General features: G+C 45.7%; 1 protein-coding gene across 3 annotated transcripts; it reads right to left on the reverse strand.

The window, feature by feature from the left end:
- Positions 1-3,954: 3,954 nt before the first annotated feature.
- Psmf1 (proteasome inhibitor subunit 1) lies at positions 3,955-36,024 on the reverse strand. 3 transcript variants are annotated; one of them, XM_059261605.1, is made up of 8 exons: positions 35,836-36,024; positions 33,078-33,221; positions 26,524-26,676; positions 25,157-25,239; positions 19,316-19,501; positions 6,359-6,412; positions 5,145-5,303; positions 3,955-4,381 (listed from the first exon to the last, which is right to left on the reverse strand). In XM_059261605.1, exons 2-8 carry the CDS (start codon positions 33,204-33,206, stop codon positions 4,330-4,332), a joined length of 816 nt encoding a protein of 271 aa, XP_059117588.1. In that variant the 5' UTR covers positions 33,207-33,221; positions 35,836-36,024; the 3' UTR covers positions 3,955-4,329. The 3 variants fall into 3 exon arrangements, with proteins under 3 accessions (XP_059117588.1, XP_059117587.1, XP_059117589.1); XM_059261604.1 differs by lacking the exon at positions 35,836-36,024 and having other exon boundaries at positions 26,524-26,672; XM_059261606.1 differs by lacking the exons at positions 25,157-25,239; positions 33,078-33,221; positions 35,836-36,024 and having other exon boundaries at positions 26,524-26,637.
- Positions 36,025-72,089: the final 36,065 nt, after the last annotated feature.

Raw genomic sequence — 72,089 nt, forward strand, 5'->3', positions numbered from 1 at the left:
CAACATGCATTTCAGGAGATGTAGGGGGTGGCAAGCATGAGTGCAGTACCCATCTACATCATGGGAGATGGGACACAATCACAGGAGGTTCAGCAGACCTTTTCCCATGCACCTTCCAATGGCAGAGACGGGCAAAGAGCATAAGGGCATTTCCGAGACCTCTTGCTGCTAGAGTCAGAGGTGATACAGGTTCTCACAACCAGGTGTAGTCAGTCCACTGAGCCTTGAACTTGGAATTGAGCTGCGTGGGCACGAGGTGACAGAGTGAAAGGCATTCACTTTCTTATGCAGATCTGGGCACCTGCTGTTTTATAGTTCCTATTTCTCAGACCATGGTGACGAGCTGTCTGGCCCCTAGGTTAAGTGAGTATTTACTGCACTGAACTTCCAGACTGGCCCCTCCTATTCGGTTGTCCCTCTGAACCATTACACTGTGACTTTCCCAGCACTTGCTTTATGTAGCTCATAACCACTGACATCGTTTAGTGGTTACCCATGGTCCTTTACTGTGAGTAGGAGATGGGCCTTCCACTTCCACAAGCACTGCCTTAGTGAGGTGCTCAGACTTCCAGTGTGTTCTAGGATCCTTCCAGTGGCTAGGGCCTTGCTGGTCCTCACTGCTTATACCCCCATTCTTGGTCATGCTTGCCTTTTGACCTGTTCTCAGGAGACGACTCTGGGTCAAGCCCAGGTGAAGTGATTCAGTGTCGCATCCCAAGGGCAAAACAAGGCCTAGGCCTGGTGGCTAGGATGCTGACCATGAGCATCTGTTCTAGAGGTGAACAGTGGTCAGTGAGCAACAATTATTACTGACAGGTAAAGCTGGGAATATGCCTGGGGGACTGTCACTGGTGGTAGGACCTGTCTTTCCTGGAACTGCACCAAAGTGTACAAGATCAGGTGATAAGAGAATATGAAGTGATCCATGGATTTGTTTCCGTCCGGTGAAGACAGCCATGGATCAATGACAAAGTATCAGCAATGGCAGGGTAAGTCATGAGGAAGCTGGTTTCTACAGGAAGACTGTACAGACTTGTTACCTGTTTTCCAGGCATGTGTCAACAGGTACTAACTCTAGCCCAGGAATGTAGCCCCATTTAATTCTTAATACATTCCTGGGGTCAAGGTCTTAGGAGACTCATGCCTTAGACTGCAGGTTGGCTGAAGCTCATGACTGAGGAGATAAATGCAATGCAAAACAGCCAGCTCTAAGAATAGAAAAGACAGCAAGCCAAGAAGAGAAGGTGGGATGTGGGCCGGTGCATCCTAGAAATAGTATGAGTGGTCTATTTAGCACCCGAAGACAATGATTTAGAAGTAGACCTTGATTCTATTTGTAAGCCACTGGATGAGCTATGAAATTTCAAACCCAGTGAAAATGATGCTCTGAATCTTATTAGATGTCCAAAGGTTTCAGGAATTTCCCCCAGAGAAAAGGCTACCAGGTATCACATCCAGTCCAGAACATCCCCAAAGTCAAACCCAACTCCACGACTGGTCATGGCCACTCCACAGTGGCCATTATCAAAGCCACAAGTCCTCCTCCTCAAAGGCAAGCTGCTCTGGTCTCTGCCCTGAATGGTCTTGCTCAAAATTTTCCATTAAAAAATATAAAATAGAGGACAACAATACAAACAAGATATGACTTGACACCACTAGTCTGGCCTCAAGCGTTTAGTGAGGATGTGGAAAAAATGGAGCACCACTGGTAGTATGAAGAGTGTGGCTGTTTTGGAAAACACTGGCAGTTCCTCAGAAAGTTAAAAGTGCTATCAAGGGGCCCTGCAAATCCATCCTAGACATATTCAGTGACTTGAAAACATCTGCCCACACAAAAAAACTTGAACATGAATGTTAACAGCATTCAACATAACAAGCAAAAGGGAGAAACAATCCAAGTATCCATCAGCTGATAAATGAGCAAAATGTGAAGCCGCCATACCGTGCTTATCCAGCCACAGGATAAAGTGCTGTTGCTGCATTCACAGGGACAGTGAAAACAAGGTGTGGAAGATGCTGGACACAAAGGCCATACACTGAGCGATTTCATTTATGAGAACTGTCCAGAAAGGCAGATCTGTAGACAACTGACGGGGATGCCTGGGCTGGGGGAGGGAAATGAGAGTGATTGCCAATGGGGATAGTTTTGTCTGTTTTGAGGAATTAGATCTGGGGGTGGATGCACACATAGCACTGTGAATACCCTACAACCCACTGAGTTGTGTACTTTAAAAGAGTGTAATTCCTGGGTATGTAAATCCTCTTAATAAAGTTGTTAATAAAAAAAGATTACAAAGTGGTCTTTGTTTATTGTGAAGGCTCCGATTTGGGAGTTCTATAGGACATATGCCTCAAATATTCTGTTTCTGTTGGCTACTCACAGCTGGAAGGAGAGAAACAACAGAGACCCAAACAAGCACCAACAGCTTGACCACAAGTTCCTGGAGGCCCCATTCAAGGCTACCCACATCCACGATACTGTGTTTCTCAAGGGCATTATGTAAGGAGAATCACATGTAAAAACAACAAAAACGACCCTTTCTACAAAACCACTATAACTTTTGTTTGCAGAAAATAGAACTAATGTACATGACTATCTTTTTTACTTTTGTTATTAAAAGTCCAATTGGAGAATGTTTCCATTTTTACCTTTCCTCAAATCAGGGCCCTGAGTTATCCACCTTCCCCAACCTATCTCAAGAACTGCCACCAGCTGTTCCTTTAAATGCTTCCTTATATAAAAAGGGATGCTTTAATGAGCAACATGCCCCAAGCTCTTTTGCAGGTATGATCCAATTCCAAAACAAACATTTTATCTGCCAGCCCCAAGGATAAAGGTGATGTACAATGAATGCTTGTCTTAACTTTGCCTCGTCTGTGGCCCCCACAGACCACAGGATGTTCTAGAGCTTCAAGGTGGTCAGTGCCTGACCTGTGTGACCCTCTACAACAGCTAGGGAGCCTGCTCATGCTAGCTTGGCCCCAAGGCCCAGCCTCCACCTGAGACTGGCCCTGGTCCCGTCAGTTCAGTTTACCTATCCATTCTTGGGCTGGGCACACACAGGACACCCTCTTAGAATGTACTCCAGAAAAGCTACAGTCACTTGTTGCTGCTTATAGGTAAAAGTGGTAAGTCCTAATCTGGGGGAAGGAATGCCAAGGAGCTGAGATGTGAAAGCAGCCACATGGTTGATATGCTGGTTGTGGAATGAAGTACTTACTGCCTCGATTTGGTGTCTCCTGGCCTGGTCCTCTATTGCACTCTATTCCATCACTATAGCACAGGGCTGAGCACTGCCAATGCCTGTCAGCTGGGGCTTCCAGGGATCCAGATAGTCTACAGACCGGGGGTGGACCCAGGCTTCCAGACACTGGGGCTCTCCTCCCTCCTGAAGTTTAATACCACACCTGGCTGGACTCATGGCCACAAGAGGACAAGCTGCACAGCTGTAGACTTTCCTTCTTTCCACTTCTCCAGTCCTTAGGGTTATTCCCATTCACACACAGAGGCATTACAAAGCGTCAGTGAAGGAGCCTGATTTTACAGGCAGCCATTTAGCCTCTAAGAGAAAGGACTTCTTTAGGGTCACTATGGGGAGGAATGAGATTAGCCTACAGATCTGTTCTGTTTATTCCTCTACTTACTGGCCATGGCAGCCCAGGGAGACAGCCAAGGGCTGCACAGACAGGAGCAACTTAAGAGGATGCCCTTGGAAGGAGACGGCCGTTTTTCTAGAGTGCCTGCCTTGGTGAAACCATCCTTGTGGTTCATGGGGTTCCAGTCATACTTCTACGCACAAAGCCTGAGTGGGGCTCATCTTAATGATGTCAGGAGCAAGAGTAACTTATCAAAGGGGGGTGCTTGAGAAGAATGGGCCCTTCTAGGAGTCATTTAGTCCTATGAAGGCTCAAACTCTTATGAGTTTGTGCATTAACATAAAAAGGACAGTGGAAGACCGGCAACATGAATTCTGTATTGACATTTGGTTCTTATAATAACATCCAAAATGCGTTCTGTTCTTATAGCGCTGTGACTGGGACTGCATTGGGTGTAGGGTTTATGTTGCCGGAGTCTCCCTTGGAAGTGGGGAGGAGCTGGTGATGATAGAGACACACTGATTTCTCCTTGGGACCTATATGCAGCTGGATGGAGTACTGCAGCAGGCGCCTTGGCTCTGACAAGGGCTGGGGATGCAACCCCAGTGGGCCTGAAAACACATGGGCAGAACCCTCTGCCCTGAGTCCACAAGAACACAGACACTGATGGGGCTAGTGGTGGCAGCTCCAGGAGAGTGGAAGGGAGGCTGAGATGTTACATTCTTGAGGCCTTCACAGGTACATGTCATCGTAGCCCGGTGGGGGGAGATGGTCTGGATTAGGTCTGCAATGGAAAGAGGGTCTAGTGAGTTGGAGGGATAGGGGGCTGAGTGCACAGGAAACATGCCCTGTATAGAGGAGGCCCACAGAGTGTCATGGAGTTGAATCATGAACTCTATGGCCTGGGTCTAAATCTTACTTTGGCTCAAATACCCATTCTCCAGGCCTTGCCCTTCTCATCTGTAAAAGGACTATGGGCCCAAGCATCTCTTCCTCTGAGTCCTCCCTGGGAGGTCACCAAGTGTGCTGGCTAGTTTTATGTCAACTTGATATAAGCTATAGTCATCTGAGAGGCAATTCCTCCACAAGATCAGAATGTAGGCAAGCCTGTACAGCATTTTCTTTATTAGTGATTGATGGGAGAGATTAGCTCATTGTGAGCGGGACCATCCCTGGAATAGTGGTCTTGGTTACTATAAGAAAGCAGGCTGAGCAAGTCACTAAAAAGCACCTTTCCATGGCCTCTGCATCAGCTCCTGCCTCCAGGTTCCTGCTCTCTTTGAGTTCCTGTCCTGACTCCCTTCGATGATGAACACTGATGTGGAATAAACCCTTTACACCCTAAGTTGCTTTTGTTCAGTTTCATCACAGCAATGATAACTCTAAGACACCGAGGGAAGGAGGTGAAGAGAGAACTCCTGGAATGCTCTAGGGAGGCAGCAGTGGTAACTGTGCCTGGAGTCAGATACCTGGGCTGCAATGCTGAACTAAGCCAAGCTGAGCTGCCATCACATCCCACCTTTCAGCATACCTGAATGAATACCTACCCAGATGGGCTGGTCCCAATGGGTCCAAAGGGGTCAAAGCGAGCTCCTGGGGGCACAGCACCAGGGGGAAGCCGGTTTGGGAGGCCCGAGGATGGGTCAATAAGTGCTCTTGGGAAGCCAGATCTCAGGGGATCCACAATCATGCCACCTCTCTGACACCTGAGACAGGAAGAAAGCTGGGTAAGCAGCTGCAACAGGGACTTACTGCCCTTGAAGAAGGGAGACAAGCATAGAGTGAACTGAAATTGACCAGGATGGCTACTGTAGATGGTCCAAGCAGACCCGAGATCAAGCAAGAAGTAAACAAGAACACAAGGTGCATACAAAGTGTGTACTGCGGATGCTGAAAGGGCCTGTAGCAGTATAGGAAGTTCTGCAGGATTTCCCGAGCCCACAGAGTTGAGATCTCTGCCATGTCTTACAACCGATGGGGTCAACTGGTCAAGAACTGGAGCTAGAATTGGCCAGGATCAATACAGAACTGTCAGACTCTGCAGAGTATTACTCTAAATCTAGGAGTAATAACATCATGACCACCCATGATGTGGTTTTGCTATTTCCTTGAGGGCCTCAGTACAGTTGCTGATAGCCTGTGGGTTGCCCAAGCCTTGCTCCTGACATTCTCTGTCCCTCACTGAGTTCTATGGACCTGACTTCATGAACTCCAACTGGGATGAATAGGCTAATGTTCCTCACATGCTGAGGTCACTGTTTGAGCAGCTCTGCAGAGTTGAATGAGTCCTACTATCTAAAAATGAGATGAAAGTGGGGTCACTCTTCAGCAGGAGTTAAAGAGAGCAGAGCACAGCTGAGGCTGCAGAATGAATCTGCTGGATGCAGAACGAGAATCAGAGGATACAGTGGGGCTTAGAGACTCCCTCTGTGGGGTGAGGTAGCCAGCAACAGCCCGGAGCTGCTGCTCTACAGCCTGCGGCCCACTGTGTGCTCTTCTCTCTGCATCTGATAAACCCTCGTGACTCTTAGCCAGGAACGGGCTGCGAGCCTCCTATGTAGAGAGAGGAAAGCAGTCCTCCCAGTTCTCTCTCTGCTGCTCTAGGTATGGCAGAGCACCGAGAGTAGCAGTGATTCCTCAGCCATTCAGCAACTACCTCCTTCACTCCAAAGGGAGGCTGATGAAAACTCTAAAATTAGATGAGTTGGGCTGCAAGCCACTGAGCAAGTCAAACTGCTGCCACCTCCCCAGAAATACTCACCCAAAGGGGTCTAGGTCTTCTCCCCCGACAGCAAATGGGCTCAGGGGATCACGCCTGAAACAAACAAGGACAATTACCACAATTCCCAGAGCAGCCAAACACCTAGGCTCCCAGGGGCCTAAAGCTGATGCCAGTGGGTGCACAAGGAACACCAGACAAGGCAGAAACTTTCATACAATCACAACATAAGGAATACTTTAAAGTGGTCCTTAGCAGAGATTAACACTGATTCTACTAACCTGGAAATTATGGGGAAAAGAGCTGAACAAAAGTTAGAACTGGATGGGAGGGCTGGGTAAGATGGTTCAGTGGTTAAGAGCACTGGCTGCTTTTTCAGAGGACCTGGGTTCAATTTCCAGCACCACATGATGGCTCACAACCATCTGTAACTCCAGTTTCAGGAGATGTGATGCCTTTGTCTGGTCTCCACAGGCACAAGGCATACACATGGCATACAAACACGCAGCCCAAACACCCATCATACATAAAAGAATCAAAAGTTGAAACTGAGGCAGCAGAGATGGATGGCTCAGCTGTGGTATTGTGTTCCCCCAAATATTGTGCATGCTAATCAACTTATCTGGGGTCAGAGACAGAGCAGCCACAATATTAAACATAAAGGATAGGCAGTGGTAGCACACGCCTTTAATCCTAGCATTCCAGAGGCAGAAATCCATGTGTTCAAGGATATAGCCAAGCATGGTGGCTCATCACGCCTTTAATCCCAGAAAGCAAGCCTTTAATCCCAGGGAGTGGTGGTAGAAAGCAGAAAGGTATGTAAGGCGTGAGTACCAGAAACTAGAAGCATTTGGCTGGTTAAGCATTTGGCTGGTTAAGCTTCAGGCTTTTGAGCAGCAATTCAGCTGAGATTCATTCTGGATGAGGACTCAGAGGCTTCCAGTCTGAGGAAACAAGACCAGCTGAGGATTTGGCGAGGTGAGGTAGCTGTGGCTTGTTCTGTCTCTCTGACCTTCCAGCATTTCACCCCAATACCTGACTCAGGTTTGATTTTATTAATAAGACTCTCTAAGATTCCTGCTACACTCAGCAGCTAGGAGAACACACTGGTCTTATAGAAGACCTATGTTTGGCTCCCAGTACCCTCATCACAACCACTGTAACTCCAGTTCCAGTGGATGTGACACCCTCTTCTGGCTCTACGGCCACCTGCATGCATGAACTACACATAAATTTACACAGGCACAGACACATAAAAAAATTAATCTTTAAAAAGTTAAAATAATGAAGGGCTGAGTCTGAATAAAGACAAACTATTAAATAACCCCAGATACATTCTATTTTGTTCAGACTTTGTTAAAGTTCTTATATTTTTACATAGGATTCAAGAACTTTCGATACATTCAATATTACTTCAAAACCAAAACCCGACAGCTAAAATGTAAAAGCTTCTCAGGTGAGGTGAGACAGAGGCATGAGAGCCTGAGTGTGGTTTGGCGCTCCCTGACCTGCTCATCACGGCCCTTGCATACTTATAGCACCACTGTCTACTGTGAATCTTTGAACTGCAGCTTGCTGGATGGCCACTGACCATAAACCTCTGTAATCGCTAATATTTTCTCCTTTCCCTTCAAAGGATCAAGTTCTTCCTTCTCTGAGAAAGCTCTGGAGCAAAACTGAGAATGAGTAAAGAGCATAAATAAAGATTCCTAAGAAACCAGCATTTCCATTTTCCTTTTGGACCAATGTGGGAAGAAGAAAATAAACAGAATGGAAGAGGGGAGCTGCAAGGTCCACCCCAGTAACTTATGTACTCAGACTTTCATGGCTGTCCTGTAGGTATTTTACAGCCTTGCTACAAGGCAAACACATTCCAAGAACTCATTCTACATGACTTGGGAATCCATTTAAAATACACAACACAGGGACCATCATGCTGTTCACTGCTTCTATGGCTGAGGCTCAGTCCTAATGTACTCCAGACATAAAAAAAAAAAGAAAGAAAGAAAGAAAAGAAAAAGAAAAAGAAAAAGAAACACTCTGTGCATGGTCCTGAACTCTTGGGCACAGAAATGCAGATGACTCCCTTCTAAACAGTTAAGGTGGCCTGGCAAGTTGGGGAGACCTCAGGACTGTCAGGGTTGTGTGTTCTGGATTTGGAGTAGGAGATTTTATACCAGGCTGGCAGGGACCTGTCACACGTCTCTGTATCCCCAAATTTTAAGACACTAAGTTTGACAGTAACACCCAATAAGGCACAATGATGGTAACCACACTTGAGGAGAATAAGGGACCTGCTGCTAGGAGAGGCTTGGACCACTTACCAAGAACCTGCTCTGTCAGGTGTTTGCTAAACTTAGTTCTTTAGTTTTTTAAAAGATTCATTTTAAATTTTAATTTTAAATAGGTAATACATCCCTTATTTTCAAAATTGATGAGTCAAAAAATATACTCAGGTTTATATCTTGGGCTAGATATGTTGGAATTCAGATTTTTTTCATTCTATTTTGGAAAGGCTCAATGGATACACCAAGAGGTGTATTTAACACATTCAAGAGGATCCTATAACTAGTATCCTATTATTTCTGCAAAAAATAAATATTGACCCTTAAGTAGGATAAGTGAAGACACAAAAGCTTTCATGCTTCTTCAGGTTAGGCATCAAGCTTTGCAGGCTGTTGAGATAGCTTGGTAGGATAAGGCATCACTGCTGAGCCTGGTGGCCTGAGTTTGATCCCCTGGTCCTACACAGTAGAAGGAAAGAACTAACTCTGCAAGATGTTCTCTGAGTACACACACACACCCCACACTAAATATAATAAAAAAAATTTAAAGATACATTTGGTTTCCAGAGTTCTTACTATTTCAGAACTGTAGATAAAAATATTAATGTGTAATGGTTTTAAAAATCTCATATTCTTGTTGCCCACCAGACAACTGACAGCATCTTGGATGCATTTTTTTTTCCTCTTCGGTATGAAGGATTCCTCCAAATAGGATCTGTAAAGCCGGGCCAGAAGTCATGAGTTCCTTCAGCTTGTTTTTACTGTGCAAAGTTTTTCTTCCTCCTTAAATTGTGATAGTTTTGCTGGATATAGTAGTCTGAGTTGGCAGGTTTTGTTTTTCAGAGCCTAAAATACATTATTCCAAGCCCTCCTCGCTTTTTAAAGTTTCTGTCGAGACATCTGATGTTATTCTGATGGGTCTGCCTTTCTGTGACTCAGTGTTTCTCTCTTGCCACTTCCAATATACTTTGTTCTGTTTAGTGTTTCAACTATAACATGGCATACGGGAGGTTCTTTCCTGATCTTATGTTCTAAGTGCCTGGCATGAAAAACACACATGGGCATTTTTTTCCCCTCTCTAGATCTGGGAAAATTTCTATGATTTTATTATTATTTAAAGTGTCTTTTATGCTTTTATTAGAATTTCTTCTCTTTCTTCTATACCCATGATTCAAAGATTTGTTTTTTTCCCATAGTTTCTCATTGTATGAATGTTCTAATTTCTCTACCCTAGTGGTTCTCAATCTGTGGGTCATGACTCCTCTGAGTTAGGTGGGGGATGTTGAATGATCCTTTTACAAGGGCTGCCCAAGACCACTGGAAAACAGATATGTTACAATTCATAACAGTAGCAAAATTAGTTATGAAGTAACAACAAAAATGATTTTATGGTGGAGGGGGTCACCACACATAAGGAACTGTAGTAAACGGTTGTAGCAATAGGAAGGCTGAGAACCACTGCTCTACCCTATACTCAAACCCTGACATTCTGTTCTCTCATTGATTCGTTCTATCTGTGGGACTTTTTACACAGCCTTTTGTTTGACTTACTGATTGACAATTCTTTCTCCAGACTAAAAATACTGATTTAATTTTCTGGTCTCCATGATTTCTGATGAGAAACACTCACTGACATTCTTATTTCTGCATAAGCAATGCATTTTCTTTAGTTGCTTACAGATGTTTTTCTTTGTATTTAAATTTTAGCAGTTTATATGTCCAAGCACTGACTTTTTTGGGTTCACATTGTTTAGATTTGCCAAGCTTTCTAGATCTTTTGCCAAATCAAGCAATCTTCTAGCCGCCATTAATCCAGTATACCTTCTTACTGCAGTCTTTCTCCTCTCCCAAGATTCCCACAGCCATATTGCTAGGTCTTCTATAATTGTTCCATAAGTTCCTAAAACTTTATTTTTAAATCTTTTCTTTGGGGTGGAGAGACGGTTCAGTGATTAAGGGCCCTTGCTGCTCTTGCAGAGGACTTGGGTTCAGTATCCAGTACCCACGTGAGTATCCAGTATTCAGCTAACTGTCTGCTGTGAGACCCCAGTTCCAGGGGATCTAATGACCACTTCTAGCTTCTGTGGGCACTGCATCCATGTGGTGCACACCCACACACGCAGCCAAAACGCTCACACATATAAAAAAAACCTTTTTCCTCTGCAGTTGGGTTAGGGCTCTAAATTCTGGCTCCAACACTGGTGCTGAGGTGGGCATGGTGGTGCACTCCTATAATCCCAACTCAGGGAACAGAGGCAGAAGAATCCTGAGGTTCTGAGGCCAGCCTTGGTTGTATAGGGAGACACTACCTCAAAAACAAACCCAACAAACCATGTCCATTATGTTCCTAAAGCCTTTGCAATACCACTAAGCTCTGTACTACATGTGTGGTGTCCAGCAGCCTGTCTAGCTGGATGGTAGGCTCTCCTGTAGTTCTGCTCTTGAAATGCTGGAACTACTCTTTAAACTTGAGTGTATCTGTGTAGTCTGCAAGTGAGGCCAGAAGCCCATCTACTGCTCATGGGAGCCTTTCTGAGTTCTTGTCTCTCTGTGGTCTTTTTTGACACATTCTATTTCCATGTGGGGAGATCCCCTATTTTTGTCCTTTGCTAGAAAACTGGGTTTTAGTTACAGTGCTCTGTAACTGTGCCAATGTCCATATCAAGTGGCATTAAGGCAAAAGGAGGAAAAACCACACTGGTGTGTCTCATGATCTTTGGTGGTAGGTGGTAGCATTCTGAGATAGTCACCATGTAGCCCAGGCTGGAGCTGAATTTGGAATCCTCTCTCAGCTTCCGGAGTGCTGGGATTCCAGGCCACACCTGGCTCAGCCTTATACTCTAGAGACATTGAGTCTTCCCACTAGAAAGGAGGTCTTCTTTCTCAATTGTAGGTGTCTACAGACGGAAGTCTAGGGTACAAAGGGATGGAGAAAAGCTAGAAGTACAGGGCTGACCTGGAGCACCCTGTCCGGGCCAGTCAACTTCCTTGATTTCAGACTGTACAACATCAGGCAGACAGTGGTGAATTAATTCACTGCCTGAAAATTTGGTGGTACTTTAGATTCTGCCATTCTCCAATCTACTCCCCAGTCTGAGCGAGCTTTAACTAACTTCCACACGTTTTCTTCTACGAGAAGATGCTGACTGCCCCCCTCTGCCTGCCCACTATACGATGGAAGCATCGGGAGCACGTGACTTGTTCTGGTCAGCAGAGAGAAAGAAGCTGCACTCAGGAGCCTCCATGGCACTGGAGTTAGAGGGTGAGATTGGGTCTTTTAACATAATAAAATTTAGGTAAGACTTTGAACTTAAGTTGATGCACAAATGGTGCAAGGCTCTTGGACCTTGAGGGAAGGAAGTGCATTTTTTATTTAGGAAGCCAGAGATAGACTGCAGTAGGTACAATCTGGGCCCTATCAGAACTCTACACCCTCTCCCCCAGAACCTGTGACTTCAGTGAACAAAGTACTCCTGTGGCTGCTTTGACACACAGCACAGCTGCTCTCAAAAGGGGAGATGATCTGAGTGAGCTATAACCTAACCACAGTGGCTGGTGGCAGAGAAGGTAGGCAAAGGGGGAGACCGGAAGCACAAGGACCTGATACACGGCAGCTGCTCTAATGGTGGAGAGCAGAGGAAGAAATGCAGAGGTGAGGTAAGGAGGAGAAGCAGGGCCCTCCGCTTCAAACCACTGGAGGCACACTGTTTCTTAGGGTCTCCAGAAAGGACTAAATCCCTGCTGAGACTTTGGCTTTGAGCTTCTCATACCCGGAGCAGAGTCTGGCTGAGTGTATCCATATTTCTGATCTATAGAACAGTGACATAAATAGGTATCATTTTTAAACAACTTGTTATGCAGCAATATAAAACTTGTCTATATGTACTGCAAATGGCTTACCCGGTGTGTTTGCCTGACTGGGCTTATAAGTGTCATGGGGGACAATATTTTTTCCTAAGGAATTAAACAAACAAAATGAACTACCACCCAAAACCTGAGACCAACTCCAGCATTGGCAAGGACAGGGGAATGATACTGGGATATAGTGGGAAGATGAATCAATACAACTATTTGGGTGTATCAAAATCCTTAAAAACAGACTGAGTCTTTGAGATAGCAATTCTTCTGTAATGTATGATAAGAATATTTAGAGGTGGGCTCTAAGGTACACAAAATGTGTCTCCCGAGTCTACATTAGCTATGGTTGCTGTTTTAGTTACTGTTCTATTGCTGTGATGAAACACCATGACCAAGGCGACCTATAAAAGAAAGCATTTTATTTGCCTTATGGTTTTGGAGGGTTAGAGTCCATGGTGGTGGAGCAATGGAACAGCTGAGTGCCCCACACCTTGATCCATAACCACAACAGAAGGAGAAAGGGCACTGGGAATGGCACGAGTCTTTTGAAACCTCAAAGCCTGCCCCCAGTAACACACCTCCTCCAACAGGGCCACACCTCCTAATCCTTCCTGAATAGTCTCACCAACTGGGAGCCTTTCCATACAAACCACCAGAGTAGCCCAGAAAAGAAACCATTAAACCAGAAACAAACTTGTACCATCCTTGGCATCATCCTTGGTTTCTATTCCCAGTCAGGTACACTTCCAAAGGTGTTATCTCAACTCTCTGCTTTACCAGCAACTCTCACCTCCCTCCCAGATCTCCTGCTGAGAGCCTTCGTTGGCCTTTGGCATGACATGGGGCTGTGGTCCACTTGAACTCTCAGAAGCTTGTGCTCACCAACATTCCTTCACAGAGAAGATGGGAGGCTCAAAAGCAGTGGTTCTCAACCTTCCTAATGCTGTGACCCTTGAACACAGTTCCTCACATTGTGGTGACCCCAACCAGAACATTATTTCATTGCTAGAAGTAGCAATGTACTTTTGCTACTGTTGTCAACTGTAATATAAATTTATCTGATATGCAAGATATCTGATATGTGACAGGTTGTTTGACTCCCCCCAAAAGGGTCATGACCCATGTGTTGAGAACCACTGCTCAAGAGGCATCACACAGGAAGAAAGCATGAACACTGGGCTCCTCCCTTCCCCGAGGCCATATAAGTTAATAGTTACTGAGCTAGGAGACAGGCAGATGTTTTCTTCAGTGTAGTGGCTGTCCACTGCCCAGGCTTGCTCCTATAAGGAACCAAGCAAGATTTGGGTGGAATTGTTTCTTTAGACTGTCATCGGTGTTCCACCTGGGTTGAATAGATATTTGCTCTCATCTCCTCAGGAAAAGTTCATGCAACACTAGTCTTATTCTACTCTCGTCCTTCTATATTATAGAGTCGATAATGCTCTACAGAGGAGCCAGGGAGCTCTTTTGAACATGTGGACAATATGAAGTCCCTCCTCCTGAATTTAACCTAGTGGCTTCCTGCTGCCTCTAACCTTGGCCCTAGGGCTCAACATCCAGTGATCTGTGCTAAACTATGGTATCCTCTTCATCTTTTGACCCCACCTCTGTACTGTACTGCAGCCATGTGGACTTTGTTCTTGGAACAATCCAAGTCATGATCATCACTTCCAAAACAACTGCTGATACGCGTGTCAGAAAGAGGAAATGCAAAAGGGCTGAATCATGACCCGAAGCACAGGAGCTGTGCTACTCTGGGTAATCTTTTGTGCCTCACTTTTCTATATAGGAAACAACAGTGCCTACCTCCTCTTATTTGGCAGTTTAGGAGATTATGTCTGATATAATCTTTACATTTAGTATGATTACTCAGGACACAGTAAAGGCTCAATAAATATTAACCATATTAGTAGCATCAAAGCTGTCAGATTCTCACTGAGATTCCTTGAGGGGTGAAACAAAACCAATAAATAGTAAAGGGCTTATCACCAGACTACTTTAAAAACCTTTAGATGGCTCCCATGATCTCAAGGTCAAATCCGGCTCTGAGGCACATACCATCTGCGCATGGTTATGTGTGTGTCACATGTACCTCTTCTTCCTTTATGAGCTAGCACTAGTAGAGTTTCTCCCACCCAAGAGGACTTCATAGGTTCTATTGTTTCCTTGACCATAAAAACAAATCACTTATAAAAGCATCAAGTTTGTACTGGTCTTTTTTTTTTTTTTTAAATACATAGATTTATTTAATTTTATGTGTATGAATGTTTTGCTTTTATGTGTATGTGTGTGTGTATGTGCGCGCGCGCGCACCATATGCATGCCTAGTGCCCATGAAAGTCAGAAGAGGACACTGGATCCCCTGGAACTAAAGTTATGGATGGCTGTGAGCCACCATGTGGGTGCCGGGAACTGAATCCAGGTCCTGTGCAAAGCAACAAGTGCTCTGAACTACTGAGTCATCTCTTCAGTTCCATATACTTTTAAATTAAGGCTTAAGTACCACCTTTATGAAGCCTTTCCTTCTGTCCCACTCTCCTTAGTCCTTCAGGTTAACACTGTTCTCTTTGCTTCAGCATACCTCAGGTTTACTTCTGTCATTGTTTTCAAGACATATGATAAGCCTGAAAGGTGCAATCAGTCATCAACTGGGAGCTGATTAAAGATTGGGGCATATCTCATCACACAGTGCCAGAGCCCTAGTACAGTGCCTGACATATGATGGGCACAGAGAGTAACATAAGGATAAGAAAAGAGCAAAGGCTTTTGAGTGAATCTCAAGTTCAAACTATAGTTTCACCATTTAACAGTTGTATGACCCGGGGCAAGCCATGAAATCTCCAAGGCCCAGGCTTTTCTTCCACAAAAGACAGACAAGAGTATCTATTTTTGAGGGCTGCCATACAGATTAAAAGCTAGTGTTTACCAGAGCATAATACCTGTTACATAGTAAAGAGTTCAATAAGCAGTGTTCAATACTCTATTATTATTGTAACATAAGAAGTTGCACATTATACACGAACCTGCTTCCTTATCTGCTAAATGACAGATCTAAGAGGCTGAACACACTGAATATGCCGTCTGACACATATAGAACAAGACAACAGTAGCTATAAGAATATTATTGAACTAAATTTGCTATCCCTGGATTTAAAAAAAAATCAAAGGATTCAAGATTCTCTGGCTCTAATTAAAGAACAAAATTAATTAACTGTGCCACTGCTGTAATAGTGGCACAGACATTGTGGGAGTGGCCAATCGTTTTCTGACTGTGTTTAAAGCCTGCTCCGCAAGATGGAACCAAGCCTGGCACTGCTCGGGTGGCCAAGAACCTGAGACTGGATAGGCCATGGGCCCAGGAGAAAACCAAATAAAACGATTCTTTTGCTAAAGGAACATAGCAACAAAAGACTCCTGAGGACATGTGGCTATACCTGTGGATCAGTGCCTTGCTCAGCCACCATCCTAGAAGCTTCCTCTTGGAGTAGACAGGAACTAGCAGAGACCCACAACTGAACAATGTGCAGAGTGAGGGACTTTGGAACACTTAGCCCTTAATGGGGCATCTTCATCAAATGTCTCCCTTCGGGGTTCAGGGGGCTATTTGGGAGAGGAAAGATTTTAGGAGCCAGAGGGGATGGGCGACACCAAGGAAACCGTGTCTTCTTGACACAACAGGACTGATGTTCCCAGGAGCTTCCAGACTGTGGCAACCCTCACAGGACTTGCACACACATTCAAGTTTGGCAGAGCCTTCCCTGCACTGCAGGGGGAGCAGGCACGGTTCTCCATCCCTGGAGAAGAAGTTATCTCCAACTGACACCCATTGCAAAGGAAAAGTTAGTTTTCTCCAGTGGAGTCTGACTGGGTACATGAACCACACTCAAGGGTATTTCCAATGTCTGTCTTTGTACATGTCTTGTCATATTCTGTGAGACACACTGGGGGAGATCACATGTACCAAAGCACTTCCAGAAAGAATTTGTACCATAAGTTATAAATGGAATAGACATCTTCTAATAAAACCATCTTTTTACTTGAAAGAATAACAGAAAGACTGTGGTTACTCAGACTTGATTATATATTTGACACTTTCTCCAAAAGAAGAGACCTGTTACCTCAAAGAAAACAATGGGCAGTATATGTTACCAGTTAGAAAATGAAATTTTTAAGTAAAAACTAGCAAATTGGAAAAGTATTCACCATTTGCGTGACAAAAATCCAAGTACTTTTCTGATATTAGTAATAGTTTCGAATGTTATTTTTGATACTTTTAAATAAAACATACGAGGTTTTAGCAGATGTATGTATCTTGGAATTAGTATTTCCCAAATGTTCAAATAAATGATCTTCCAATATAATGGATGAAAAGAGCCATTCAAAGGGCTTGACAGATGAGCAGATTTTAATGCAACAGACACACAGAAAGTCTGTGAGTCTTCACACCACAACTAACTTGTAAAAATTACTACTTGTCAATCAGTGCTTAGTATAACAGTAAAGAATAACCACAAAAAGTATTTAGAAAGGTCACTACTCTATTGTTGGAACACAGTCCAAGAATGGAGTCATGTGACCTCAGTTTCCTCAAAACACAGAGTTGTTCTGGCAATGTGGTTTGTGCTCTCCCCAGGTGTAGCGGACAGGAGCGAGTTGACCTCAGCTGTTGTTATTCATACGCCTCTATGGAAAACATGTTTTGCCACACGTGGCTTGTCTTTGTGACTGAACACCTTACTCATCTGACTCTTCTTAACCCTCAGAGTACAAACTGTCTGATTCTCTGAATAAAGTTGCCTAACACATGAGACTTTCGTCCACCTCATTTTTAGGCCCTTTTCTCTCAGGTTCATGCTGCCAACTACAGCAGTAACATTCTATCACTCTTTACTCCAAAAATCTGTGTGACCCTTCAACAAAACCCACATCACTGAATGCAGAAGCAGAAATAAGAATCTAGCTGGAATATAGCTCAGTGGTAGAGTGCATATTTATTAACTTGTATGATTCCTTGGGTTCCATCTCTAGTACCAGAGGAAAAGAAAAAGGGGGGAATCCAAATATGAAGAGAGGGAAAGAAGTGAACAGAACCTAGTTATCTTCTTTTTAAAAAATGTATTTAATTTCTTATTACGGTGTATGTGTGTGTGTGTACATACAGATACAGAATTAGATAGGGAGTGTTCATGGCTACTCTCAATGAAACCCTGAAATGCTTGAAATACTCCAAGCATTCAGACAAATCACAGCACACCAGAAAAATAAAGTATCAGATACTAAAAAAAGACATATTTAGCATTTTACTAAACAGAATAGTAAGAAGATGCAGAACATGAACTGTTAAAAATCACATGTAAAGACAAACTGATAAGGATCAAAAAATAAATTTAGAATGACCTAAATAAGGGCTTTACACTGAAGATTTACTTTTAGTGACACTGGATAAGCACAGGAAAAATTTATTTTCAGGACAAAGGACATGATCTGAGGCAGACAATTTCCTACCTACAGACAGATGGAGCCAACATAAGGGGTTAGATTGATAAGACCAACAATAAAAGGTTAGGCTTAGATAGAAAGACAAAATAAAAAACCCAACACGTACAACCTTCCCCTTATCGGATAGTTTTTAGTAATTTAGAGTTTAGGAGAGCAAAGCCCCTATCCACCTGGCATTCTCCATTACAATGGACTGACCTCTCCAGCTCTTAGCTGAATACATCCAATATCCCTGACAAGCCCCAGACAGGCCACTCCACACTTAGAAAATAGATCCACATGTGAGGACAGAGTGGTGGTTTCTAGGTGTGAGGCAGGTAAAACGCAGGTGTGGACAGTGAGAAGTGAAGCACGGGTCTGTGTCATGTGTGAAGGGCAGAAGCTCACAGCTCTGTTAAAGCTCTTCAGTGATGGGTAGCACTGCTTCAGGCCTAGAAACTGCCCAGCACTTACTCTTAAATCTTGCAAGCATGCTCACTGAGACCACAGCCAGAGCACTTGGTGGGAGTGAAGACACCTGGGCCCCAACCTCTACTCTGCCTCTTCATTAGTGGCTGGTGACCTCAGGCAGGCCATCTTGCCAGTCCTCTTCCATGAAATAAGTGGGTAACAGCATAAGCAGTTCCTAGACATTTCAAGTAATTTCTGTTGTTCTCCATTCTCTCTACAGGATCCAATATTTTAGAAGAGTTCACCAAACTGACTTGCCAATTATTAATTATAAGATTTTAATTGATTAATTATGTCAACTAACCAAAACGTACAACTATACTGTACGCTCCAGACTAGAACATGTGGTCTCAGATAGAGACTAGAGTCCCCTGGTCTTTGTCCCCACCATCAGAGTAGAAGTCTCTAGGACTATTGTTGCTAAACTAATCTGCAAAGATCTTGGACATGACTCCTTCATAGAGCAGCTATTTTGGCCATCTTCGAAGCTGTCAGTGGTGAAGGTACACAACAAGATGCAGTAAAATGGAGAAGACACTGGGCTGCCTCTCCTTCAGGATGGCACTTCCGTCCCTATGCATTCTCCCCAAAAGTCTCACTCCCAGACCCACACACAGTAACTGTGATTCACCTGGGCAGCAGCCCCTGACCCTTGCAGATGGAGGGGCTGTGTGGTCTCTAGAAATAAGGCAGGCAGCTTAGGAAGCTGCATAGTCAGAGAAACTAGCAGCAGCACCAGAACGCATTGATCTAGTCAGGCTTCTGTTTTCTACCTCCACACCCCAAGACTTTCAACAATTCTGCTGAAGACACTTGGAGGCCAGGGAGGGGTCAAGCAGAAGAATGGGATGGAGAGTGGGATCCTACCACAGACTCATGGGCTGGCCACTAGGGGCTCCATACTCACCAAGGAGGCTGCCGGGTAGTGTGAGGGTAGTGTGAAGGAATCCGGAGTGGGTCCACCTCTCTGGCAGTGGCAGGGGGCAACTCTCGATGGGGACTGCTTGCACGAGCCTTCTCCCACTGCTCATGGATAGGTGTGATAATTCCAGAACGGATCCGAGACCGAAGCTCCTCACTATTCTTGTAGGTCCTACGGGAAGAAGACGAGGAGTCAGCTTCCTGCAGTTGGCTGCTAATCTTGTGCACAGTATTCTGGTGGCAGGGGTGGCGGCCCTGAGAACTTTTGGCCTTGCGCTTGGCCTGTTTACTATGGTGGGAACGGGCCGTCCGGCGGACCTGGGTGAGGGGGGCAACAGCCTGGCGCTGTCTCCGAGATTTGGGCCTAACTTTCTTAGGCATCTGAGTTGCCCCTCCTCGTTTACCACCCCATTAGAAAGAGGTGAAGGTAGAGGCACAGGGCCTGGACTGACTGCTCCTTATCCCCACACCACCCCTCCCTCAGCTTCATTATGTGTTCATCACATGTCATGGGAAGGGTCATGGAAGGCAAAGGCTCAGTGTGAGGATGAACCAGGATCCTGGTCCTGGGGTGGAGGCAGGGTTCTGGAGCTCAGTTCAGCCACATCCTGGGAAGGCTGCCCCTCCTAGGTATCCTTTCTTGCCTGTGAGAAATAAGCAACATGAGCTACAGCTGAGGTGTGGTGGCCAGATGAGACAGCAACAAGTGGGCAGGACTCTAGGGCTCCTTAAAAACTGCCATTTTAAAAATGAACCACATTCTGGTCCATAAAGCCAACTCCACACCTGAAGTCCTACAGGGTGTATTCCCTGGTCATATGGAACCACATTAGAACTTAAAAGAGAAGTCTTTGAACTTGTGGAACTCAAGCACTTCCAGATAATGTAGGGATCAAAGAGAAAAACAACTAGACCCATACTGTAGTGATCTGAATGATATGTCCCCATAGTCTCAGGCATTTGAATACTTGGTCCCAGTGGGTGGCACTATTTGGGTAGATTTTGGAGGTGTGGCCCTGCAAGAGGAAGTGTGTTGCTTGCGTGAGTTTCAAAAGACATGCATCATTCTCAATTTATTCTGATTCCTGCTTGTGATTTAAGATGTCAGCCTTCAATATCCTGCTCCAGCCTGCTGCTTGCGGCCATGCTTCCTCCCCAGGATGGACCCCTACCCCTCCGGAATCATAAGTCCAAATCAAATCTTCTGTAAGGTGCCTTGGTCATGGTGTTTTATCACAGCAACAGAAAAGTAACAAAGCATAACCCTCCTCCAGAGACATCTCCAGACACCAATACAGTAAAGTCTAGTTACAAAATTTTACAGTCACTTTCAGAAACTCAGGTGGGAACACTCCCCAATCATTTCAGGAAGCCAGTACTAGTCTGATATTAAAACTAGAAAAAGCACAAACTAAACAATTACATACTAGCATTTTTTTACCAACTCAAAACAAAAGCTTTCAACAAAATATTAAAATTGAGCTCAAATTATATTAAAATCATACAATTTGACCAAATAAAATTAATTCTAGGTAAGCAAGGGTGGTTTAATATCCACAAATCAATGTAGCTCACCATTCTAACAAATAAGCAAAAAACATCAGATAATCCTACCAACTGATAAAGCAAAGCCATTTCACAAAACAATATGAGAAATCCACTCATGCTAAAAACTCAGCACTAACAAAGAACTAAGAATATAGGAAACCATCTTCAGCTTGATAAAGAACATCTGCTGTATGCCCTACAATCAATAGTGGGAACAGAATCCTTTGTCCCCTAACTGTGGGAATAAGGCAAGGAAGCGCTCTCTGGCAACCCTTATTTAACATAACACTGGAAGCTATGGGCACTATAATAAGAGAAAAGAAGAAAATCATAAAGATTAAAAAGTGAGCAGTGAAACTATTTGCCTATGACAAATTTCCAATGAAAGCCTGCCCCAACGAAATGAAACACCTCAAAACTTCATCAGTATTAGAGAAATGAAAATTAACGATCCTGACGAGGTCACTGCACAGTCAACAAATAATACAAAATCAAATGTTAGGACAGATGCACAGAAGTGGTCGGTCATAATGGTAGTGTATGTGAAATGGCAGACACGTCAAAACGAAACCAAAAACAAATTTACCATTGCACTCTGGGGCATTTTCCACAGAGAAATGAAAATCACAACTGCACACAAGTCTGTACTCAAATGCTATGGCATCCTTATCCATAATTGCCCCAACGGGACACAATCTAGTCATTTAACTTGTCCTTTAGCTAGTGAGTGGTAAAATCAATTGTTGTATACACGACATAGAATATACTCAGTGAACAAGAGGAACAAACAGTTAATGTGCATTACAGTTTAGATGGCTCACAAGAACACTATGCTAAGTGAAAAAGCCAAACTTAAGATTACATATTAATTCTATTTATGTAAAATGTTTGAAATGACAAAATTCTAGAAATGGAGAACAAATTACCAAGAAGCTGAGGCATCCTGGCCTACTTAGCAAGATCCTGACACACACACACACACAGACAAAAACAAAACAAAACAACAAGATAACAAAGGGCCAAGCATTGTAGCTCTAGTCTCAGCATTCAGGAGGCAGAGGCAGGGGGATCTTTGTGAGTTTAAAATCAGCCTGGTTTACAAAGTGAGTCCCAGGCCAGCCAGGACTACAGAATGAGACCCTGTTTCATAAAAACCAAACCAAAATAATACAAAACAAAAAGTCAAATGGCACAGCAGCTGCCACGGGCCAGAAGATCTGAGAGCCCATGGCCCAAGCAACTCTACACAGATTATGTTCTTACTTAGCACACAGAACACAAGGGACTCTGTTGTTTGTTTCTCTGCCTAAGCTAAGGAGAGGCAAGTCTACCTCCTCTTTCCCTTCAATCAGCTATGATATGAGAAGGCATCTATTTCCCTTATGGGTTTTCACTTGTAGAAATCAGTCCTGATTTCAAGAACTACCAACTCCTAAAGCAGAAGTTCTTATAGAATTTCCTGGAAGACTATTCCTTGCAAGAACAAATGTCATTTTGGTAGTGGCTAAAGACAGCCTACTATACTGTCTGACACAGAAAGGCCAAGGCAAAGAGGAGTTAGCCAGGGTTACACTCTTAGCTAGCCAGCAAGCACACCGAGGGGCACCAGCTCCTGCTTAGAAGAGGTGGTACTCAATGACTATTAGAGGAGAATCAGATGGGAGGAAGTGGCTAGGAGCACCACAGTGCAGGCTGGAAGCAGAGGGTGAGAAGGAGGCTAGTGTTGAAGAGCTGATCATAGTTAGCTCTCAGAGCCTGTGCTTCCATGAGATGGTTTCTTCCTTCGTACATTACTAGGAACACAGCCCATGAGGTCAGGCTTTGATTCCAGCACCACAAAAGGCAAGGGAGAATATACACATAGATATACACACAGACACAAACACACACAGAGACACACTTCAAGTCTTAATAAAACAAGAAAATGAAAGTCTAAGAACTATGTTAGTTAGAATGAATTTAAAAATTAATGCAATGGGTACTTTTTAGGTGGATAAAAAAACTAAAAGATCAGCTCTGAAGAACATTGTTGGGATAGGTGCAGAAATCAGAATGTGAACTTCTTATTAAACATTATAACAATGCTACATTCTTAAGTGTGATAATTGTTTTAAAGTTAAGGAAGATGACATCCTTATAAGATTGCTAGTCTAAAGAGATGGCTTGAGTGGGGATCTTGAGGGAAGGGTAAAGTACTTGCCACTCAAGTGTGAGGATCCAAATTCAAATGTCCAGAACCCATATAACGCCAGATACAGTAGCATACACCTGCAATCCTAGTGATCCTGTGGCAAAATAGGAAGCAAAGGCAAAACCACCCTTGAAGCTTGTGGGCCACTAGCTGCAGAACAACAGAGACCCTGTCATAAGTGAGGACTTAAACTTGAGGCTGTCCTCTGACTTGCAAACACATACTGTAGAACATGCATGCCAGGTGGTGGTGGTGCACGCCTTTAATCCCAGCACTCGGGAAGCAGAGACAGGCAGATCTCTGTGAGTTCGAGGCCAGCCTGGGCTACAGAGTGAGTTCCAGGACAGGCTCCAAAGCTACACAGAGAAACCCTGTCTCAAAAACAAACAAACAAACAAACAAACAAACAAACAAAAAAGAACATGCACACATGCATGCTCACATGAACATACATCACACATGTGCACACACACACACTGTTGTTCTATGCTACAGTATTTAGGGATGAAACTACATAAAGCCTATAAATAATCCTCAGATAGTTCAAGAATAAAAAATACCATAATTTCTTATTGAGCAAAAACAGCAAAATATTAAAAACTGGTTAATCCACTGTGTGTTTTTGCAAACTGTCTCTCTTCTGTAGGTTACAAACTTTAAAAGTTTAGGATGTCAGTAGAATGAGAAACTATAAGCTGGGAGAAAATATGTGGAGAGCATTTACCAGATAAAGGACTGTCACCTAAATTATACAACGAACTCTTAAAACTCAGTAAGAGAATGAACCACTTAAGTTGAAACTGAGCAAAATTGACCTGAACAGCCTCATTAAAGAAGAACTGCAGAGAGAAATCAGCCTAAGAAAGACGATCCATATGCTGTCCCCAAAGAGCTGCACTTGGAACAGTGAGACACACTGCTGCACTGCTGAACGCTGACCAGGGTGTGGCAGTGCGGACTCCCTCAGTCAGGGCAGCAGGCATGCAGAGCAGTCCAGCCGCATCAGAAAACACCCTGTGTGGACTCCTTTTCCAACCACAACCTCAGCGCGGACTCCCTCAGTCACTGCAGCAGGCACGCAGAGCAGTCCAGCCGCATCAGAAAACATCCTGTGTGGACTCCTTTTCCAACCACAACCTCAGCGCGGACTCCCTCAGTCAGGGCAGCAGGCACGCAGAGCAGTCCAGCCGCATCAGAAAACACCGTGTGTGGACTCCTTTTCCAACCACAACCTCACGGAAGAGGTGACACTCTGGAGACAGTAACAGGATCGGTGTTTCTCAGGGACAGTGTGGGAGGGGGAATGAACAGGCAGAACACAAAGGATGCTTACAGCGTGAAACAGTGCCATCTAACACTAAAACCCTGAGTGTGCCCACACTCACATAACATACAACACTAACAGTGAACCCCAACGTAGAGGTGCTGTGCCCATGTCGGTCTAGTGCTTGTAACAGATAAACTCTGGCACCAGAGGATGATGGGAACACTGGGCAGCTGGGAACTAACTTTGGGCTCTAAAATGTTTATCTGGGAACAAAAGCTGGGAGTGGAGTGAAGATTTGATTAACCATACTTTCTCTAAGGAACCTATTCTTTTTTAGAATGTATTTGTGTGTGTAGTGTGCGTGTGTGCGTGTGTGTGTGCGCGCGCACCACAGCACATGTGTGGAGATCAGAGAACAACTCTCTCATGGATCTCTCCTGCCACCTGTGGGATTCAGGGTCAGAACTCAGGCTGTCATGCCTGTGCACGAGCACCTCTACCAGAAAAGTGTCACTGCTACCCAAGGAGGCACTTGCTGGCCCCCTGAGGACCTATTCTTGATTGAAGCAGTTAGTCTAGACCCAAGTGTGGAGCCACTGCAGCATCTGTGGACTCTTGAATGCATCATTTTACTTCATGGGACATTTTCTATGCAGCCTTGTCTTCAAACAAACAAGAAGAGAACAGAGAACTGACCATGCCTAGGACGCGAGCTCTTTAGACAACCATACTTGTTCTCTGGGCACTTCCATACCATTCCTCATTTCTCGCTACTGAGTCTCTCTGCCTTTTCTCATGGAAAAGACATCCTTTAGAAGTACCTGTGGAAATCACTCAGGTCTTCTGCATCAATATAATCATCTAAGTTCAGAGTCAAGTCTGCCACCTGCTGTGTGCCATGTTCCTAGAAAAGTGAAAACAGAAAATGAGAGACGGGGGTATAGTTCTCAGTCTACGGGTATACAGGGGAAGGTGGGCAAGGAATTGAGGTACCCGATGAATACATAACCATAACATGGAGAAACATACAAAAGCAGCCCCAGCTAAGGGCAGGCATCTTGCTCATGAGGGGAACAACCGGGCTACAGAAGTCACAGCATGGGCACTCCACACTGACAGTACTAATCAGTACCCAAGCCTGGAAGGGGGCAAGCAACAGTGGTTTCTAGAGGTTGCAGTACTGTTTTTGGAAGCCTAGCCTGGAACCTACTTCAATGAGCTATCTCAGTTCTTTTAATCCACTTAAATTAACCTGAAGGAATTAATTGTTTGCAACTAAGAAGCCAGTTCTTAGATAAGAACTGAATGTTCATCAGTAAGGCAAAGGACAGTGGAGTAATATACAGTAATGAAAGAGAACGGTGTCTATCTATCTGTGTTATGTAAAGACCTCCGAAACATATTGAGTGGAAAAAGCCCCAGTATGAAAAATACAGCCAGATACTTCCATGAGCACATACAAACCACCAACACAAAATGGAACAGAAAGAAAGTCCTCTACCTCAAGGTGCTCACAGTTCAGGGGCAAAATACCAGCATTAAAAGCAGAGCACAAATAAGAACATAAATGCAAGATGTTATGTGTACCAAATGGAAAATAAACAGGCTTGAGAGCTAGCACTTAAGACTTGTCTGGCAGGTAGGGGTGGATAGTCAGGACTGAACTTTTTGAATAGATGAACATGAACACACACACACACACACACACACACACACACACACACACACACAGAGGCACAGAGACAGACAGACAGAGAGGAAGGGAGAGAGAGAGAGAAGCACTAAAGGAATGATGGAACAGTGGAGGGTATGTAGGGTATGTATGTGTATGGTGAGATGACAGTCTCCAGAGCAATAAACATGAAATGTAAAGGGCCCAAGTCAGTAAAACCTCTTACTTAAGAAACTAAAAGAGCTGCTGGGACTATAATAGCCTTTATCTCCTGTGTTGTCACTGGGTGAGTATTGCTGTGGACAGGAAATCCCTTTTCTGTATAATACAGGCAATAAACAACTTTATGTATAAAGCTTTTCTACATCTACTCTGGTTTCTTACCTCAGGAGAAAATGCCCAAAGTGGAATTACTAGATATAGGCTTTGGGGACGTTTCTGAATCCTCTGTTGAAATGGGTTTCTAGACAGTCATCTGAATCCCACACCATCAGCAGACCCTGGGCTCAGACTCACCAGCACATTGATGATCATGCCATTCTCCACAGAGACAGCTTTCAGAAGGAGTTTTTTGGCCCCATCCTTAGACTCATACCGGAGGACATACAGTTCTTTATTGCTGTTCCACGTAGCTGGCAGTAGTTCTGACTTCTTATCACTGGGACCTGGCTGAGAAGACACCAGGGTTGAGAAGAGAAAGACCCTGGCCTCAGAACACAGAACTATAAGGGACCATATTACCCTAACCTAATCCCATCCCTCACATCATAAATATGTGTTCAGGGATACACAACAGGTTAGAGATCTGGGAACCAGTACTCTCACTCAGCTATCCAATTGCCTTGAAAACACAGCACAGGAGGCGCCTGTCAGGAATCAATAGCCTTGAGCTAGGAATATAGCTAAGTAGCAGAGGGCTTGCCTAGCATTTATGAGGACCATGTGCTAATTCCCAGAACGACCAATAATTAAAATCAAAATAACTACAGCCTTGGCTTAATAATCATCTGTCATCCTGATAAGAATAAGACCAGTGTGAAATTCAAAGCAGTATACCCCACACTTCAGACCTTGGGCTATCTGTAATAGGATCATAAAATGCCTAAAAGCAAGATCCTAACAGAGATTCCCCAACCAACTGTAGTGGTCTGATAAAAAGCATGAACATACACCCCAAATGTAGCACACAAACAAGATTTAGAAGTTATAAAACAGACACCTATGTAGTCACCACTAGCATAGGAAATTCAGTGTTATCAGCCACTAAAAATTATCACTAAAGCTGCGTACCCCAAGGAATGTCTCTGTCCTCAAGAGCACCCAATACTGTGGGTTTTTTTTTGAAACAGGGTTTCTCTGTGCAGTTTTTTTGGTGCCTGTCCTGGATCTCACTCTGTAGACCAGGCTGGCCTCGAACTCACAGAGATCCACCTGGCTCTGCCTCTTGAGTGCTGGGATTAAAGGCGTGCACCATTTTATTATTATTATTATTATTATTATTATTATTATTATTATTATTACTTTACCTTCACACTGCATCACTATATGTGCAGCTATAAAAATATACTGCTTCAGGGGCTGGAGATGTAGTTCGGCCTGGCTGCTCTTCTAGAAGAGCCAGTTTGACTCCCAGCACCCACATGGAGTTACAGGTGCTTTCAACCACCTCTAACTCCAGGCCCAATGGATCCAGCACCTTCTTTTGGCCTTAGTGGGTCCCAGACATGCACAAGGTGTACAAGCATACATGCAGACAAAACACTCACACACATTAAATAAACTAAGTTGTGTGTGTGTGTGTGTGTTCAAATGCTTTTTGAATTCAATGGCTTTCCACCTTATTTTCTGAGACACAGTCTCTCACTGGACCTGGAACACAATGATTCAGTAAGGCTGGCCACTGAGTTCCAAGGGTGTGCCTCTTCCTCTACTAAGTTCTGTGCCTGGCTTTTAGATGGGTCCTAGGTATGAGAACTCAGGAACTGGTGCTTACAAGGCAGACACTTTGCTGACTGAACCATCTTCTTGACCCAACACTTGCCCATTTTATTCAACGTTGTTTTGAGAAGGTGATCCATGTAGATGTATTTTGTAGCTGATCTACATACACAACTGTACAGTATTCCATTAAATGAATATGCTGTGATTTACAAATTCACTGGCTGATGGACATTAGAAGTGCTTCTAATTGATTTCTTTTTCCGTTATAAACAATGCTGCGATGAACACACTGTTGTACACATTTGGCACACATGTGGTATGCCCAGAGGATGAACTTCTATAAGGTAAAAGCAAACTGCACACTAATAGCACTCTGCTGTGGGATAATGCTCTTGCACATTGTAAAGATATGTCACTCGAATTGGTTTAATAAAACACTGAGTGGCCAGTAGCCAGGCATGAAGTATAAGGTGGGGCAACCAAACTTAAGAATGCCAGGAAGAGGAAGGGTAGAGTCAGGAGTCACCAATCAGCCACAGAGAAAGCAAGATGAACATGCCAAACTCAGAAAAGGTACCAAACCATGTGGCTAAATACAGATGAGAATTATGGGTTAATTTAAGTGTAAGAGCTACTCAGTAATAAGCCTGAGCTAATGGCTGAGCAGTTATAATTAATATAAGCTTCTGTGTGGTAATTTGGGAAGCAGCTGCTTGGGAGTTGTTGACAGAATAGAAACCTCCACCTACAGCAGTCAACTTGAAACAAGCGAGCTCCTGGTGCTACACACAGCTTGCAGCACTGCTATTACTACTTGTTTGTTTTTGCCAATCTGGTGGGTTGTAAAATGTATCTTTCTGTGTATTCATTGTAATAGTCTCCTACTTAATAATTCTAAGATTTCCTGGTCTTAGTTATAACATTTACTGCTATAATAAATCACCATGACCAAAAGCCACTTGGGGGGGTGGTTACTTACTTTATTATCTTATTTATTTTTCTACATCACTGTCTATCATAGAAGGAAGTCAGGGTGGGAACTCAAGGCAGAACCCTGGGTGCAGGAACTGAAGCAGAAGCTATGGAGGAACACTGCCTACTGGCTTGCTCAGGTTACTTTTTTATACACCTCGGAACCACCTAAACGGTGAGCTGGACCCTCTCTCCTATATCAACCATTAGTCAAGAAAATGGCCTGTCTACAGACTTAGTTATTTTACGGAGGCATTTCCAAAATTTAGATTCCTTTTCCCATATAACTCTAGCTTGTGTTAAGTTGACAAAACAAAACAAAACACCCAACCAACCAGGACATTCCCTTTCATACATTAAAGTATGAGACTAGTTCTTGAGTTACAGTTAAAACAAACAGTGATTTCCGGTGGGGAAGCAAAGTTCTTCAGCTGGACCCCTGTAAGAAACACAGTGCCACTGTGAGACAGCCATAACTTAAAGCTTCTGAGCAGCCGCAGATACTGCAGCTAAAAGGAACCACAAATAACCAGCACATAAGGGGGTGCTGGGAAAACAATAAAAAGAGCAGCAAACAGTATAAAAGTTTCTTTTATTAAATTTACTATCAGAGAAGCACAGCTGAAATAATGAGATCTAGGTCACACACGTCCTCAGCCCACGACTGTGAGTTTGACTGCGCTATAGAGTGACTTTCAGCACTACTTGTGGAAATTTAAACTTACACAGGCCTCTGATACCATCCAGCTCAGGTTAGCCTAGGAGCCAAGACTCAAATGTCCTCCTAGAAACTGTGCAGACATATGGAAGACTTGATAAGCAATAGGGGGCTTCATCTTAGCCTGGGCTTGAGCAGCCAGAGCAGAGGGAAAATGCAAACTACTCTGACAGCGGTAAACAACACGGCAATTAGAAAGAACACTCTAGATCTAATTACAGCATTCTAGAGCAAACTTTATATGTGTGTATGTGTGTTGGGAAAACAATGTGAGAGGCAGAGGACGAGGAGGAATTCCATGAAACACTGTCCTCCGGGACACATCATGGCCACTGTGCTCTTGAACTCACGGCAGATATAGTTACCTACATAAGATCAAGTAACAAAATGAGCAGTACCCCAGCAGGAAGCACAACTGGACTCTGCAGGTGATAAGGGGGGGGGGGGTTGGTTGAGGGACATCCGAAGTGGGGATTTACAGGGAGAGTGGTGGGGACTGGAAAATGGTTTATAGTCCAGTATCATTTATGAAAAAAACTTTAGAAAGCACACATTTACACTGTCAACACAGAGCAAGCTGACTAGAAGCTGTGTTCATGAGAACGTGGGGGAGGGAATGAGGCTAGAGATGGAGAACACTGACAAGGACAGTGTCCAGACATGAAGGACTGTACACGCAGGTACAGGGAAAGGCCACCCCTGGTGCTTGGAAATCCACTGGCGGAGGAGTCCTAATCAAACTTGGCTAGGTGACAATCAAACTGCAGGCCTCAAGCCGAGTGACAAGAGTGACAGGAAAACGAAAGTGAAACTACTCCCTTGCCTACACCGGTGACTTCCTACAGTGTTGTGGATTTTAAGGGTTACTTTGGAAACTGGGGCCATACACCTTATCTATCTTCTGTCAAGACCTTTAGCTTTCTTCTGCCTCTTCCATGTCCAGCATTTGACCCACCAGCACGCTCTCTTGGTATACAGATAACTGTTCTGTTCCCCACCTCAACACCTTCGTTCCAGAGCAAGAGAGAATCGCTGGGGTCAGGTAAAGCTGATGCCTCACCATGGTAAGACTGGTGTTGCCCAGAAAACAGAAGTGGCACACCCAGCACATCATGTGGCCACCCTCTGCACTCTGATATAAAATATCAAGTGTCCCAGAAGGCCATGGTTGGCAAGTGACCAAGGCATGTTTGTATAATTTAACTCCCACAGATGGAAACTCTAAGGCCCAAGAGGAGAAGAGACCTATTAAAGGGCAGTGCAGGGCAGGCTGGAGTCCTAAGAAGGTAAGGGTAACTGCCATCTTAGGCGAAATTCTGAGGCTAGAAACCTCCTTTAATGGCCACTGAGCTCACCCCAGTGCCAATGGGCTAGAATGCAACCAACCAACCAACCAACCAACCAAATAAAACCACACACACACAAACAGGCCATTTTCTCTTTCTTCATAATCTTCAGACTCCTACAACAGAAAGCCAAATTCCATGTCTATGGCCATCTCATGCCCCTGCCACTAAGTCACCTCACACAGCTACAGAGCGCTTACAGAGAGTAGCCCTGACCTCAATAAGGAGACCAAACCAATGTCAGATTGCTGTTCAAGTTAAGGGATCTGTTGGTCTTCAAATCAAATATTATATGCACAGCTCTACAGTGCTAGAGATGAAAACAAAGAGGAAGCAGACAAACAGCTTTCTATTTAACTGCTGAGTCTTATGACACAGTCAAGAACAGTACTGTTTCCCTATTCCCCACCCCGCCACCCCCTCTAGAGGCAGGAGGTGGCAAGAGAGACAAAACAATTACCCTCGGAGTCTGGCAAGCATTACTGGTTTGCTGGCCCCAGGCTGGAAAATAAAATTCTCTACTAGATAAATCAACAGGAAAGATGCCTCTCAAATTCTTTTGGCTTCTACTCTGAGTGAGAATACACCCATCCATCTGCAGTGAGTGGACCAGTGCAACCTGAGCCCTGAAAGGACTTTAGGAGAGGGGGCAGCAAGAAAGAAACTCAGCATGCTAGTCTGAAACCCAAACACTATGCCACCTCTAAGGGCACGCAGGATTTAGTACTGAGGTAGACAGAGGCTCAGCAGGCAATGCTTTCCAAACCCCCACCCCCCAGGCTCCTTGTCCTTTCGGAAGATGTTTGGATCCTGCATCTTCTAGTCCTGAGAAGCTATTTGAGGTTTGGGAGGGAACAGGGAGAGGAAAGAAACCAATAAAAATGTTTGTGTATTGCTTCCTTCTGATGAGGATAAAGTGTGAAAGGGGTAGCGTGGTCTGAGTTCTTACTTTTATAGGACAGACAGGAATAGAACACCAGCAGGGCCATGCTTGCTCAAGTGCTCAGGCTGTTCAAAGTGTGTTGAAGGAGGAGACTTTAAAGCGGTGTTGGAGAGAAAATGCACTGAGTCTCTAAAGTTTATCTAAGAAGCTGAAAATACGTAGGGGTTTGGGAACTGATGCAGTGAGAAATGAGAGGAAGATTAAAATCCCTCTGTAAGATCCGGGGGTGAGGGGACCGCCTTTCTAGAACTGGTCTGAATTTTGAGTGCCAAGACAGTAACATAGAGGGCCAAGCCTGGAGTCCCTGAGTCCCCAAGAATGTATATGTGGGATTGTGGCTGGGAGGATACTTTCTCTGATGGAGCACGTGAGAAATGAAGGGGCAGTAAGGGGACCAGGGCCAGTTTACCCAAAAACCTGCCATACAGGTAGATTTGAGGGTCATGAGGAAGGGGCAGAAAAAAGGAGAAGGCTAGGACAGAGAATCAGTGATGTATACTGGTCCCATATCGGGCCTCGATGGGGATATCACCAAAGCCCCATCAGTTAAAGAGGCAGAACCTGGAGATGGGAGAGTAGATGGGAATTCTGATGGAAACAGCTAAGGGAAGAACGCTCACAACCAAGGTGTATGTGTGTGGGTACTGGGTAGGTGCAGAACCTAGGTGCTGTTTCTAGAAGCCTGGGCTATAGATGAGTAGTGAGTGGGCTGAGGCTGGTCCATTGTGTTGAGTGGTGAAGAAGGGGTCCTAGAATATGGCTGAGTAGGTCAAAGTTCACAGCCACACCAGTGCTTGGGACCAGACGTCTGGGGTTTGACTTGAGTTGGGTGTGTAGCACTGAGTATTCCACGCCACGACTGTGTGATGAAGATGCTTTAGGGAAATCGGGTGGATGAGGACTCTGAGGAAGCTACTAGTTAGTCTGTCTCGGCGTCAGATCCACACAACACGGCCTGAGCGCGGGGCTGTGCTGGGACGCCTTTCCGTTCTCGGGTTTACACACACGCTGTGCCAGCTGTTGACACCAGCGCCAGGCGCGCAAAAAGTGCGGCGTCAGAAGCCTGGGGCCCTAGCTTGGCAGAGTCAGGCGAGGCCTCGGGGCCTCTGGTTTCGGACTCCCCTCCACCCAGGCCGGCTCCGCAGCGTACCTGGTCGCCGGTGCCCAAGCCATAGTAGCCGTTTGTCACCACTTCCCAGTGCAGGAAGCAGACGAGCGCGTCCTGTGGGCAGCTGATGGCCGGCGCCGCCGACGTGAAGAGAACCTCCAAGCCCGCCATGGACGCTCGCGGCTTCTGTGGGGAAGGAAGAAAAAGCTGGCAGCGCAGCAAGCCGCTCCGCCTAGGAGGAGCGGGACTGCGAGCAGAGGCGACACCTATTGCGCTCCTTTCGCCTTTAGCTCCGTCCGCACCTGCGCAGAAACACAGAAACCTGTGCCGGAAATAGCTCCTAGCTTTGTAGGCGCTCCGGGCTGGAACCGCCCGCACTGTGCTGGAAGGTTCCGCTAGGGAGCACGAAGGCGAGGACGCAGCTTCTCAAAGCCAGATTCTACTTCCGCCTTCAGCCGGCCAACCGCTGAGCGTCAGGCAGTTCATCCCTGGGAAGAGGCCACCTCGCTGCCAACTACAATAGACTTCTCATCGGCAAAGTGGAGTTTGTACTAGGCTGGGGAAGAACTTAAGCAGGCTGGCTTAGATGTTTTCATAGTAATTTATTAGCATGCCTGTAGTGCTTGCCTGATAGCACCTTTTTTCTACATGCTAAACTTGGATGCATTTACTGAACTCTCTAGATTACGTCTTTCTTAAAAATTTTCATACATCTAGATTATATCTCATCTAGTTTGTATTAGTGACAGTACTATACCACTTTCTAGATTTGGAAACTGTGTCACAGTCAGCCAGTAAGTGGTAGAGATACTCTGGAAAGCTGGTAACTTGGCTTCTAGGATAGCATTTGTCCATGTAGATTGCATGCTGAATCCTATGCCAAAACCTTTACACCCTCTCGCAACAAATTCATGGGGTCTATTCTATTACCCATCCTCACTTTGCCAGTGACAGAACAGATCAGAGAGTTGTTGGAGCCCGTGAGTGAATGGCCAAATGTCAGTCACTTGTTCACCTATCTCCATCAAGATTTTTACCACCTATTATTTCTCCAAGTTTCTTGAAGTCCATTAGTTCTTTGTAGTCAAATAAGAATTTTCCCATTCTGGTACCATGGCCCAAGCCATTGTCATTTTTCACTTGGGTGCCTGGCATCAGCCTTTTCTGCTACACTGTTTTTACCCTGCAACCAGAGAGACTCTGTTAAAACACAAGGAAGAACATGTTCTCTAGGTCCAAACCACCTAAAGCTCCCACCACAAAGGAGAAGAGAAGTCCACTCTAGGTTCTGTCACCCTCTTACTCCACAGGCCCTACACCTTTCTAATGTCACCTCCGAGTGTCTTTTCACTCCCCTGTTCTCCTGACTATAATAGCCTGGACTTCCCTCAGCTTCATGCCTAGTGAACAAGCCATAGGTCTTGTCCTGATGGAGCTGTCTAGTTGTTTTAAAAAAAAAAACACACAAAATCAATCGAGTGTGAAATCTGCCATTTTGGAAGTGCTCAGAGGCCTGCACAAGCCCACAGGAATCATGTGACTCAAGTGAGGGTCTGGAAGGGTTTCTTGGAGAAGGAGATGGGCAACTGCACAGAACTCTCATGAGAGAATAAGGAAAAAATGTTCCTGTGAAAGGGAACAGGATGTGCAAAGGCACGTGCGTGTGAAATGTAGCTACCCCTGTGTGACTGGAGAATTAACACTGTCTCTTGCTCATCTCTACTCTCTACACTGTGCTCTAGGAGTCGGTGGCATGCCAAGGGGACAGGCGTGCAGCAGAGAAAGCTATCAGCACCAGTACAGTAAGGAGGGAGAATTTTATCATTGAAATAGGTTAGAATTTCTGGTTTATGACAATGATAAAAGGCAGGCTAGACTTTTGGTCAACTTTATTAATGCTTTTAAGTGTTTTCTTTCCCTATTATTGTTTTGGTTTGTTTGTTTTGCAATGCAGCCTCTTACTTTATGAGCAGTCAGCTCTCTCACCCCTACCCTTTCATTCCACACCACTTTGCATATCATTATTGTGGCTTGCAGCACACACACCTCCCCTTTCTTTTATACACCACCGGCTGTCTTACCATGGCTTCTCCCAAAGCCAGTGCTGAAGGTATGGTGGCATGTGTCTGTAATCTGTACTTGGGAGAAAGGCAGAGTATAAAGAGCTCAAGGCAAATCTCAGATACATGGTGAGTTCAAGGCCATCCTGTGCTACACAGGAGATCCTGTTGGGGAAAAAGTTCTGAGTGGCTTATTTGGGAGCTGATCCTAGTACCTAGCAGAAGGGGTGGGCTAATGGAGGTGCTTGAGCAAGGCTCTGTGGGCAGCTGGGGCTCACACTTGCTGGGGAACAGTGAGGGGAAGGTGTGAATGATCTTAGAGATGATGTCCCACCTCAAGACTGGGGAACTGTGAGTGTTTCACTCAGATAAGAGCTACTTCTAGAATTATGAAAAACCCTCAGGTAGAGAGTTACAGAATTCAGAGGAAGTGGCTTGGGTGCTTACAGGTGACTTTGCTGAGATGATCAGGGCATGGCATCTGCTGTTGTACTCCTATCCCCAGCTAATGGTGATCTGTCCCTTAGAACGTCTGTGTCTCAGCAGACAATTTGGAAAAGGCATTAGCATATTGAAAGAATGGAGCTAATCTGTTTCCCGGAACCAGCCTGCAAGGGCATGGCTGTGTTCTACTCACCCTGTCCCCAGCTTCTTCCACCCATGGGAACAAGTGAGAAGATTCTCTGTACCAGAAGTTCTCTATGCCTCCCTGGTCCATCCAGAGCTTTCTGTGGACATACCTACATCACCAAGGTTCCCAGTCTGCCTGCGAGACCCAGGAGAAGCTGAGACAGGGAGCAGGTGGGAGATGCCTGCCCACCGGGTAGGCCCTGTCTATCTGGGTGGAAAAGGGCCCATGCCAGATAAGGGCAGAGGATGTTAGGAAGGACTGGTTGGTGGCTGTAGCCACCAGTTCCTGGTTGCCAAGTGATAGCAATGTGCACATTCCAAGCTCTGTGCTCCCTTGGAAACTGTTAAGAGATGTGATACAGGGCAGGCAATGGGAGTAATGAGGAGTCTAACCAGCATCCTCCAGCTTCTGCTTCAGCTCAGCCACTCACCATCTCCAGAGGGATCTATATAATAGATGTTGTCTTTTACATCCACCAAATGGCTGAGTAGAAGCTAAGACTTCCCATCCCCTTTGCACTGGGAATCAACAGAGCTGATGCTAAGAGCAGACAACTTTCTTTTGAAATATAATTTTAATATAATACTATTAGTCTTTCAAAGATTTTTATTGTGGCCAAACACACAGAACAGAGTTTATTTGCCATCTTAATCATTTGTAATCACACAATTTAGTGACACTAAAGGCATTCCTATTGTGTAAGCATCACCACCCTTCAGCTCCAGGCATTTCATTTTGCCATTCTGAAACCCTGTGCTCATTAAACAATAATTTCCCACATCCCCTTCCTTCAGTGGGTGGCAGCCGCTGTTCTACTTCCTATCTCTATGAATTTGACTCTTGTGGACAATACAGCTATGACATGAGCGTACACATATGACTTCAAAACTCTGCTTTCAATCCTTTAGGGGTTTTGACCTAAAATTGGAATTGCTTAATCATATAACAGTTCCATTTTTAATTACTTTGAGACAGGGTTTCATGTATCCCAGGCTGGCCTTAAGCTCATTATAGATGACCTTGAACTTCTGATCCCCCTGCCTTCACATCCTGAGTGCTGGAATTACAGGTGTGTGCCACCACACCCAGTTTATGTGATGCTGGAGTTCAGGGCTTGCTGCATGCTAGACAAGCGTTCTACCAAGTAAGCTACATCCCTGTGCCCTATTTTTAAGTTTTTGAGGATCTCCACCTACTGTTTACCAAGGGTCTATACTACTTTTTATTCCCATATGTGGAACATAAAGGTTTTACTCTTACCACATCTGGTCAACATTTTTTGATAGGAGCCACCCTAATGGGAATATTCTTTTCCTAAGATACACATGTAACAAAAAAATCTAATTTGGTCTTTTAATAAAACACCCAGAGCCAGATATTGGGGTAAATGCTGAAAGATCAGAGAGACAAAGGAACAAGCCACTGCCACATCTTACCTCTAGGACTCCTCAGCCTGAAAAAGCCTCTAGCCGGAAGACTTTAGTTCCTGTCTCCTCACACCTTATATACCTTTCTCCACCCACCATCTCACTTCCTTCTTAGTGCTGGGATTAAAGGCATGAGTGCTTCTGAAGCAAAGGCATGAGATCTCAAGGGCTGGGATTAGAGGTGTGTGCCATGACTGCCTGGCTCTATTTCTCTCCTAGACTGAGTCAATCTCATGTAGTCCAGGGTGGCTTTGAACTCACAGAGATCCAGATGGATCTCTGCCTCCAGAGTGCTAGCACTAAAGATGTGTGCCAGCGCTGCCTGGCATCTATATTTAATCTAGTGGCTTGTACTAGTCTCTGATCTTCAGGCAATTTTATTCGGGTACATGATATATCACCACACACACAGTGTTAGGTTTCATTATGGCATTTACTGTAGTTTTGATTTGCATTTCCCTCATGCTTTGTGATGCTGAACATCCTCTGGGTGTAGCTCTTATTTGGAGAAATGCCCTGGCTTGTTTTTGAATTGCTTTTCAGGATTTTTCCCCGTATGTTTTGAGTGTTATTTCCTTATCAGCTGTATGATTTACAAATATTCCCTCCCCTATAGGTTGCTTTTTTACTCTGATAGTATCTTGTATCTTTCTCTCTCTCCCTCTCCCCCTCTCTTCCTCTCGCCCTCCCTCTCCCTCCTCCCTCCTCCCTCCTCCCCGTGTGTTTTGGACGTCAGAGGATAGCTGCTAGTGTTATTCTTGAAGAGCTGTCCACCTTGTTTTTTGAGGCAGGGCTTTCGAATGGGAGCTGGGGCTTGCTGACTCAGTAGGCTGATTGGCCGTGACTCCCAGGCATCTGCCTGTCTCTGTCTTCGTCATGCTGTGATTATAACTATACACCACCATGCCGACTTTTTAATGCAGATGCTGAGGATCAAACCCGGGTCCCCATGTTTGTGCAGCAGGCACTTTATCAACCTAGCTTTCTCCCCAGCACCTGTTGATAGCATCTTTTTACAAATGTTTTTAAGTTTTCCTGATGTTAGGCTCAGCAGGCTGCTTCTGAAAGAGAGGGACTGTGCTGTGAGCCCTGGGGAGCCACAGCTGGGGCTGTTAGCAGGCTATACTTATTGCTGCTTGACAATGTCTTGCTTGAAGTCCCCATTCTATGGCTGACATGAAATACATAATTCCTTTGTGTCTGTCTTCATCGGCATGTCTGAGATTTGCCCACGCTGATGGAGGTGTGTAGCTAGAGTTTTTCTCTCCAGATCCTGCCAAGCCCTGGCAGTCCCATAGCCCATTTATAAAATAAACATACAGATGCTTATATTATTTAAACTGCTCAGTCATTAGCTCAGGCCTAACACTGTTTAGCTCTTACTCTTATACTCAGCCCATTTCTGTTAATCTATATGTCGCCACGTGTTCCATGGCTTTACCTGCTGCCTTTACATGATGCTCCCTGGACAGCAGGCTGGCGTCTCCTCCTCTCTGCCTTACTGTTCTCTCAATTCTCCTCTCTGCTAGTCCCGCCTGTACTTCCTGCCTGGATACTGGCCAATCAGTGTTTTATTTATCAATCAATCATCCACAGCAGAGGTGTTAATCTCATCTCTGTTTTTATTTCTGATTAATAACATGGTTGTATGATTATAGCCCAATATATCCATTTCTTTACTGATAGACATCTGGGCTGTTTCCATGGGCCAAATGGACCATGCTGCTGTGAACATTCATGTACCAGTCTTGGTGTGGAATAAATTCCTTGGAGTGGGATTGCTTGGTGTCATACTGGCCCATGTTTATCAGACACTGCCAGATGGATTTATGAAATTGTTATGCCATTCCTTCCCTCATCCCCAGGACTGAATGAGAGTCCTAGTTGCTCCACATCCAGTGGGAAGGGATTTAATATGGAATGTGCTTACAAAACAGCTGGATAGTGTAACACTTCCTGAGGAATCTCTTTCTATTCATCCCTGGTAGAGTACCAACAACATACCAAAGGCATGATTCCACCCAAGACCATGTTGGGGGAATCAGTGAGTCGAGTGAGGTTACTTACAGGAGCAAAATCAGCTGTTTTACTGAAAAGTCCCATCCCAGCATGGGTGATGACTTCCCAAAAGCTGCCTAGATGGAGGCTCTCTTCAGTTAGCCTTCCACCTCCTGCAGGCTATAACAGCTTCCGAGACCATGTCCAGCTGGAGTGCATGGGGGGGGGGGTAGGTGTGTGAAGAGAGAGAGAGAGAGAGAGAGAGAGAGAGAGAGAGAGAGAGAGAGAGAGAAAGAGGGGGAAAGTATATGGGGGGAGTGCTAGAATCTCAAGTGACTGATAACCTTCTTCCAGTTCAGAATGCCAATGGGCCCTATCTTGAGATGTCAAAAATGTGGGGTATGGTCACAGGAGCACAACTTCCCACTCTCACCCTCAGCAGCCTGAGCAGTTCCTCTAGACCTTTAAGGATCTTGTCGTGGACCCAAACAAAAAAGAATTTCAGGACAAGACAGTTTACAAATCAGGGTTAGGATTTAATAAAGATATTTTAACATAAACTTAAGCCTGAGAGTTAAGAGTGATTCTCAGAAGAAAGTAAAGCACACCCAAGAGCATGGATGTAGGCTTCTCTAAGATGAGTTGAAGCGCGCTCTCTCTCTCTCTCTCTCTCTCTCTCTCTCTCTCTCTCTCTCTCTCTGTTTACAAAAGTCATATATTGGATTCTAGTAGAGTCATTTGGGAAGAGGAAACGTCAATTGAGAAAATCTTCCCATCAGATTGGCCTAGGGAAAACACTGCAGTGCAGTTTCAATTAATGATTGATGTGGTCAGGCCCAGCTCACTGTGGGCAGGGCTGCCCCTGGGCAGGTGGTCCTGGGTGTTATAAGTAAGCATGCTGAGCAAGCCATGAGAAGAAAGCCAGTAATCAGCACCGCTTCATGGCCTCTGCATAAGCTCTTGCCTCCAGGTTCCTGCCCTGACTTCTTTTCATGATGGACTGTGATGTGGAAGTATAATGGAAATAAACCCTTTCCCTAACAAGCTGCTTTTGGCTACAGTGTTTCCTCACAGTAATAGAAACCCTAAATAAGACACTATCTTTAAAGGGTGGTTCCCGAGGAACACCTGACTGGATTACCCTTGATAAGATCTCCAGGATGCAGGAGGACAGGATACCTTTATTGTAAACAAAGTCAGCAGTCTGGGAAAAGGAATGCGTCCCAGCTCAGGGTCATATGCATTCTGGCTTTAAGCCCGGTTCATTCTTACTTTAATCTGCATATGAAAGGAATATGACTTTCTTGTGGCAGCCTTTATAACAAGGGTTCATTGTGCTGGAGTTCTGGCTTCCCAGCTGGTGAGAGGCTTTCATCAGACTCTGGCATGAGGGCTCAGGTCCCTTCCTCTGTTCCCATAGCTCTTATCGTGCTATCTTGCCTCAGTGACAGTCGTCTGGGTAATCAGAGCCCCTCTGATTTTGAGATGTGATGGCCATGGCAATGAGGGCGGAATTCCACAGTAGCGTTTCATGGCCTTCATCACGTCCCCTGTTCCCGACCCATGGCCCCTCTCTGGATCTCTCCGGCACATCTCTTGCCATTACTGCATCTGCACCCTCCCCTTCATGTTATCAGTTCCACCTGCTCTTATTAATGCTAAAGATTAAAAGTAGGCAGGAGTGTGGTGGCACAACTTCAATCCCCGCACATGGAAAGCAGAGGCAGGAGGATCTTTATGACTTTGAGTCGGGCCTGGGCTACACACTGAGACCCTGTGTGGTGGTTTGAATGAGGATGGCCTCCATAGGCTCATATATTTGAATGCTTGGTCCACAGTTGATGGGATCATTTGGGAAGGATTAGGAGGCGTGGCCTTGGAGGAGGAGGTGTGTCACTGGGGACCAACAGGCTTGGAAGTTTCAAAATTCCAAGCCATTTTTTTTCTTTCTCTCTCTGACTTGTGGTTGTTGTCTCAACATGTTAACCCTTAGCTGCTGCTCCAGTGCCATTCCTGCCTGCCTGCCTGCTGTCATGGGCCCCCCTGGGATGGTCATGAACTCACCCTGTGAAACTGTAAGCAAGCCTTCAATTAAATGCTTTCTTTTTTAAGTTGTTTGGGTCATTAAGTTGCCTGTGTTTCTTCACAGCAATAGAAAAGTAACTACCCTGTCTTTAAAAAAAACAACAAAGTATTCAAGAGGATTCTTTAAATGGGCCTAATGTTGCAACATGGGGAGGTGTCTCCCAGCTGACAGAAAAGCGAGCCAAATGCTTGCTTATATAGCCGAAACCAGGAGGGTGGGATAGCAAAGATAGTTGCACCAATCATGTCATAGTCTTTAATGCAGATGGAGGACTGTGTTTGTGCCAAGCAAAGGCCTTTCTGCTAGGCCACCGGTGAAGTACCCCACCCCTGGATAGCAATGGTTGCCGGGGTTGCCAAGGCTTGTGATTGGCGAGGCCTCTGGACAAGCTGGAACGTTCTGACTGGAATGACTTCTCTGGCTGCAGTAGTGCTTCTGGACAAGCAGCTGTGGTTGTTGGGTAGCTTCCTCACAGTGTCCAAAAAAGGTTCAAAGAAGCTGGTTGCCAAAGAGGGGCTGCTTGCCCCCCCCTCCGCCCCATTGAGGACTTAAGACAGCTAGCCACCAGGAAGGAATTTAACAATGTCCCAATCTCATTTCCCCTGCTCTGATAAAATATCCCGACAAAAAGTAATTTAGGGAAGAAAGGGTTTATTTGCCTTACAATTCCAGGTTACAGTCCATTATTGTGGGGAAGTCCAGGTAGCGTCACGTCCACAGCTAAGAGCAGAGAGAGAATAAACATGGGGACTCTTGCCTGCTTAGTACTCAGCTAGCTTTTTTTTTTTCCTTCCAGAGACAGGGTTTCTCTGTGTAGCCTTGGTGCCTGTCCTGAATCAGGCTCTGTAGACTAGGCTGGCCTCGAACTCACAGAGATCCTCCTGGCTCTGCCTCCCAAATGCTGGGATTAAAGGCGTGCGCCACCACCGCCCGGCGCTTTTCTATTATTAAATAGCCCAGAGTCCAAAACCAGAGGATGGTGCCAGTGAGTGTGGTCAGGGTCTTCTTATATCAATTAACAACCAAGACAAATCCCCATGGTTACGCCCACAGGCTAACTTACCTAGTTAATTCCCCATAAAAACTCTCTTCCAGGTGATTCTAGACTGTCAAGTTGACAGTTAAAACCACGGCACAAACAGCTATCAACTAGGGAGTCAAATGAACCAGGCCTCCAATATTTTAGCTTATTTAAGAGAATATAAACAATTAAAGAATGCTATTATTAGGCTGGAGAGATGGCTCAATGGTTAAGAGCACAAACTGCTCTTCCAGAGGACCTGAGTTCAATTCCTCGAACTCACATCAGGTGGCTCACAACCACCTGTAACTCCAGTTCCAGGGGTATCTACACTCTGGTCTTCAGCACCTACACACTCATAGCGCCCCCCCCATATATATAATTAAAAATAATAGAAAGAAATCTTTTAAAAAAGGATGCTATTATGGTTTAGGTAGAAAATTCCCCCCTCTCCCACCTCACCCCAAGACTCATCTGTTTAAATTGGCCCCCAGCTGGTGGTGCTTTATGGGAGAACATGTGGAAGTTTTGGGAGGAGAGGTTTCTGGGAGAACCATGCCATGCTAGCCCAGTTTCTCTGCCTCCTTATCCACCGTGTTGCGAGCTAGTTGTGCTACAAGCTCCTGTGGCCAGAGACAGAAGTCAGTCCCACCACCATGCCTTCCCAAGGAAACAGCCAGACAAAATAAACGCCCCCTCCCTCAAGCGGCTTCCTGTTGGGTTAATATCTCATGGCAAAAAAAAAATAGCATTAATAACTAATACACACTACAAGGCCATTCCCTCTAACAGTGTTACTCCTGTCCTGTGGGAACCCATTCCTGAATTCTGAGGTCAACGCAGGAAAAAGTGAGAAAGCCATAGCTGTGTGCTATTTTTAAGGTGTCAGTTGTGGGCAGGAAGGGCTAGGAATAGGGAAGAGTCCAAGTCAGGGACAGAGAAATAAATAGTAAATGCCTGAAAAGCCCTTCCAACTGCAGGGACTTTGAAAGGCCCATGCAGAGGTGAGGGAAGCCACTAGAGGGCACCCGTATCCATCCAAATGTCCAGGAAGGGGGCGGGGCACACATCATTATACTACTTCCTTCTTTCAGGGGGTTTCCACTGAGCCCTTGGCCAAAGACCCTAGGAGGCTGTGCCAACACTGAGACCTTCAGCTCTGCACATCATTTGACTTCAGGAGAGGCAGTCTTCAGGGGATCCTGATGCCCCCCATTCCTGGAAGTACACCCTCCCCAGGGCCCCATCACTGAAGGGGAACAGGAAGCATAGAGGCATAGAGCTTTGCTTGCCTGCTTTAGTAAGAATCAGCCATTGGTTTCTATGGCCCTGTTAAAAGACAGTTGTCAGGGCAAAGAACTAAGAGCATAACTCTTACAGAGCTATGAAAACAACCACATTGTAAGATTTTACTTCACTTGTTAAACCGCCAGGGACCCACACAGATGTTATAACTGGTTAAAGGAATTGAATTATAAAGGCTAAGTCTGTTTTTCCACAAAGGGAAATAAAAAGATTCTACACGACAAGACAGAGTTTACACAGGTATAATTATCTATAATTTACAGGGGGTGGGGGGGGCATGCATCAAACATAAGGGACAGGCTTACAGGATTGGAGATTCCAGCTTCATATCCTGGGCAAATGAAGTTCTTTTCAGCTTGTCTGGGTCTTGGTTTCCTCCTCTGTAAAACGGGGCTACTAACTGATTTCCCTCCAGGGTTGCTGAGAAGGTGGAATGAGCCATTAGCTGCTTAGAACGAGGTTCATGATGTGTGAGCAAGCGTTGACCTCTCTTTTGGAGCTCCTTAATATTCTCACTAGGATCCTCCATGCCTGGATCAAGCTCCTTGTTTTGGATTGCCTTAGTCCATCCTCTGCACATCCCATAATGAGCAAGACTCTGAGTAGCAGACCAACCCCACAAAGATGGTGGCACTTCACGGATGCTCTGAAAACCATCACAAATTGGAGACCTAAAGAAGGTTATTGGATCAAGGGATGCCCCAGGCACAGTTTGGATCTACAAGTACAACTTGAGGTCATGGTAAGCCTGGCATGTATCGCCAGAGTGCAGAGGGAGATATGGAATGGGCCATGAGCTCAGAGAGTAATAACAGGAAGCCAAATGTTATCAGGGCCTTGTAGGTCAAGAAAAAGAATGATTGATTCTGTTGAATGCCTGTGTGATCCACACAGGTCTCCTTCCCTGACAAGACCTCTTCCTCTGCCCATCTCTCCAGGAGAGTTACAGAACTCACCTCCTGAATGCTGCTTTCTCCACTCCCTCCACTTCACAGCTGCCAAGCTTCCAAACCAGAGCAGCCTGGGAGGGGCCTGGCAGGTGGCATGGCTGCGGTGAGTCACGGCAACTGGCAGGGATGGAGCAGGGTGGCCTCCAGCCTCCAGCACATGAACTTCAGACCATCCAGCATCGCCATAGTTTCCACCTTGCTCACATGGCCTGGCAGACAGGGCCAGCCTGAGTGGATTCTAACAAGAGGAAAGAAAAAGATGGATCTCACCCACTTGGTCAAACCTAAGTGGGCGGTGAGGGTAAGCAGGATGGGCAGGGACTAGCCTCCTCTGCAGTGGTGTTCCCATGCCTTGTGGGTGACCTCGCTGTCACCTGGCTAGAGCCACTAGCTCGGGGCACTCCTGTCCTAACACTGACAGCAAGGGAAGGGCCTCCTGCTATCGGTTAAGGCCTTTAGTGACCCAGATGCTATCCATTGACAGGGCAGAAAGAGCCCTCATCATTATATAGACTTAGTTTGAAAAGACAACTCAAACTGGGTTTTTTTTTTTTTTTTTTAAAAAAAGGCATTTATGGCTTATATAACAAAGCTGTCCTGAGGAGAAAGCAAAGCAGGGATGATGAGGGGTCAGCGGTGAGTGGGCATGTTTTAGCTGAGAAGGCCGTTACTGACAAAAGATGTCTGAGTCAATGACGAATGGAGTCGGGTGATGACGTAGGCAGAGGGGCTAGCAGGTGCAAAGGCCCTGCAGAACGAGGATGCCCGATGTGTGTGGCCAAAGTAGAGAGGGAGGCGAGGGATGAGACTTGAAGTCAGAGGTAACAGATATCATCCAGGTCTTGTAGCGTCAAGGAAACGAATGGAAAAATCTTTTAGGAAAAATCCGTGTCCTGAAAACCATTAGATTCCTGCAGGCTTTGCTGGTGCAGGGGATTGAAGAAGGGAACAGAAGTGGAGGGTACAGAGACGAAGCAAGAACAACCAGCCTGGCCCTGAGTTTCAGGAGTCCAGATGAGGAGGGAGAGGGAGGACTGGCGTCTGGTTACATAGCAAGGCTGATCAGGGACCTTGCTGTTGGAGACTGCTGTGCCACCCCTTTGAGACACCTAAAGCCCCCAGGTGAGTGGACTGTGACAGAGCATGTTGCTGTCTGCCACCGTCCGCCATCCTCTAGGTGACAGGGCTTCCCTGTGGCAGCAGTGCCCAGCCTTGTCCTCAGCTGAGGATCACAGCTTCATGGGAGAGAGTGTATGGTAGACGCTACAAGCTCCCTGGAAAACCAAAATCTGGAGGGAGCACAGGATAATCTTGCCAACAGCTTCATTTTACAGATCAGGAAACTGAGGCAGAATGACAGGAAGTGGGGCACTAAGGCTCAGAGAAGCCTTAACTGGACAGAAGCAAAGCTGGGATTTGACTTCCTGATTCCCCAAAGCCTGTGTCCCTTGCTCAATTCTGAGGAGACCAAGATCCTGGTGTACCCACGTTGTGTGGCAACACTTTTCCTGGGACACACTCATCTAGACACCCGAGTCCGGCAACCCACGACAGACCAAAGCACAGACACCACCCAAGTCTGACGTGGTGGTGAACCAGCGAGCTTTATTGGTGTTACTTGCAGGAATGTGGGTGAGGGGTTACTCACAGGTTCAGCTATGACCCAAGGACAGCTGCATCACCAGCATAGGTGACAGCCCTCAAAAGCCGGGAAAACCTAGAGCACACCGTGCAGCCTGTAGGCAGCTCTACAGCTTGGAGAGTGTCCTTCGACCGGGCCTCGGTTGGTCCAACCCTCTTCCAGGCAGCCCCTCTTATCCAAGAGTCTTCGGGGCGGCTTGTCTCCCCTTAGAATCTTTGCAGCTCAGCTGGTCTGAACGTCTTCTTGGCAGCTGGGCTCTGCTCCTTCTGGCAGAGAGGGACATGGGGAATCTGGTCAGTTTCAGGGAGTTTGAAGCTAATTTTTTGTTGTTGTTGTTAAGGAGCAGGGAGGAATGTTTTGATCTGGGAAGAGAGGGTTACACTACACTGGCCCCAGAGCCAGGCTCTGCTTTGTATCCCGGCTCTACCACCAGTTGGATGGAGGCTTTGGCAATGCACATCACATCTCTGGCTCTCATTTTCTTCATCTGCAGACGGATTTAGTGATGGATAGACCACCTTCACTAGGGCTATGGTGACAGCTAGGGAGACAGGCTGTCTTGGGTCTTCATGTTTTGTTTCTGCTTTGAGACCTATGTATCCAGAACTGGTTGAGTGGAATGGTGATGTGGGAGCTGAGAGTCTGGGAATTGTTTACATGTCAATTCCAGGAGCTAAGGGAACTGCAGACATTTGGGCTGTGGACTAAGGATTCAGGGACTCCTTACCTGTTGGTGTGGGGAGGAAGCTGTGGTGAGGATTGGCCCAGCGCTCTGGGCCCTTACCCGACAGTGCTGGGAGCTAGGGGGAGGCTGAGGTGACACTTAATAAGTTAGCATGCCGAGGGTGGTGGACACAGGAGTGAAGACTGAACATCTCTCCCCAGAAAAGCAACAAGAAAACTGGAAAGCGTGGTCAGAACCAACTTTTTCAGAACTTTTGTGATTAACCAAAGGCTTGTAGCAACTGAGGGATCATTTATCCAAGAGATAAGGGACATGGCTCAGTTGGTTAAAAAAAAAAATGCTCGTTCTGTAAGCATGAAGATCGGAGTTTGGATCTCCGGCACCCATGTGAAAAGTTGGGCACCGTGCATATGCCTCTAACCCCAGAGCTTGGAAGGCAGAGGCAGGAAGACCCTTGGCTTTTGTGGCCAGCTGGTCTAAAGACAATTGGTGACCTCCAGGTTCAGAGAGAGACCCTGTCTCAAAAAATAAGAGTGATGGAAAAAGATACCTGATGTTGACCTCTGGCCTCCACATGTGCACACACACACATGCACACACACACGTACCCAAAGAAAGAAGGCTAAGTGTGAATTGAAGCAGTGGCCTTTGTGGGGTTCTTGACTCATTTCCAATGTTGTGATAGCTTTGGATACCGGTGGACCACATCCATGATGAAGAATCATCCTGACAGTCACCAGAAAAGGCAGATGGGGCGAAAGTTCCTCCAAGGCCTAAGAACTGTAATTAGGCATCTTGTCTGGTGAGTCTCTGGAAGGTCCCACTTTGTAAGACTGTTTTTATTTTACCTGACTCCCAACTTACCCAGCACAGAGGGCCCTTTTTCTCTGGGCAATGTTTGCTAAGGCATTTACAAGGAATTGTGCAACTTTGGGATGGCTTTGGTGGCAGATAAAATTTGGGGAGAACAACAGACTAGCCAAAAACTTAAATTGTATAACTAGAGAGTGAGAAGCTTCATAGGGGCTTTGGAAAGCTCTGGTCAGTTACTGGGACTCTACAAGACCACGTGCTTGCAGGGCTGTGCAGTGCCTATACTCATGCACAGGCCCAGGAAAGGGCTCTACACTTCCTCTCTGAATAAGCATTGAATGAAAGTCCAGCAGGTGACCAATCGTCTGGCTGAGTTTTGAGCAATTCTCTGCATATACAAAGAACCCCTCTGCACAGACAGGATAACTTACAAGTTCCAAGTATTAAGGAAATCTTCCCAATCATTGACTGACCACTAAAGTAACTGAGTGGAAATTTCAGTACCATACACAAAGAAGGATGCAGACGTTCTAGAATATGTTCAGAGAAGACACCAAGGCCAACAACACATCCAGGGGAGGGGAACACAGCTAACACCTAGGGTATCTACATTATGTTATATAAAAACTCCAGATTTCAACAACAAAAAATGATGAACTGTGCAAAGAAACAATAAACTGTAGGAAACACAGAGCAGGGAAAGTAATTGATAGAAAGTATCTGTGGGGAAGCCTAGATGTTGGGCTTACCCAGACAAAGGCTTACGGTAATATGTTTAAAATATAGCCAGAGAACCAAGGAACCCACTTACAAAGAGCTAAGGGAAAGTGGAGTGATGTCCCATTAAAGAGGCAATAATAATAGAGGACTGCAAGTTACTTTAAAAAGAAGCAGGTAGAAATTTAGGAGTGGGACAGTATAATTCAAATAAAAAGTTCACTAGAAGGAGGTAACAGCAAACTGGAGCCAGCCAAAGGGAAAATTAGGGAACTTGAAGTAGGGCCAAATGAGATCTCCACGTCTGGGCATCAGAGAGAAAACAATGGAAAATGAACAGAACTACAAAGATCTGCGGGACATAATCAAACATAATATATCCTTCCTAGGAGAGAAAGAATATTTGAAGGAAAAAAAATAAAAACAAATGAGTGTAAATAGCACACATTCAGAGGTCCCTATCTGGACACCTCACAGTCACACTGTTGAAAGTCAAAGGAGGTCACACATCTTGAAAATAAAAAGAAAGATGTGGTTCACCTAGTATTAGGAGTCTAGTAAGCTCACCAGCTGAGTTCCCTCCTGAAATCACGAAGACTAGAAGGCTGCGGGTGACGTTCCCAAAGCACTGAAAGACAAAGACTGTCAATCACGAATTCTGTATCCGGGTCCAGAAAGGTGGCTCAGCAGGTAAAGGCACTTGCCACCAAGCCTAATGACCTGGGTTCCATCTCTGGGACTCACATGATGGAAGTAAAGAACCAAACTCTCACTATCTGTCTCTGACCTCTACACATGTGCCATGGCATGTACATATTGCCTCATATACATAGATACTAAAGAAATAAAATGTAAAAACATGGTGTCTTTAGAAAATAAGAAAAAATGAAGTCATTTCTAGATAAACAAAAGCATGGATTTTGTGGTTAGCCCAAAGAGCTGGAGATGTACCTCTGTAGTAGAATGCTTGCCCAGGTTTAGTCCATAGCCCTGGCTCAATGCTGAGCTCCAAAACAAACTTACACCTATTTCATGTATGTGGTGTGTTAGTTTATGGCTATAATCCCAGTACTTGAGGTGCCAAGGCAGAGGATCACACGTTCAAGGGCAGCCTGAGCTACATGGTGAGACCATGTCATAAACCAAACCAAACCAATCAACTAGGGCTGGGGTGTTGTTCCATGGGAGAAAACTTGTGTAGCATGTGGGAAACAATGGGATTCATCCCCTAGTGCCAAAGCAAACAAGCAGACAAAAAGCAAGCAAATACTCCAAAGAGAATTCTTTGATTAAATGAAAGGACACAAGACTAACTCAACTCCATACCCAAAGATAACGGCTTCACTAAAGGTACACAGTATAGATACATATAACCTGGATTATTATGTAAAGAACTGATTATAAGTCTGTGCTGGCAGTGTATAGTCTATAAAAACATAATTTATACAACAATAACAGCATAAGAGAAATAAAAGGTACCCAGATTGGAAAGGAATAAATAAAAGTATTTCTATTTGTAGATAACATCTTCATGACCTTGTAGAAAATTAAATTCCAAGGATTACACACACACACACACACACACACACACACACACACACACACACGCCACAGGAGAGAGAGACACACACAGAGAGATAGAGAGAAAGACACACACAGCACTTGGGAGGCAGAGGCAGGTGGATCTCAGTGAGTTTGAGGCCAGCCTGGTATACAAAGTGAGTTCCAGGACAGCTAGGACTTTTACACAGAGAAGAGAAATCCAGTCTCAAACAACAAACAAACAAACAAACAAACAAACACACAAGAAGAATGACAAATGTCTTCCCCACAATGACAGAACGATCTTCTTGAACAATGGGCCAGAGCAAACCATTTCTCCCTTAAGTTGATTTTGTCAGAGTATTTTTATTACAATAGGAAAAGTAATTACTACAGAAAATTGGTACTGAGAAGTGAGGCTGTTGCTATGGTAATCCTGACCATGTGATTCTTAGGCCTTTAGATCTGGTTTGTAAGAGGAATGTGGAAGAATTTGGAATTCTTGGCTAGGAAAAAAAAAAAAACCTTTGAATGCTGTAAGCAGAGTTTAAAAGGCCATTCTGGTGGGAGTTTGAAAAATGAGTGAGTGGTTCAGTTTACGAGGTTTCAGAGGGCAACTGGACTCCATCACAAATGGGGCTGGAGGCTGTTCAAATTGTATTCTGACAAAGAACCTGGCTGTGTTAACCCCGTGCCTTTAGAGCTTAAGTGGGCCCAAATGCAGAAGCAGCCAGCTAATCTCACAGGTGGAGGTAATTCAAGATAACAAAAGGTTCAGGTTGAGACATGGCTGCTATTACTGCCTTTATCCAGGCCTAGAGTGAAGAAGAGCAAAAAGTAGGGCAGAAACATATTTTAAAAGTGCAGAGTGTCCATAAAAAGAACTCACACAAGTTTAACTTTACAGCCAAGGCACATAATAAGAAAGAGGATGTAATTGTTAAAGTGTTCTGCACTGGGACAGTAAGAAAGGAGCCCAGGGCAAGACCCTGTCCATCAAAGGCTCCAACATGTGAAAACTCAAACTTATTTGAAAGGACAGAGCCTGCGCTTAGAATGCCTAAGGGGTCCCCTGCTCCTGGAAAGCAACTGCCCGGAAGTGTGTTTCCCTAGGGTCAGCACACAGAGGTTGCTGCAACTGTGGTCCAAGAGTGGCCAGGTTCTTCCCAAGCTGACAACAGAACTTGACAGCATTGTCCACATGGTGATGGTTTCACAGGCATGAAAGATGCAAAATTGAGAGGGTCATTGAGTCTCCCTCCGTGGTGTCAGAGAGTCACTGTGTGGCTAGCCAGTGTGTGTCAGGGTTGGAATCCCTGAAAGGAGGCCTTGAGAGGCCATCGTATGAAGCTGGGAAGGTGAAACCTTCAGCTGCAGTGGAGATCCAGGATGTTGGAGAGGCCAGAGCCCTGGGATTTCCCCCAGGACAGCCTCGTGAAGTATTCACAAAGCATTTAATGCAGCACAAAGGATGTTAGAAGCTACTATTGTCTCCCCAGATCTTCCTCCCAAATGCATAATAAACTATGATTAGAAGTAAGAGGACTTGAGTTCTGGGAAGACTTAACAGATCTACCAGTGCATTGAGAACTCTTGTGCAATAAAGTCAAGTCCTAACGTCTGCCTCCCTGGTCTCCCTCCTGCCTACTGTTTTTCTTAGCCATCTCGAGGGATGTGGTGCTGGTCATAAGGAACCTGGCTTAGTCAGCTTCTGTTACTAAAACAAAGTGTCCGGGGCTCATGAACTTACAGAAAGAAAGGTGTATTTCTTGGGGATTGCAGTCTAGATTTGTGGTCCTGTTGCCTGGGGCCCCTGGTCAAGGCAGGACATCATGGGGGCAGCAGTGTCAAAGCAAACTGCATATGCTTTGAGCCAGGAAGCAGAAGAAAGAAAAAGAGAGCACTGGGGCACCCCTATCAGTGACCTAAAGACCCCTCACTAGCCCATACCCACTGCTAGCAGCAGCACTGTCATGGGGACCAAGCCTTCAACATGGGACTTTTAGGAGGATACTAATCCAAGGCAGGCACACATGGTATGGTTTGGATGGGAATGCCCACTTGTTCGACTCCTTGGTCCCCTGTTGGTGGAGCTGTTTGGGAAGGATCAGGTGTGGCCTGTTGGATGGCATGGGACAGACTTTGAGGCTCCAAAATTCTGCCACCATCCCCAGTGTGCACTCTGCTTCCTGTTTGTGGACTGAGATGTGAGTTCTCAGCTGCTGCTCCAGCATCGTGCCTGTCTGGCTGCTGCTGTGCCCCCTCCTCACCTCCTCCCCACCATCCCTCTTTCTTCTGTAAGCTGCCTTGTTCATGGTGTTCATCACAACGATAGAAAAGTAACTAATACAGCATGGCAGCACCGTTCTGTCCTGCAGATCAGGAACCTAATGGGTCTGGACTGCTTCCCACATGGTACATAGCAGCATAGTAAGAATGGTGATATGGCAAGCTAGGGCTCTTCCTGGACCTCAGTGTCACCATCTGTAAAATGGGAACAAGAGGACTTTGGATAGATAATCTCTAAAGTCCTTCTTCAAAGTTGCGTGAAGTTTCGGGAGTGCCAGAGAAAAGGCAGGGTGGGGGCGGAGAAGAAAAAGAAGAGGGAAGGAAAGGGAGAAGAAAGGAGGAAGGGAGACAGGGTGTCAAAGGGGTGACTGGGATTTCAGTTTTTATTTTTTAAGGACATAATAAGGAAAGATTCAAACCAGATGTGCTGGTGAGTTGCAGTAGCCGAGGGTGGAATCGTTGTGATAACAGCACATTAGTGTGAAGCCATATATCTATCAACAGCTCTGGACAGAGCACAGACATTGGCATTGGCAGGCACAGCGTCCCTACATTTGATCTTGGCATTTGAAAACCCTCAGACCCCAACTGGGCTTCAGAACCCTTCAAGGAGGGCCCTGCTCTTCAGAAGTGTCTAGCCCTGGCTCCACTCATAGGGCAGGGTGAGGCGGGGCAGGGACCTGCTACTCACTTGGCTGCACATTTGAGGCAAGCCGGGGAGGCAGGAGGAGCAGAGGCCCAGAAGAGCCAGGCTCAGTGGGGGCTGTGGGAGCGTGGTCCAAACAGCCCACAAGGTCACAGGCCACATGGTTATTACTTTTTAATTAAAACGGCGTCTTTCCCCCTTATTACAAAAGCCATGTCTGTTTATTTTATCAAAATTAGAAAAGACAGACCAGGAAAAAGAAAAATTAAAAACGACCCGTGACCCACAGAGACCTGTTAACACCCACGTACGTCCGGGAGTCATGAGCTGAATGCCCATGGGGCCAGACTGCTAATGTAAATGTGAAGTGGGTGTTAAACTTAATAGTAAGGGGCTGGGGAAGTGGCTCAGCGCTTGCACCAAGCACAAGAGACTGGGTTCAAGCCCTGAGACCCACGCAAAAAACCCGGGCATGGTGGCAACGTACTTGTGATCCCAGCACCGGGGAGTCAGAGACAGGCGCATCCCTGGGCTCACTGGCCAGGCAGTCTAGCCCAGTTCGTGATCTCCAGGCCAGTGAGAGAGTCTGCCTCAAAATACAAGATAGATGGCACCAAAGAACAGAACCGAGGTTGTCCCCTTAGCCTCCACAACACATACATGCACACACATGTGCATCCTCCTTAACAGGCCCCCACGTGTTTTCACACATGTTAACGTGTATATGTACATAGGGTGACTTAGTTCATGTGAAAATTATTGTGAATGAGTGAACTCTGACATTAGCACTATATCGTGTGTTTGTCCCGGCTGTCGACAGATGCATAGCTTCAGGCCAATGTGTCCCGCTATCGTCGTGGGTCCGTCCGCTCTCGACTGCTGCAAGTTACTAGGGCAGCTCGTCCTGTAGATTGTGTAGGCAGTGTAATGGCAGCTGCAGGTCAGAGAGGTGTTTTGTTTGGGGGGGTTGTTTTGTTTTGAAATAGGGTCTTCCTATGCAACCCTGGCTAGCCTGGAACTTGCTAAAGTAGAACAGGCTGGCCTTGAACTCAGAGAGATCCTCCTGCCTCTGCCCCTGCTTCCTGAGTGTTAGCATTGGAGGTGTGTGCCACCACACATGGCAAGTTAAAAAGACTTTTCTTTTGAGACAGAGTCTTATGCATAGAAGCTGGCATGAATGTGCTATGTAGACCAAGCTGGCCTGGAACTCACAGAGATCCACCTGTGTCTGCCCACCAAGTGCTGGGATTAAAGGCATGTGCCACCATACTCAATCCCTTAAAAATATTTTAAATACAGACTTAAGTTTCAGGAGCCACCACTTTGAAATTCCTATTAGGTAGACTTTTATGTAATTTTCATATATATATATATATGAAAATAAATGTATACACATGTACATACACATATATACAGATTAAATACACACATATAAAATTCAGTAAAATTTTATCTGTATGCTCAATATGATGTTCAGACAGAAGGGAGATGTTTGTGTTGAAGACTGAGGGCCTGTACCCACACCCTTCCCTTCTTCCTTCTCGTTCCAGTGGCAACCCCTAAATTAACATGGTGACACAGAAATCTGGTTTGAAATCAGTTATCTATTCTAATAACTTCTAGTCTTCAGTCCTCCATAGGCCAATACACTCTACTTTTAAAAAATCAGGGCACAATCTAGGGTTGCCTGCTTTCTTTCCTTAAGGTGTGGCAAGCTTGGCTGGCTGCTCTCTCAGTAGTCATTTCCTACTGCTCTGTCCCTTCCTTTCTTGATTTCATTTGAAGGGCTGGTGTACCTTATCCAGAGTCACCATCAGAAAGCCTGTTTATGCTGTGCCCATTCCCTTTGCCAGACCCTTGGTTTCCTGGACTGACTCCCTTGCTGCTATGTCCCTGTGAATTCACTGAAGCTGTGGAATATAAGCAGTCTGCTGGAGACTTGGGAGTGAGCTATTGCTCTCTTGTAGCAGGGAAATGTCACTGATACCTTCTCACGTCTGTCTTCTTACCTTGAATAAGAAAACTATGTCATGAGCAGCTCCATCCTTTAGAACCTTGAGGGAAATGGCGAGAGACTCACAGAGCCTTCCAGGCCCATCCTTGGTGAACACTGGCACACTCTCCTAGCACTTGCCGCCTCCAGACTTTGTTTTATGTTTATGCCACAATTAAACTGGGTCTTTTCCTTTCTAGAAGAAATAATAAACATCCATCATCACTGTGAAGCCAAAGAAGGAGAGGAGAGCAGAGACGTGATGGACATCTTCTATTGTTGCTTCTCTAAGTATGCCATGAGCTAGCGAAAACTTTCAAACAGTAACCTTGCTCATGGACAAACATCTGTGGGAATTTTCCATTTTCACTCTAGCAGAGGATAAAGTAGCTAGAGAGCACCCATCAGCGGGCTGCTAGTCATTACGAGACCTGGGGGTGGGGGGAATTGGTCATTCACACTGTTTCCTGTTGTTTCCTAAGTAGGCTGCAGGGAACATCGCTGAGGTAAAGTCTTTTCCTCATCTTTAATGATTTCCTTTGGGTAAATTCCTCGAAGAGAACTTTCCAGGTGAAAGATTATTTAGACGTTTACTCATCTTGCCCATGGCCTCCCAGAAAGAAAATACGAAGTCACACTGTCATCTCTTTCCAGATGTTTCACATAATTTGAAGTGATGACAAGTTACCCCAGGATCCTGCCTAGACTGTGCTTTGGGCCAACAGGGCTTGAGTTGGTTGCCTTCTGTCCCTTCCCAGCAGGAGTGCTGATCCATACACCTAGCACCTCTCCAGCTGTGCCAAGACTAGAGCCACTGCACATTTACATGTGGTCTCATCCCATCCTGAAATCCTCCACTGCTGAGAGAACAGCAGCAGGACAGTGGCATGATGCCTACAGCCAACCACAGCTTCACCGTCGTGTTAGTCCAGTTTCCATTGCTATAACCAAACACCAGAGACTGAACAGGTTGTAAGCAATAGAAGTTGAATCAACTCATGGTTCCAGAGCATGGGAGACCCCAAACTCAAGAGTCAGACCTGATGAAGACCTTTTTGCTAGTGTCACAAGTCATCACACTTCTGTGTTTAGAAAGGGAAGTGAGGGGTGTGTGTCAAAGCTAGAACCAAGTTGCTTCTTAAAAAAGACCCAATTCTAAGAGAATTCCTTAATTCATGAATGGAATAGTCCATTTAGGAGGACAAAGCCCTTGTCACCTAATCACTCTTCGAGCTCCTATCTGGCCCCACCTTAATACACAGAGAATATTACATTTCTTTTGTGTATGTGCATGTGCGTGCACATTTGTGTGTACATGTGTAGAGGCCAGGAGACAACTCCAGGTGTCCTTCCTCAGGAGCATCCACTTTTCTTTTTTGAGACAGAGTCTCCCATTGGTCTACAAATAGTCCAGTAGGCTAGGCCAGCACCTGTCCCATGCTAGATTACACGTATGTTCCACCATGCTTGGATTTTTTTCTTTTACATGGTTTCATGGGATTAAACCTGGTTCACATGTTGGCAAGGTAAGCACTCTACTGATGGCTCTCTTCCCAGCCCCCAAAGGTTAAATTTCAACATGAGTTTTGGTGGGAACATTCAAAGCATAATATTTTCCCATCCCCATGGGCACATCCACTCATGATGAGCCATGTGCTTTTCTAACGGCTTATCTGGAGTTTGTATATGCTTCGGCTTCATCATAGGGAAGGCCTTCTGCTATTTCCAGCTGGATTTATGCTTTACATTCCAACTCAGACATCACCACTACCAGGCAGCCTCCATGACTCTGCACTGGTCAAAAGTCTGTGTACAAGACTTATTTTGGCCTGCAGTGCCCAGGTCACATTCAGCTCCCTCTGCCTCATTTTCTTATAGACTGGCAAATGTGAGTGAAGAGGAAGCCTGTCTTCCTCCAGACGAACATACTGCCACCCTCAGGCTGTTGCTCAAAGATCAGCCCCTCTTCCTCCTCCCACACTCAACAGAAATATTCCCTGGGGATTTCAGAGTCCCCACTGACTCCATTTGGGCTCTGGTCACTATGGTCTTGCCCTGGAGGCATTACCAGAGAGCATCAGGCTTAGAAGTCCAAGGCTAGATGTGTGTGGGTGCAGCCTCCCCTCGCTGGACTGTTCAGAGGAAGGGAGAGGAGAGGGGATTTTCAACCATTTCAACAGGCCTCCTCAGCTCTCACTGTGGGTGTCAAGTAATCACTTACAGCCTCCTGTGCTTGAGTCAGACAGAAGATGCTTGCCAATCATTTTCTCAGAGATTAAAAAATACATTTGGGGAATTTCATGCATGATTACTGTATTTACATCATTTCCACCCCCTCCCAAATCCTCTCATGACCCCATCACTCCTTCTCAAGTCCATGACCTCTTCTGTAATCATTATTGTCACACACACACACACACACACACACACACACACACACACACACACCACTGAGCCTATTTAGTGTTGCACTATGTATGTGTTTGGGGCTGACCACTTGGGACTGGATAACCTATCTGGGGGTTTGTCCAGGCCCAGGAAATCCTTAAAGGGATTATTTGCAGCTTGTAGTGTCTCCTTGTTTGGCACACTTGTTTCCTTTCTTCTGGCAAAGCCCTGGCTTTCGGGGGGTGGGGGCGGGTAGGGGAGCATTCACGTTCCTTCCTTCTTTCTTTTAAAAAAGATTTCTTTATTTTGTATTTTATGAATATGGGTGAGTGCCTACACATATGTCTGTGCACCATGTGCATGCCTGGTGCCTGAGGAAGTCAGAAAAGGGCATTGGACCCTCTGGGGCTGTAGTTACACACGGCTGTGAGCTGCTGTATGGGAGCTGGGAATTGAACCCAGATCCTCTGGAAGAGCAGCCAGTACTCTTAACTGCTGAACTAAGTTAACTCCAGCCTTAGCCATCTCTCTTTCCCTCTAGAACAAGGGAGAGCACAGGGCATAGGCAATTGGAATTATAGACTCTTTGGGCCATCGTTCTCTGGGCATGGAAACTGAAAGCTGACTAGGGAACCCCCCAAACTGCTGCTGAGATTGCCAGAAGATTCTCCCTGATTGCAGTGGTTTTGGGATTCAGAGGCTGGAGGCACCGGGTCACTGGAAATGAGGGTCCAGGCTGAGGAGTGGACTGAAGCCATTGTCCGCTCCTCTCTTCCTCCTCCTTCCTGCTTTTTCTCCTTTTTCCTTCCTCCTCCTCCCACCTCCCGGCTGATAAGCTGTGTGGACTCTGCCCATGGGTGGATCGTGTCTCTTAGCTCAGCTCTTTCCCAGGCTGTGTCCTGGCCTGGCAGGAGCAGGAAGAACAGGAAGCCAAGGGTGTATGGAGGCGTGGAGGGACCAGGCAGTAGGCAGTTCTCCCAGAATCCTTCACAAGGGCCTTGTGCTACCTGAGCTCATGACTTAGTTGACATCAATGGCCTTGTCACCACCCTAGGAGCTGGGCAATGTCAGTTCTACGTGCAGTTTGCAGCACTGGCATGGGAAAAGGCTTCTTTTCTGTCTTCCATCTGCTCATTACTCGGACTGGTGAAGGGCAGATGTACATGGTTCAAGGGAGAAGTTAAAAAAAAAAAAAGCTGCCCATTATGGCCTGTGCATAATCCTTGTGTTAACTGACAGGGAGCATAAAAAACCTCTTGGTTATCATCCGGACTCAAACATCTCTGTTCTTAATTCTTGGAACCATTGCCCCTCAATGCTCATCCTCCAACAGCTTCTAATCCAGACGTCAGATCACCAACAGTGTCTTTGTCCAAAATAATTGAGACCACTTTACAAATTCATGTACGGAGTTTCTTAGGTTCTGCTGTGTTACAGATTAGATCACATTGAAACTTGTGAACAACCTTCATCACTGTGATAAAATCCCTGAGAACATCAATATAAAGGAGGAAAGCTCTGTTTTGGGCATGACTGCAAATGTTTCATGTGGCTCTGTTGTTTCTGTACTAAGGGGGAGAGCATTGCAGTGGAGTGTGGTGGGACAAGGCTCCTTTTCTCATGGCAGCCAAGAAGTGGGGAGGGGGAGAAGAAGAAAGAAGAAGAAGAGGAGGAGGAAGAGGAGAAGAAGGAGAAGAAGAGAGGAAGAGGAGAAGGAAGAGAAGGAGGAGGAGGAAGGAGGAGGAGGAGGAAGGAGGAGGAGGAGGAGGAAGAGGACAAGATATACCCTTCCTGCTTAGATGTCCCCATGGATCTTGCCTCCTCCAGTTAGGTCTTCCCTTCTGATACCTTGTGCAGATGAACTCATCAAAGGGTCAGTACCTTGGTGATCCAACCACTCTTCTATAGCAAGAGCAACAACAGCAGCAGCTAAGAGCCTTTGGGGAACACTTGCTATCCAAACCGTAATGCCTCCCCTAAGGACAACTCCCTGCTTTTCCCTGAATGAATATTGAAATCCATTCATTTAGTTCCTGGAACTTAATCTCGTGTGTGTGTGTGTGTGTGTGTGTGTGTGTGTGTGTGTGTGTGTGTGTAGGTCAGAGGCTGATGTTAGGGATCTTCCATGAGAGTTTAGATCAGGCTGGCATAGAACTCATGGAGATCCATCTGCCTCTCCCTCCTGAGTGCTGAAAACATGTGACACCATGTCATGCCTCACCTCATCCTTTGATGCAGGGTCCCTCACTGAACCTAGAGCTATTAGATTGGTTAGATTGGCTGGCCAGTAGCTCCAGGGATCCGCCAGTCTGTGAGTGCCACTCCCAGTACTATGGTTACAGATCTGAGAGCCACCTCTAGGTCTTTTACATGCCTGGGGGATCTGAGCTCAGTTCCTCATGCTTTGGTGACAGGCACTGTACTGACTGAGCCATTCTCAACAGTTACAATTTTTATTTAGTCACTTGTTTACCATCTGCCTATCCTACCATCTGCCCTGGAGTCCAGCTCTGTGTCTTCAGAGAGATGTCAGGCTGAACAAATGAATGAATGAATGATGGCTAAAACTGTGTGCTCTATACTTGGCATTATGCCTGACACATTGACTAACTACTGAAAGACTGACTAACTGAATGAATGAATGAATGAATGAATGAATGAATGAATGGTTTGTGGGGACATCACTACAACCTCTGTTTCCCCACCCCAGTGACAAGTGTCCCCTCTCTCTTGAAAAGCGTCCGTGGAAGGGGCTCTGCTTGGTGCCTTGTTTTTCTCCCATTTTTGCAAAATCTCCTGTGACTGTTTAAGGCCAGGAAGCAAAATCAAAGGGTCTAGGATTCAAAGGATGCTAATTACCTTTCAAAGAGTTCCTCTTGGCTTTCCCGCCAGAGGCTGTGGGAGTTCGTGGTTCCTCACTGGACTTTGAAGCTGGGAGGGGTGAATGGGACTTGATTAAAGCACAAATGTCAGGAAGCGTAGAGGGCAGATAGGAGTGCTGACCACCTCCATCCCGGAGTGGGGGGTCAGTCGCTGACCTCCCCTACCCAAACTGCTCTTAATCTTCCGATAAGGGACTTGGGAAACATCTTGTTCTCCGAGGCTCTGCTTTCAGACTGAGACCTGAGGACCGTGCTCGTGGATGCGGAAATGACTGATGTGCTAACAAGAGAATTCAGTTTGGCTTTTGAAACCAGCCCACTAATTCTCCATGGTCTGTCATCTCAAGAAAAAAAAAATCATTTGAGAAAAACCTGTGAAGCAAATTTTCATTAGACATTCTTAAGCAGGCTATGGGGCCTGTCTTCAAGTGGTGTCAGGAAATCCTGATCTAATAACAGTCTCTTCATTGCAGGACTTGGCACTCTTTACAACACTAATGTGGAGGGTGGATCGCCTGCAAAAGGCCTGCATTCCCCCAAACTCATTTCTCATAAGACTTCTCGTAAATAAAAATCTTGTGGTACTGGTGCATGCCTGTAATCCCAACGCTCTGGAGACTGTGGAAGGAAGATTACTGTGAGTTCAAACACAGAATGGGCTACAGAGTGAGACGCTATCACAACAAACAAACAAACATCATTGTAAATATTTTGGGGGATGCTTATGATTAGCTCAACAGTGGGGAATCAGTTGGAGACATCAATGTACTATTATAAAATGCCGTTGTTTGCCTAAATGAATCACAATGGCAGCATTTTATCAGTTCAGTAGGTAATTTCTATTAGTCAGATTCCCCGAGCTACGCCAACATGGCAGACTTCCTGTTCACTCTACACTCCCAATTGGCTGGGGCTCTGGCCTAACCTTCTTCCTTCTGGCTCAGGTGAGGGGTGACAGGGTTTGGAACGTGATACTCTGATGGAGGTCGGGAGAAGGTGGGAACATCGTACAGCTGAAGGCTCTGCTCCAAGCACCACTACATCACTCATGTCCGTGTGATCATTGGTCAAAGTCAGTCATCTGACCAGGTTTGATGTCCATGGCTCAGGAACTGGAAACACTACCTTCAGGCTGCAGTGATGCCTCAGCAGTTAAGAGCACGTGCTGCTCCTCCAGTTCCCAGCGCCTAGACTGGCCCCACTGGCAACTAACTGCCTGTAACTGCAGCTCAGGGGGATCCAATGCCTCTGGCCTTCCAAGCACCTGCACTCGTGTGCAAATACCCACACACAGACACACATCCAGATGCATACTTAAATACGACAAAAATATTTGAAAAATACACAATAAATTACCTTCTATCATCTTATTAAAATAAGAACCTTGGCTGGAAGTAGTGGTGCATGCCTGTAATCCCAGCACTTGGAAGGCAGAGGCAGGCAGATCTCTGTGAGTTTGAGGCCAGTTTGGTCTACATATTGAGTTCCAGGACAGCCAGGGCCACACAGAGAGGCCCTGTCTCAAAACCACCAAAAAATAAAAATAATAAAATAAAAACTCTGAAAGCAGTCAAGATGGTGAATGAGAAAAAAAGGAAGAGAGAAAGAAAAAAAGAAAGAGAGAGAGAGAGAGAAAGAGAGAGAGAGAGAGAGAAAGAGAGAGAGAGAGAGAGAAAGAAAGAAAGAAAGAAAGAAAGAAAGAAAGAAAGAAAGAAAGAAAGAAAAGAAAGAAAGAAAGAGGGGACATAACTGCTCCCAAGGGGCTGAGGTTTAGGTTTTTATTATAGATATAAGGGAGAATACAGGCAGAGGCAGAGGTAGAGACATCCGGGAGAGTTTGGCTGATTAAGCTGGGCAAGTGAGGAGAGGAGGGAGGGGAGATGGAGAGAGGGAACCAAGAGCAGTGGCCAAGAGGGCAAGAGGCCAAAAGGGGTAAAAAGGGCCGGTGTAGCCAAAACAGCTGGGTTATACAGGGAAGAGCAGCTGGGGGAAGGGCAGCCCCGCCCAGTTCCTGGGCTGGAGAAGTTTAGGGTAGGGGGCAGGGTATGCCAGCCAGGAGGACCCTGTAACAGGTAGGGACTGAGGGATGCTGGGAGAATCTGGAGGCCAGGTCCACTTTGATATGTTGAATTGACACCTCGATCATTTGTCCCAGGCTTGAGATCTAACAAATGGTTCAGCAGGTAAAAGAGCTTGCTGTGCATGCCCTGTGAGTGACTTCGATCCCCAGGACCCATGGTGGAAGGGTATAACAGACTCCTGTGAATTGTCTTCTTCCTACATACACATCTTGTGTGTATGCACACATACATGTACACACATGTATCACATACACATATACATCTCAGATATGTACACACATATATCATATACACATATACATCTAAGATATGCATAATACATGTACATACATATATCACACACATCTTATATATCCACACATATGTGTACACACACATGTATTATACACACATTTCGTATATGCACACATACATATACACACATATATCACACACACAGGTTGTTTCTGGAATGCTTAGATTTTGTGTCTAGAGTGAATGAGGTTTCTCCTTCTTTCTTTTTTTTTGGGAAGAGAGGTCAGTTTCAAGACAGGGTTTCTCTGTGTAGCCCTGACTGTCCTGGAACTTGCTCTGTAGACCAGGCTGGCCTCAAACTTGCAGAGATCCACCTATCTCTGCCTCCTGAGTGCTGGGATTAAAGGTATGTGCTACCACTGTCCAGTGAGGTTTCTTTTTCAAAGAGTTCTTTTTTTCTGATTTGTCATTGCGGATATGTAGAAACATTATTGATTTTTGATTATTGGTTATCTATCTAGTAATTGCTGAACTCTTAAGAGCTCTAATAGTGTGTCTATGTGTTGGTTAGTTTTTTTTGTTTTTTTTTTTAAATCAGCTTTACTCACATAAGCTAGAGTCTGGGAAGAGGAGATAGCAGTGGAGGAATTACCTCTATTAGACTGGCCTACAGGCAAGTCTATGAGGCATTAAAAAAAGAAACAAACAGACTAGTGACTGATGTGGGAGGGCCCAGCCCACCGCAGGTGATGCCATCCCTAGACAAGCGGTCTTGGGTTCTATGAAAAAGCAGGCTGAGCAAGCCAAGGAGAGCAAGCCAGTAAGCAGCACGCCTCCGTGATATTTACTTCAGTTCCTGCCCTAAGGTTCCTGCCTTGACTTCACTTCATGGTGGACTATCAGCTGTAAGAGGAAATAAACCCTTTCTTCCTCAAGCTGCTTTCAGTCATGCTATTTATCACGGCACTAGAGAACAAAGTTCCTAATTTGAAATTTCTATGAAAATGATCGTGTCATGTGCATACAATTATAAACATAAACAGACATGATAAACACTTGTATATAATTACACACAATTTGTATTCCTTCCCGTGACAACTTTCACTTGTGTTTTTCTTTCCTTTTCTTGTCTTGCTGCCTTGCCATCCTGACATGCATCCAATACTCTACAAACTCCCTAAGTTTGCTGTTTCAATCATTGTCCTTACACAAATGAAGACGTTGGGGCTTGGAGGAAACCCACCTGTGCCATGGCTAACCAAGGCATGGATTCGAGGGCTGCTTCTGAAACAAGTGTCAACAATAAGAGTGGCCCACAAATGCAGTCCAGGCAAGAATGAATCTGGGACTTGGTTTCCTTCTGGAGAAGCCTGAAGTATTATCGCTGGGACTTACCTCAGGAAGAGAGTCTCCACATGGCAGTAGATGTGGTGGCCAGGGCATGAGGACCACTGACAACCCTAAGAAACCCTGAGGCTGGCTCTCCTCCAGCATCCCTGTAGTTCCAGACAATCACTCAGACTGGCCAGCTGGACCTCATGCTGCTCACATAGGACCAATGATTAACAGCTCCATTAGAACTGTTGGGAGTAAGAGATGAGAGAAAGATGGGGTGACAGTGATATTAGACGGCTCCAATGAGGAGAAGATGTACACTATGTTATGGGGGCCCAAGTGACCCTCACCGACCAGGACGTGGACTCAGGAGGTTTACCTTCTGTCTTGGTTTCGCCACTGGTACTTTGGACGCTGTGACTCCTGGGACTCTGACTTCGCTCACATGGCAACTGTAAATGAGAAGCCCACAGAAGGGAGGGTGTGGAAAACAAAACGCTGGAAGGAATCACTTTATCTCCACTGGCTTTAATTAGCAAAGTCACCCTCAGCTGCAGAACCTTGGATGGCTCCCTACAACCTGACTCATCAAGTTCATGACTGCAGAGCTTGCAAGGCTCTTCACAATTGGGCCCCACCTGTCCACTTCAGGTCTCTCTCACTCTTCGCTCCCCAGGTAAGTTCAGGAGTTCACCTAGCGGGAGCCCACACACTTGCTGTACTTACTGTGAAACTTGGTTTGTTCATCTTTTAAATGGAAAACAAAAATTGCTCCACAGGGTTGCTATGGTCCACAAAAGAATATAAGCAAGCCAGTACGTGGCCTGGCCCAGCATCCATTCTCTGCCCAAGGCCATGGCTGTTTCCCCATGTGCCTTTTCTTTCACACTTCTTCAGAGATCGATGAGGAAGGTGTTTGCCACTAGAGAACAGCTAGGCTCTCCAGAAGTACTTCTTTCAGACGGTCCAGTGGCTTGGTCTGTTGGAACACAGCCACAGACTAAGTGGCTTATAAATAAAGAATTCTTACCATTCTGGAGGCTGGGAGTCTGAGAGCAAGGTGCTGTTTTAAAAAGGGTCCCTTAGACATGTGGCCTATGAGGAACACTTCAGATCCGAACCTAACACGTCAGGATGTGTCCCAGGGGTGGGCATGAGGCCAGGCTTGTGGTTAGAGGGGTGAGTGGCTCTGTGCAGGTGACTGCCTAGAAGTTTCCCATGCTGGCCCTGGTGAGGGCCCTCTTCCAAGTCAAAATGGTTTCTAACATGTCCCCACACGGTGCAAAGGGCAAGGCAAGCTGTGGGGCCCATTTTGTAAAGGCACTAAACCCCTTTCCAAACTGCAGAAGACCACTGCATTGAGGGTTAGATTTCAACACGCAGATTTGCAGGGGCCTTGTTCAGTCTGTGGCATCTGGATTAAGTATGGGCTTGGTCCTTTTGGTCTAAGGATTGAAAAAAAAATCTCCCTAGAGAGGAAGATGAAGGGACATGGCTGGGGCTCTGGGTCTGTGTGAAAGAGGATGCCTTGGTGGGAGTTGATGTGATAATCATCTTCTGTCACTGTGACAAAATACATGGGCAAGTCAGCTTAGAGCAGGGAAGGGTTGTTCTCTCCCAGAGTTTCAGACCCTAGTCATCTGGCGCATTGTTTCTGGGCCCGCGGGGTGACGGCATGAGCAAAGCTGCTCCCCCATGACAGCCAGGAAGCAGGGGAGAGCAGGGGAGGCGAGGGATGCTGAGGAAGGGTCTGGCAACGTGTCCACCCCTCAAGGACAGATCTCCAGTGATGCACTTTCTCCAACTAGACCCTCCCCTTCTACAAACCATACCAGTTCCCCAAACACCACAGGTTGGCAATGAAGGGCTTTTAGCCACATGACCTTTGCGGGATATTTCAGATCCAAACCGTAAGACCCGAGGGTGTGTTCTGAGGTTATGCTGAGGCTGGGGACTGGCCTAAGTGTGTGGTCCCAGTGTCTGGCTATGTGCAGGTAGCATTTGGGTCTGGCATGGGATCTGGACCACAGGTCCAAGGAAGCCCACTCAGGAAGGCTCCTCTGCTTGTGGCCCCACTTCTGGGTCTGTGCTCCGGGACTGTTGCCGCAGGTCTTCAGCGGTTGGGATGGATCGCTATCCCTTTATGCCTTGCAGGCATACTGTTGGCAATGTTCTTGCCAGTCTGGCCTGCACACCCTTCAGGCCTGGCCCACCCAGCATGTGGAGCTTGCAAAATTGTTGATGCCCTTCCATGAAGAGATGGCAGCTGGGCCCTTCTTCTCTTGAGTTCAGGGGGAGGGGTGGCTGCCTTGGCTAGTGGAATACAGTGGAAGTGATCTTGTGAGACTGGAGGCCAGATGGTAAAAGGCCAGGGAGCTTCCGCTTGGTTCTCCTGCAGAGACCACTCCCGGACACGCAGTCTCAGAACCCAGAGCCATGCATGACAGGCTCAGGCCACATGGAAAGCCATGTGTAGGGGCTTTAGTGGACTGTCCCAGCCGAGTCACGGCCTGAGTCATTCCAGCCCAAGCACCAGCTATGTGAGCAGAGAAAGCCTCCAGATTTTCTAGCTCCAGTGCCTGAGTCTTCCCAGCTGAAGCCCCAGACGCCATGGAGCTGAGTCAAACCATCTCCACTCATCCTGTCCAAACTTCTGTCACAGAGAGTTTGTGGGCACAACAGAACAGTTGTTTCACGTCACTAAATCCAGGGTGGTTTGTTACACGGAAATGTTAGCTAGAAAACAGTGCTTCTAAAATTTTTCATTCTGTTGGCAACGTTTCAAGTTGGGAGACTTCATAGACACATGTGGATTTCTGGTTTTCAGTGAGAAATCAGAAAACCTGGCCATACTGAGCCTGTATCCCTTTTTGGCAAGGTCTGGTCAAGTCTACCTCCTTAAAGAGGGATATAGACAAACTGTCTGCCTGACCCTGTCTCGCTGTTAAATCACTTGCCCAGTCCCCATGAGTGTGTGGCTATGTGACCATAAGCCAGAAACATCTAGTTTCCTCAGTGGGCACCAAGTTCTCAGGACCAGCTATTCTTCTTGATGACTTTGGCATCCCTGCTCTCTGTGGATGCTCCCCTTCGCACCCTAGTGGTACTTAAACCTATCCCACGAGGCTAGGATCACCCTTCTCTGCTTAGACAAGTGCTCATGAGAAGTAAAAATCAGGAGGGGCTGGGCAGTCATGGCTGTACCTGCATCGTGCTTGCCCAGCAAACAGTTTCTTCCAATTGTCTCCCAAAGCTGGAGCTGCTCTGTGAAGTGTTTCCGGGTGCCCGGGCTCAGCCTGTACATCTCAGAGTCATTACAGTCTGGCTTGGTCTGTCAGGATGAGCAGCACAGAGCACCAAGGCCCGACACTATCCCATCTTTGGCATATGTGGCAGTGTTATGGGGACCTGGAAACACATAAGGTAAATTGTAGATGCTTACAGATAGCAGAGCTGAAAAATCAACATATCTCGGATGGGCTTGATAGTGTAAACGTAAAATCTTACTTACTGGGGAATCTGAAGCAATGAAGTCCAAATTGTACCTCGGCTGTAGCATGAGTTCAAGGCCAGCCTGGATGACTTGGTGATACTCTGTCTCAAAATAAAAGGTAAAAAGAGGGGTGAGATGTAGCTCAGTGATAGAATACCTGATTAACATGAGCAAGGCCCTGGATTCAATCCCAAATATTGCAGAAACCTAAACAATTCAAAACAAATCTATCTTGACTCCAAGCATAGATGAGCCAAGTACACATTCTGATAAATATAGTTTTCCTTTTCACACATAAAACAATATCTGATGAGAGTTTCTATCTATTCAGGTAGCAGAGCTTAATTCAACAGATGTTTCTCAAGAATTTCTATGTCCCAAGAGGTTTGGCTGGGAAAGGAACAATAATTAAACCATAGACATATTAGATAAAATCTCTGCCACTCTGGACTTTAACTTATAATTCAGTGGAGGAGACAAAGGAGGAGCCAACAGATGAATGTATGATGGGCTGGTGTAAACACTGATGAATATTTGGAAGAAAACCAAGCAAGGGGCCTGGTTCTGTAAACCTGGTCAAAAGCCCTTGGCTGGGGAGGTCATAGACCCAAACAGGGAACCTATTACCATTGTTTTGTAAAGGGACATGTCAAACTGCCTCAGTACGTTAGTGTGGCTATCGTCCTTGGTCAGAGACATGTCTGTTTGCAGTGGGTAGTAGTTAATGCAGAGACTCATAACTGGTCAGAGTGCCGAGAATACATGATTGGTGAGTGGTGAGCCCTACACGGGACATCTATCACTTCCCCAGAGGCTCAGGGGATATTGCAGAAGAGAGGGCAGAAAACAATGAGAAGATTGTGGGTGGGGATGAGTGAAGAGCGGTCTTCCGGTCATGACATAGCAGTCACACTGGTGAACTCAGAGCAGCTGTGGTACCCAGCACAAGATCTGGACAAAATTCCAGCGTGGACGGGGAGGGGTTCACGAAGCCCCACTCCTCCCCACGGAGTTATTGGCGGTTAACTGTTGCTAGAAGAGTTATCCAGTGTAGTCATTCCTATTGAAAGAGGGGGTCACAAGACAAGGACATGAAAACAGGAGGGGCAGGAAGGGGACTTGATGGGAAGAGGAGGGGGGCTCAGCGGAAGTGGGAGAACGACAGAGTTAGGTACGGAGGTAAAAAAAAAAAACGGCCAAGATACGTTATGTACCTGTACAAAACCATAGAAAAAAAAAAGGTTTTAAAAAGCGAGAGGGGGGTGGGTGCTGATGAAGGAGTTCCATTTTGCACAGGTGGCTCTTACACAGACATGTGCAACGTAAGAGTGTGAGCTCAGAAAGCCCCAGGACAAAGGGTTTAGCTGGGCAACAGGCAAAAGTACAAGGGACTTTGGAGCAAGCCTGGCTTCTCTTGGGAGAAATGGGAGGACCCACATGGCTGGGGGAGAGAGGGAGAGTGGAGACTGAGGCTGAAATCTCAGTCCCGTCGTTCAGATTCTTCTCTGACAGGTGCTATCTAATTCCGGAGGAGCTTACATAATGCCAGCGCGGGAGAAAAAAAAATGTGATCCTAGGAGTCAGTCACCCATCGTGCCTGGCCTCCTCATCTTGGTTTTCAGCCAGGATTGCTGGCCTTTGATGTGTGGTGTTGCTGGTGGATTTTTGTCAGTTCAGGGTCAGCACCCGAGCCTGAAAGCATGCAAGGCTGAGGGTGTGCTGGGCCAGAAGACGACTGAGGCTGAGTGGAAAGGAATCTGCTGCTTGTCCAGGATGTGGGGCAGAACCAGGAGGTGTCTCAAGTCCTAGTTCTGAAGTCCTGTCATTTGAGTTCAGAGCTTTGAACATCCCACCATGAATGACAACATCACGGGGAGGGGATGTAGCTAGCCTAGAAGAAATTCCAAAATCTGAAGAATTCCTTCCACTGTATGTTTACAAATTCTGTTTAGAAATAAAGAACACAATTTAAGAAATAAAGTCAAGGGACCCTGCATAGGCCCCAGGTTTCAAACAGCCAACTCATGCAATGAGCACAGGACCCGGTCCCACTGCCTGGATGCCTCCCAAACAGATCAGGCCAATCAACTGTCTCACCCACTCAGAGGGCCTGATCCAGTTGGTGACCCCTCAGCCATTGGTTCATATTTCATGTGTTTCCGTTTGTTTGGCTATTTGTCTCTGTGCTTTATCCGACCTTGGTCTCAACAATTCTCTCTCATATAAACCCTCCTCATTCTCGCTAATTGGACTCCCAGAGATCCACCTGGGGCCTAGTCATGGATCTCTGCCTCCAGGTCCATCAGTAGTTGGATGAGGTTTCTAGCACGACAATTAGGGTGTTTGGCCATCCCATCACCAGAGTAGGTCAGTTCGGATTGTCGCTCGACCATTGCCAGCAGTCTGTTGTGGGGGTATCTTTGTGGATTTCTGTGGGCCTCTCTAGCACTTTGTTTCTTCCTATTCTCATGTGGTCTTCATTTACCATGGTCTCCTTGGCTCAGCATGGGAGGAGGGGACTGGACCTACCTGGACTGAGTCCACCAGGTTGATCTCAGTCTGTGGGGAAGGCTTTGCCCTGGAGGAGATTGGAATGGGGGGCGGGCTGGGGGGAAGGTGAGGGGGGCGGGAGGGGGGAGAACAAGGGAATCTGTGGCTGATATGTAGAACTGAATTGTATTGCAAAATAAAAATTAAAAAAAAAAAAAAAAAAAAAAAAAAAAGAAATAAAGTCTATTAATTTTATACCCCACCGTTTTGCTGAAAGTATTTGTCAGCTGTAGACATTTTCTGGTGGAGTCTTTAGGGAAATATAAATATAAATATAAATATAAATATAAATATAAATATAAATATATATGTATACATGCGCGCGTGCGCACACACACACACACACACACACACACACACACACACACATATATATATATGTATTCATTCATTCATTCCTATCACCTACCTGGGCATGGTAACATACTCTTGTATTCCCAGCACTTGGAAGGCAGAAACAGGTAGATCACTATGAGTTTGAGGCCAGACCTGCTCTATACAATGAGTTTCAGACCAGCCGAGGCTACACAGAAAGATGCTGATTTAAAAAAAAAAAAATCACATTGTCTGCAGATAAGGATCCGTTGACATCTTCCTTTCCTGACTGTATCTCTTGATCACCTTCTTATTGCTCTAGCTAACACTTCAAGTACTATATGGAGTAGAGATGGAGAGAAGGGATCGCCTTGTTTTGTTCCTGATTTTAGTGGAAATGCTTTCAGTTTCTCTCCATTCAAAATGAGATCGTTGTATATTGCCTGTATTATTTTAAGCCATATCTCTAGTGTCTACAGGACTTTAATCCAAGAGCATACCTGAAGGCTCTAGAAAAAAAAAGAAACAAACTCACCCAGGAGGAGTAGATGGCAGGAAATAAACTCAGGGCTGAAATGAACAAAATAGAAACAAAGAGAACAATACAAAGAATCAGTCAAACAAAGAGTTGATTCTTTGAGAAAATAACCAAGATAGGCAAATCCTTATCTAAACTAACCAAAAGGCAGAGAGAGACCATTCAAGTTAACAAAATCAGAAATGAAAAGGGGATGTAACAACAGGCTTTCTGAAGACACTCTGACCTGTCAAGCTGCTTGCAAGTGGTTCAGTGAGCGTCAGGCTCCCAGCTTCCTCGAGGCGACACCCATCTGGGTGGGCTGTCAGTGATTAGGCTGCCTTTGGGTGGTTCCTGCTGCTGTAGACAATCTCTTGCTCATATTCCTCTAAGTGAGCCCTGATAACTTCACTGGTTCTCCTAGCTGGACTTGGGTGCTGTTATTACTCTGGTCTGTCATTAGTTGTTTATTTGTTTGAGACAGAATTTCTCTGTGTAGTTTTGATGCCTGTTCTGGATCTCACTCTGTAGACCAGGCTGGCCTTGAACTCACAGAGATCCACCTGGCTCTGCCTCCCAAGTGCTGGGGTTAAAGGCATGCACCACCACTGCCCAGCCTGTTATTAGTTTTTTTGTTTGGAATGAATAAACATTTGTGTCCCATCGTCCTAGCAGAAATGCCACATACCAAGGGAAGAAAGAAATAGTATAATATTAACTGGGACCAAACATGGACTTGCACATGCAAACCTCTGTGTGTGTGTGTGTGTGTGTGTGTGTGTGTGTGTGTGTGTGTGTGCGTGTATATGGGTATGTGTGTATAGATGTGTGTGGGTGTGTGGATATGGGTGTGTGTGTAGGGATGTGTTTATGTGTGCATGTACATGGGTGTGTGTATGTGTATGGGTATGTGTGTATGGATGTGCGTAGGTATGTGGATATGGGTGTGTGTGTAGGGATGTGTTTGTGTGTGCATGTACATGGGTGTGTGTGTATGGGTGTATGTGTATGGATGTATATATAAGTGTGTGTGTGGGTGTATATGGGCATGTGTGTATGGATGTGTGTGGGTGTGTGGACATGTGTGTGTGTAGGGATGTGTTTATATGTGCATGTATATGGGTGTGTGTGTGTGTGTGTGTGTGTGTGTGTGTGGTGCCCAGCTTTTCTATGAAAGTTCTAGAGACTCAAACTCAGCTGCTCATTCTTCCACATCAAACACTCTTATCTATGGAGCCAAACCCCTAGCCCATACACAAACCTTTAAAATGGTTCTCAGTGATTATAGATAAGATTGGGAGTATTCATAATATTCTGAAACTCCTACGTATCACCAGGATAAAGCAGATGATTAATAATGGTCTGGTCTAGTTCTATCATCTTTGTGACATTAGAATCCATAATTGTCAAATGTACCATACATGTAACACATACACACATACACAAGAGATGGG

Source organism: Peromyscus eremicus, chromosome 4, assembly GCF_949786415.1.
Source record: "Peromyscus eremicus chromosome 4, PerEre_H2_v1, whole genome shotgun sequence".
In the NCBI taxonomy this organism is placed as follows: domain Eukaryota; kingdom Metazoa; phylum Chordata; class Mammalia; order Rodentia; family Cricetidae; genus Peromyscus; species Peromyscus eremicus.

What these genes read in the sequence shown, in the direction of transcription:
- Psmf1 (XM_059261605.1), bottom strand. Translation starts at nt 33,206, where the DNA reads ATGGCGGGCTTGGAGGTTCTCTTCACGTCGGCGGCGCCGGCCATCAGC. An exon ending in GACCTGAGTGATTTCCACAG is followed by an intron (nt 19,502 to 25,156) that starts GTACTTCTAAAG and finishes TTCTTCCCGTAG; the next exon opens with GACCTACAAGAATAGTGAGG. An exon ending in GAAGACCTAGACCCCTTTGG is followed by an intron (nt 5,304 to 6,358) that starts GTGAGTATTTCT and finishes TTCCTGTCTCAG; the next exon opens with GTGTCAGAGAGGTGGCATGA.